Raw genomic sequence first — 72,089 nt, forward strand, 5'->3', positions numbered from 1 at the left:
GGACATGAGTTTGAGTTTACTCCGGGAGTTGGTGATGGACAGGGAGGTCTGGCGTGCTGTGATTCATGGGGTCGCGGAGAGTCGGACACGACTGAGCGACTGAACTGAACTGAACTGAACTGAACTGAAATTAATAAATAAGGTGTTAAGGTTTTGACATAGATAATTCGCAAACATGATATAGAATGAAATATACCAAGTGATGAACGTTCTCAACATGATACTGTCCCCCCCCCCAACCCCCAGGAGACATCTGGCAATGTCTGGAGGCAATTTTGGTTCTTAAAACTTGAGGGCTATCACTGGCATCTGGAGAACAGAGATTAGGGATTCAGCTAAACATTCTGCAATGTACAGGACAGTCCCCTATAGAGTATAGAATTATCTGCCCTGTAGTTGGCTCAGTAATGGTCCCCAAAGATGCCCATATTCTAATCCCTGAAACCTATGAATTCTGTGTTCTATGGCAAAAAGGACTTTGCCCATGTGATTAAATGAAAGGTCTTAAAATGGCGAGATCAGTTCAGTTCAGTTGCTCAGTTGTATCCAAATCTTAGTGATTCCCATGGTCTGTAGCACGCCAGGCTTCCCTGTCCATCACCAACTCCCAGAGCTTACTCAAACTCATGTCCATTGAGTCAGTGATACCATTCAACCATCTCACCCTCTCTCATCCCCTTCTCGTCTTGCCTTCAATCTTTCCCAGCATCAGGGGCTTTTCCAATGAAAAGTTAAGTTCTTCGCATCAGGTGACTAAAGTATTGGAGTTTCAGCTTCAGCATCAGTCCTTCCAGTGAATATTCAGGACTGATTTCCTTTAGGATTGACTGGTTGGATCTCCTTACAGTCCAAGGGACTCTCAGGAGTCTTCTCCCACACCACAGTTCAAAAGCATCAATTCTTTGGTACTCAGCTTACTTTATAGTCCAACTCTCACATCCATACATGAATACTGGAAAAACCATAGCTTTGACTAGATGGACATCTGTTGGCAAAGTAATGTCTCTGCTTTTTAATATGTTGTCTAAGTTGGTCATAGCTTTTCTTCCAAGGAGCAAGAATCTTTTAATTTCATGGCTACAGTCACCATCTGCAGTGATTTTGGACCCCAAGAAAATAAAGTCTCTCACTGTTTCCAGTGTTTCCCCACCTATTTGCCATGAAGTTATGGGACAGATGCCGTGATCTTAGTTTTCTCAATGTTGAGTTTTAAGCCAACTTTTTCACTCTTCTCTATCACTTTCATCAAGAGGCTTTTTAGTTCTTCTTCACTTTCTGCCATAAGGGTGGTGTCATCTGAGTATCTGATGTTATTGATATTTCTCCCAGCAGTTTTGATTCCAGCTTGTGCTTCATTCAGCCGAGCATTTCACATGATGTATTCTACATATAAGTTAAATAAGCTGGGTAACGATATACAGCCTTGATGTACTCCTTTCCTGATTTGGAACCAGTCTGTTGTTCCATGTCCAGTTCTAACTGTTGTTTCTTGACCTGGATATAGATTTCTCAAGAGGCAGGTCAAGTGGTCCGGTATTCCCATCTCTTGAAGAATTTTCCAGTTTGTTGTGATCCACACAGTTGAAGGCTTTGGCATAGTCAATAAAGCAGAAGTAGATATTTTTCTGGAACTCTCTTGCTTATTTAGTGATCCAATGGATGTTGGCGATTTGATCTCTGCTTCCTCTAAATCCAGCTTGAACATCTGGAAGTTCACAGTTCAGGTACTTTTGAAGTCTGGCTTCATACTGAGATGATCCTGGACTATCCTGATGGGATAAGTGTAATTGCAAGGGTCCTTGTAAGTGTAATTGCAAGGGTCCTTATAAGAGTAATACAAGGGAAAAGAAGGAAGAAGGCAATGTTATGATGGAAGCAGGTGGAAAAAAGGCTATGAGATGCAAGGCCACAGGCCAAGGAATGAAGATACCCTTTAGAATTTGGCAGAAGCAAGACAATAAGTTCTCTCCTAGAGCCTGCAGAAGAAACCAGCCATACTGACACCCTGAGGTCAGCCCTGTAAGGTTCATTCACCCTTCTGACCTCCAGACCTATAAAATAATAAATTGGTGTTGTTTCAAGACACTGATTTTGTGTAATTTGTTATGGCAGTGATAAGAAACTGATACATGACCCAAAATGTCAGTAGAGCCAAGGTTGAGAAATCCTTGTATGGAATGTCATATCTTTAATTTAAAAATTATACAAAGGCATACTACATATTTTTAGTGATTTCCTACATGTTTACTTAATGTTGAAAATCACGCATGGGTGTGATACATACCAACTTCAAAATTGTAGTAACCTTTAGAAAATTAGAAGGAAGGGAGGGTAGAGGAAATATGATTGAGCTTTAGCTGTGTCTGTAAAGAAAGAAAAAAGAAAGCTGCAGAAAATAGTGCAAGATGTTAAAATGTATTGAATTTGATTGGTGGGTATGTGTTTTTATAATATTTTTTATAAGTTTTATAAAATATTTTAAAGTTGGACAAAAATAATTTTTCAAAATGTTGAATTGTTATCATTTTAGCTTTCCCTCACCTCTACTAACTAAGACTGATAATAAACTTGGCTAGAGTGTGGTCTGCACCCCAGCTAAAGATCATGGCACGTCAGTAGGTGTTGAATTGTATCAGAACTGAGTTGAATTGAAGGACATCCAGCTGGTATCTGAGAATTTCTTGGTGACTTGGGGGAAAAACACGTTGAAATTGAGTGCATAATTATTAGTCCCCTAGGACAGTCAAATAGGCTTTATAATTGACTCCTAGGAACCTCAAGTTTTCCATTTTTTAAAACTGTCAAGAGAAGCAAAATTTGTATGCTATTTCAATCCTATAAGGATTAATTCCCAGTTAGATTGACGTTTCCAGTGGGATGTTCTAAAGTTTTAGTGGTCATATCTTCCAGACTTATAGATGCAGATTCATTCCAATTACACTATGGTCTTTATAAGGTAGAAAGGAATGACCATAGTTTCACAAGGACCTTTGTTCTTTTGGGGTTTGCTTGTAATGTAAATTCCTCTGGAGAAATTTTACTTCAATTTAAACCCTTTCACTGTTGTAAGAAAATGTTTATTGTTTTTTAAAAAAATCATAGGTTTGTGTTGCCAGTTAATAAGTTCCTCTCTTAAAATTATGACTTACATTTTTGTTATTAATTTTCACTGAAACATATAAGAGAATTGATGTTTTTATGGACACATTTTCATGTATTTATATACTAGTGGTTGAAATGTGGTCTAATTTTCAGTCAGCTGTGTTTTCAAAGTATTTTTCCAGATAAAATTCTAACATCAAATGGTGCAAATTATCAAAATCCCATGGAGATAAGGAGTGCTTCTCTAAGAGTATGGAGAGAAGAAATCTGAAGTTTTAAGTTCCACAATTCCCATGGTTTAATCTTTCCGGAGTAATAAAGGAAAAGGGGTAATGTTAATCAGCAAGCTGTGTTTCACCCCATACAAATGATTCCCATTTCTATTCAGTCTCATCTTAGGAAATAAATACTTTCCTCTAGAAACTGAGAATGAATCAAAATGACTTATTGATTCTTGCAGAAGCCCACTACAGATAAATTCATTCAAATGTTGCTCCAGGTTGAAGTTTGCTGGAAACTATTAGCAGAATTATTGGAAAGGATTTTCCTAATAGTCCCTCCAGTTGAAGTGTTGGAAGAGACTTGAATTACACCAGAAAGGGCTCTTACAGCACACAAATAGTGAAATTGAGTTATTTCTCTTAGACCAAAGGACACCAGAGAGATAGTTACACACACATGAACAAACCTCAAAGTCCTAAATCTGGCTCAGGAGATGCTCCATGGTATGTCCCAGATCCCTGCATCACTGACTATTGAAGGTGAACCTCAGTTTGCTCATATTTGGAGTATGTTGTGACAGAAGAGCACAGAATGTAGGCAGAAACCCCTCATCAAGAGACTTTGCTTAACTTGCACAATCTTTTCTGTGAGATTTATTTTCTTTTACATATACTTGGGCTCAATGATTTTTAAACTTCTTTCTATCTCAAAAATTCTATTCCTCAATCAACTGCACTTTGTCACTCATGAACCCAAAGACTTCTGAGCAAAAATCCCTGATGAAAAGAGCACTTAGTAAATGTCTAAACCTTACAAACTGCCCCAAGGAGCATAACTAAAGATGGCAGTACATACAGCATATAAACTTCTGAACTCTCTTTATCATGTTCCCAGGGTTTGAATTACAACTTCATTACTCATTTAGGAATGTGATATGGAAAGGGTAACTTGGTCCTGGTGAGCCCAGTTTCTTCATCTCTAATGGGGATAATAGTATTAATAGTACACATTTCATGGTTGCTATGAGGAGTAAATGAGATAAATCTTAGAAAACAATTAGCAGTATGCCCTTTCTATAGATAATATGCACATGTGTATGGTGAACACATGGGTTTAATCAAAGAAATAGAATCTTAGAAATGATAAGAATATGGGCTTTATCAAAGAGGACTGACTTAGTATAATTTCTGAATGACTGTTGCTTCTATATCTGATGTTGGCCTTAAAGTCATCAGGTAAAAAATATCAGGAAGGGAAGACAGATGTAAAATGGGGGAGATAGGGACACAGGAGAACACAGGAGAACACAGAAGGATGAGCTGGAAGCCTTGTTGCTATCTGCCTGCCTCCAGTCCTCCCACTTCAATGATGTAGGTGTCCTGTGGGAGCTGAAGGAGCAGCAGGCTAGACCACTGCCTCACAAAGCAGCAAATCAGCAATAGCATGTGTGAGCTGCCAAGTGCTCTGTGTCCCGCACCACCCTTCTGATCACAAAGAGAGTATGGCCACTTCATTTCTGCCTTCCAGATCTCTGTAAAATGTCTCTCGTGTCCCATGTTAACATGGAACTATGCAAGAAAGGGAACTCTGGGAAATGTAGTTTCAAGCTCAGTTAAGTTGACACAGGGACTTCCCTGGTGGTCTGGTGGTTAAGGAACCACAGCTAAAAAGCCCAATACTTCAGTGGCTTCTCACAAGTTACTAAAGAATTTTAGCTTAGTGATTCTTCTTAGGGAAGAAGTTGAATATGTAATATATGTCGAAGGACTGTCTGACAATCTATGTGTAACATATAGTTTCATAACTTAACAGATGTTAAACTACAAATCAGTACCTCTGGGTTCAAGACTGTGGGGATTTCTAGAAATTCTTCTATGCTTCCTTTTTTAGAAACCAAAAGGAAAAGAACATATGTGAAATCTAAGGGAACACCAGAATAAATATTTATAGTCTGGAAATGTACACATTTATTTGTCACTCAAATAGCATGAATTCAAACTGCTATAAATAGCAAATACTCAAGACCTTTAAGTTGCTTCGTGTTGTGGGCTTGGTTTATTGGCACAGCTTTTGTGACTTCCTAAATGAGCAAAAATAAGATGAAAAGAAAGAGAAATCTAGAGTCAAAACACTATTCTATAATGAGAGAATATAATATTTTGTCTAGCAAATGAGAGTGAAATAGAAAAAGATAAGTTAGAAGAAAAAAAGGCTATATTAATGAGTCATAAAAATCATCCAGGAGAATCCAAATATGAGATACTTGTTAAAATTTTGCAAGGATCTTTAATCCTGTGGAGTTTATTGTTGGACTAATAATAATGTTAATTTAGCAGAAAACTTGATTTTTATAATGCATCTGTGTATAATAGTGGTAGAGAGCATAGAATTAATGGTAAGAATAGATCATGGTTCAGATTCTAGCTCTGCCTCTGATTGCCTGTCCATTTTTGAAGAAGAAGTTTAGTCTCTGTAAGTATTAAGTTACTTATCTGGAAGTGGCAAATGCAGGTGTGTGTGTGTGTGCATATGTTGGACTGATTAAATCAAATAATAATCATTTAAACTTTTCAGTAAAGTGCTTAACACATATTAAATGTTCAATGAATGATAACTGAGTTTAATTGCTTTCTTTTAATTATTACATGAAATTGTGTGCATGTTTTAAATAAAGTACAAAACTCTACAAAACTCCCTGTTTTACAGCATTGTTGTAATTTTCTGGATACTAAGTTTTTGATGCAGAGAAGGCAATGGCACCCCACTCCAGTACTCTTGCCTGGAAAATCCCATGGGCGGAGAAGCCTGGTGGGCTGCAGTCCATGGGGTCGCTAAGAGTCGGACACAACTGAGCGACTTCACTTTCACTTTTCACTTGCATGCACTGGAGAAGGAAATGACAACCCACTCCAGTGTTCTTGCCTGGAGAATCCCAGGGATGGGGGAGCCTGGTGGGCTGCTGTCTATGGGGCCGCACAGAGTCAGACACAACTGAAGCAACATAGCAGCAGCAGCAAGGTTTTGGTGCAGCTTGTCCTTCTTGATTTTAATCCTGTTCTCAAGACTCTGAGTCTCCTTTGTCAGGTTCACTTCATCTGGGCATTCTCCTCTATTTGTTTGAAATGACACTAGAAACCTGTCTAATGGAGAAGTTAGGAGATGGGAGGGTGGTTCTGAAAGACTTGCCTCACATATAGAAAAGGCTGAGTATTCACTGTAAGTGTCTTAGGTTAGAACATTGAGTGATTTGGAGGTTAGGGGAACATGAGATACAAGAGGTTATAAGAAATAAAATTCCATTGCTTTTATTCCAGCCTGATTGTCCAAATGAATCTTGTGTGTTTTGAGCCTAGAGAGTTACTAACTATGAAACTTCTCTTCTCATAAATTTACTTATAGGAGAGATTTGCAAAAGCTGAACCAAGATTGTCATCAACAAGGATCTTACTAATTATCAGAGCTGTTCATCTTCCTGAATCTCATTTTTGCATGTCTAGCCCATCATTCTTCTATTCCTTTACTTTAAAACTAACAGCACATCACCACTGAATTAAAATGCAGCAATTACTTATGACCTTTCAGTGCATTTATTATTTTTTTAAAGGCTTGTCTATGCCTGATATCACAAATTTTGATAGCCAGGCAGTTAAATGAGAAAGACAATCTCTTGTATCAAGATTTAGACTGAGGCAACTTCCATTCCTAATGGTGTAAGCACTTTTGTCTGGTACTAGTAGAATGGATACATATGAGGGCTGTTAATTTAGCTCTAATGTGGGCTGCATGGGAAAAGCTATAGGGGTTCTATTTAGTTGGTAGTAAACAACTTTGGAATCAATGTGTTTTTCTTTACTGAAGACTTGCTTAGTGCCTCGGAAAAAAATTCTATTAGTTTGCCTCATTTAGTAGTCACCACGCAGCCCGATGTGCGAGCCAGTGGCACCCATTAAGGCCTGCAGGACTGTTTGTTGCAAAATGAACCGAGCCATCTGAATTCAACCCCAGTTTTATCATTCAAGCAAACCAGACAGAACCATGATTTAGGATTTTCCCAACATTTTATGGCAATTTGTTTCATTTGCCATAGGCCCATAATGATGCAAATTGCTGTAAAGTGGGATAATCAGGCAGTAGAAATGTCATAAAACTGCAGGAGAAACAAATTTCTATTTTGGAACTTTGCATGCCGATGAACATGGGAGAGAATAAATGTGGACCTGGCTTTGCTGGTGTTATCTGGTTGCCAAGCTCAGTGCCAAGCTGAAATGACTCGATTTTGTCGATTTGTACATCATTTTGAAGCCAAAGAATGAGAGTGAATGAGGACTTGAAACTCTAAGGATGCACTGGGCCAGAATCTTTCCTCAGGTACCTGGGCTGTGATCCTGGGATGGTGGTCCAGAGAAGCAGAGGCCAAATGTGTGCTGTTAGATAGATGGAGGATAAATAAAAGGGCTATTAGGGATTGGAGTGCTTTGGCCTTCTGATGTCACGGCACTTCTCCTGATACGTTTTTGGGATCCCTGCCCTGTCTTGAACAGCCCTGCCTCTTCTGCCATGAGCAGCCTGTGCCACTGTGGGAACCAACAGGCTGGAAGTGGCACTGTTAGACTGGAGCTCTTTGGGCCCTGCTGAGAAATGGGACATGGTTGAGATGGGAGAGTTCATTCTCCTATGTTCATTGCTTGTCCTTGGAAGCAAAAATGGAATTTTCTAAAAAAATTTCTGAGAAACAGAGTCCCTTTGTCTCTCTGCTTTTTTATTTTTGCTTTTCTTTTCTTGGCCACATTTATATGTTTCAGGTACCACGAGTCACCCCTTAAAGTATCACAGAGCCTGAGATTCATGGGCCTCACTCTGCAGCTGATAATGGTTTGTTTTGTCCTCACCCTTTATCTGTGTGTTGTCCATTTTGTTTCCTGTTTTGTAATACCGCATTGATGGTATCAGTTTGAAAGTCCCCTAAGAATACATTCCATAACTTAACTCTCACTAACTGAGCTGTTTCTGACAGATATCTTAATAACATTCTAATCCATTGCCAAGCTGCTAGGGGTAAGAGCTACAATCAAAATACCAATTTCTCCCTTTTTAAAAAACGAACTGTATCCCAGGAAGAACTTCTCTAGAATTCTTCTGATTTTATTTTATACACTAAATTTATCATGGACTCCCCCAGTGAACAAATCTGTTTCTCAATTTTGAAGCTCTTGCATCCTAAAATGCAGGTAATAAGGATGATGATCTCCTTCTAGCTGTCATGGTGGTATTATTTCTAGCTTTCACATATAGTCATTTTCACATTCTTATGTTTTCTATGTAGTTTAGTCTATGTTCTGTGTTTAGTATTTTTTTTAAAGAATATTTATCTGTTTGTGCTGGGTCTTAGTTGAGGCACATGGGATTTTCCCTGAGTCATGCAGTATCTTTCATTGTGGTGCACAGACCCTCTAGTTGTGTCATGCATGGGCTCAGTAGTTGTGGCACACAGGCTTAGTTGCTCTGTGGCATGAGGGATCTTAGTTTTCCCACCAGGGTTTGAACTGGAGTCCCCTGCATTGCAAGGCAGATTCTTGACCACTGGACCACTGGGGAAATCCCTAGTCTATTTTTAATTTAATTTTTTAGAATATGAAAGGTATTTTTTTAAAACTTTGATTCCTCATCTCTATTAAGAATAGCTGATGTTGATCATCAATATTTATTCAGAGTGCATAGATACACCTCATGTTGTAGTAGCCCTTTATGCGTGTTTAAAAAAAAAAAAAACAACAAACAACTGTTAACCGAACCTGAGTAAATTGGAAGATCTAATTGACTTTATTACATGATTTGGCAATATCTCATCTGGCAAGCAGAGATGCTTGAAGTTATGTAAGACGGAAGACTTTCATAAAAAGGTGGGTGGGACAGGGAAGTCCTCAACAAAAGAAAAATGAAAATTCACTGGAAGAAAGTGAAGAGTTCAAGGTGATAACAGTTTCTTACTGAGCTGTAGATTTTTCAGTTGGTTGAACTGGTTGCTGGGCAAAAAGGAAATCTTCCTTCGGCCTGAGGGGTAGTAAAGTAGTATCACTTCTGACCTGATATGCAAGTTACATTTCTTCTTGTTGGGGTCTGCAAATGACAGTGAGTGATAGGGCATGAGAGTTGCCTTTCCAGGCCTTCCCAAATGTAATGTCAGTTGAGGTTTCTTCCAAGATCAGACAAGATCGGCCACGTTCAGGGTGGTATGGGAGGTTTCTTTTATTAATTTTCACACATACATTATCTCAGTTCAGTTCAGTTCATTTCAGGTCAGTTGCTCAGTCGTGTCCAACTCTTTGTGACCCCATTAATCATAGCATGCCAGGCCTCCCTGTCCATCACCAACTCCCAGAGTTTACTCAAACTCATGTCCATTGAGTCGGTGATGCCATTCAACCATCTCATCCTCTGTCGTCCCGTTTTCCTCTCACCTTCAATCTTTCCCAGGATCAGGGTCTTTTTCAATGAAAAGTTCAGTTCTTTGCATCAGGTGGCCAAAGTATTGGAGTTTCAGCTTCAGCATGAGTCCTTCCAATGAACAGTCAGGACTGATTTCCTTTAGGATGGACTGGTGGGATCGCCTTGAAGTCCAATGTACTCTTAAGAGTCTTCTCCAACACCGCAGTTCAAAAGCATCAATTCAGTTAATTTACAAAACTTATGAGGTGTTTTCTTCTGAAAATATTTCTTTTTTTGGTGCTTTTTTTTTCTTTTCAATTTTAAGCAACAAAATATGCATAGGTTATACAAAATACTGAGTGGATTGATTCCCTTCCCAAGAGGGAAGAGGAATAGGGCAAGATATGTTGGGTTCTGCCTTCTAAAGATGGTATCTTGCAGGATCCATTGTCATAGTTGATGATTTTACATTTAAGTGTAATGTAGAAATTGACATTTAGTAATTGGAAAAGGTTGGTATTTAGTGTACCTGAAAAAATTCATTGGAAATGCATTTGGTATTGGTGAAATGACTGAACTTGATATTTGGTAGTACTTGGATGCAAGATTTTTGACCGGGTCCATGGTCTCCCCTAAGTTAAAGTGCAAAAAGTCAACATTTGTCTTTGATGCCTTTTGACACTTCCTTTAAAGTCCTCTTCTTCCATGATATCCTTCTCCTCTCAAAGTTTCTACTATTCTCTTAGTCCTTGATGCTATTTTCCTTCAGGGCTTGCTCCAGGTCTAGCAGGACCTTCCTCACCCTTTTCTGCCTATGAAAATTTACTCAAGCAATAGTCCTGCTAAATGTCAGCTGACTGGATAAACTCAAGGGTCTTAAATGGCAAATGGAACTGTAGACAGAAAACATCCTAATGAGACTCTAAAATAAATGTGGAGAATGGCTTCAGGTATAGAAATAAAAATACCATGTGGAGACATTCTTGTTATGTACAAGAAAAACAACTTGAAAATGGGTATAAGATATTAATTTGTAATTCAGTTGTCTACCAATGGTCAGATGATTTTGTGATATTTAATACCAAGAGGTAAATACAACTTTGTAGGTATCAAGAGATGAGTGGGGTGGGTTTGTAGATGCCATGCCAATGTGATGGAAAGATGTAAACAGAAAGCTGTGGGAAGAGCATTCTAGGTCAAGAAGATTCATATTTAAATGTAAATGTTGGGGCCATTTATAAATTCTAGGATGAAATCTCGTTATAGAATATCAGGTTGAAGAATATAAAAGGAGAGTGAAGAGGAAATGCTACTTCTGTTGGATATACTACAGGTTCTTTAGGTAAACATTCCAGATTTAACCAGAGACTATGTGTAATAGTGGTGGGAGGCTGTAATGATTGGGATTGTTATAAAACAAAATTCAACCAGATAAATTTAAAGATCTCATTCTTTTTGGCAATTTGCCCCTTTTGACCATACTGTCAACTTAACTGAGAGATGAAATAAAACTTTAAGGCATTAGTACCACTCTCAGCTACTATTCTGAACTTCTCTCAGTTTATATTGTCCCTTTGTGTGGCATTCATAGGTTATAATGTTTTTGCTTAACCCCTTGATATTCACAGGTCACAGCTTTAAATCAATCTTTAAATAAATCATTCTCTTTGTTCCTTTTCTGACGTTCCAATGTTAGTGGGATCATTTACTGGATGGTCAATGGCTACAAACATATTTAAAGCTTTTGAAAAAATACAATATACCAGAGTGATTATTATAATTATTAAAAGCAAGATAATTCCCAGTGATTGGAGTGCACTTTGGAGCCATCATCCCTCAGACCTAAATCAATCAAAATCAAATAAGTCAAAGACATACCCTGCTGAATGAGTCACCTTTTAAAGCCAAGTGGCTTGCTCAGTAATCTTATATAACTGAGTTTCAACTTTCCCAGAAGTGTTACTCCAAATGTAGCAGGTAGTCTTGGCCACAGCAGAAAACCTCCTTGCTCCGCTAAAATATAACCAAGAGTTATCCTCATCAAAAACAACTTTGGCTGGAGAGTCTAAGGTTCTTTCTTGGGCAACTATTGTCTTGGCATTGAAATCTGCAATATCTTTGAGTTAAGGAGAGGTTCCTCATTTGCATTTATTCCAAACCAGGGAAATAGGGACCTGTCAGAGCTAATTTTGAATTATGAATGCTTTCTGGTTTTATGGGTCTATGGGAGGGATTGGGGGCAGGAGGAGAAGGGGACTACAGAGAATGAAATGCTGGATGACATCACCGACTCAATGGACGTGAGTCTGAGTGAACTCCGGGGGTTGGTGATGGACAGGGAGGCCTGGCGTGCTGTGATTCATGGGGTCGCAAAGAGTCGGACACGAATGAGCAACTGAACTGAACTGAACTGAGACTACACAGGTGGTTTTATTCTGGTTACTTTTGCTTTATGTCCTTTTCTTTGTGTAAATCTTGGACTCTTAGTTCTCCAAGTTTGAGGTGTTAACCACAGACAGGGAAATGAACCAGGGGGTTTCTAGGGACAGATCAGAGTTTTTGATGACATCCTGCAGTCTGAAAGGTTACCCCTGTTATCAATGGCCTGGAAGATACAGATGATAGCATTACCTTTTCAGACCAATGCCAGAGTAAAGGAAAGAAAGAAAAAGAGAGGGCTTCATGTTTATTTACAGTATGAAGTCTTGATTTGGCGTCTTGGGAGGAAGCAGTCAACCTTGATGTCAACTACTTTACTTCTTAGTCAATTTGATTTGGAAGTCTGTAGTGTTTGTGTGGGGTCAGATGTCAGGAGGAGTCTTCTTTAGCTGTGAAATACATACCCAAGGCTCAAGTCTCTTAAGTATGGCTGCCAACTGGGTAGTTAGTGGGACCTGGTATCGTGCCATTCAAGGTGTTTCAAGGGCAGCCTTTGCTCTTACCAGATAAGTTTTATATCTTAAAGTTATCAAAAACAGGCACTTGTCAAAAAGTCCTTTTTAAAAATTTTTTTGAAGTTGAAATACTTTTGCAGGAATATCTTTGCAAAGCATCAAAGTAAAATAGTAACTCTCTATAAGTGACAAAAGACCTTAAAATGCCCATTATTAAAATCTGATAGACTTGACAAGGAAATCTTTGACACACAACATTTTAAGAAAATATCTGCAATTATGACTGATAATATTATACCAAAATATATCATATTTTAGCAATTTCACACAATTTTTGCAATACTTCTAATATATGTGTTTATATGTATTTATATAAATGCAACATTACAAGGGCTTTATCTTACTCCCTAATTGATAATGCTTCTCATGTAATTTAGTAAACATAGTAAATAAATCTAATTAGTTAAATATCTACCTTTTTATAAGAAGAGAGAACAAATCTTTGACATTTTCCAGAAGTCCTCTGAAAAATTCCATAGTTAATTCAAGGTCAAGTATACTTAATTTAGAATTTTATTTTGGAGGAGTTTATAAAAAATAAATATTAAAAGATTTTAAGACACTTGATCAAATAGTATCATAGGTCACTGTGAAACAATAGTTATCTGTTTAGCCAAAATAACAGTTAAAGCCTTCATAAGCAGATTTAGAAGGTTACTTAACAATAAGGAAAAATCTTTAATAATTTCTTATTATCAAAGGCAGACCAATTAAAAAAATGTACTTTTAACAGGGACAAAACCAATTTTGCACCAGTTAACTTTTGATATTAAAACCCATTTACTTAATTAAGCTCATTCTTTTTTTATATCATTCCTGACCACATAAAATTCCTTTTTATTATTTCTAGCAGTTTTAATTACATATATTAGAATTTTAACCCTTAGAAATTTAAATTTTTAGTGAAAATTAATAAATAAGCAAGTACGGACTTTTACATTAGCCTTCTCCACACTGGCAGATTTATAAACATATCTTTATATAATTTATAATATATAATTTGTGATATATTTAAATGTACAATTTAAATATATAATTGATAACTTTTTATAATTTCTAGAAAAACGTTTCTCAGTATGGCACAAAACATTTTACTGATAGAGCCAAATATCTTTAATTCCTCTGTGAAAGGTAACAAAAATTAGAGAAGCCTATGTTCAGTAATCAGTGTTTCAGTATTTTATCTTATTTGGAAAACATCTGGATATCCATCATTTAATTTAACTTAGCAAAACTTTAAAGCTTCAAAAATGATTTGGGGCAACTTTTTAAAAAGGTTACGTAGAAACTAATTTTTTATCCATTTAATTTACTTGTTTTCAACAACTATGTTTAGACCACCCTGGTTAACTTCATGAGACATCAGACAAAGTCATCAGTCTAGGTTATTATTATGGTCAACATATTTTGTAAGCGATAATAGAAACCTATTTCACTAATAAACCCAAAAAGAATAAAAAGTTGTATATCTACATTATGTCCAATGTTGACAACTCTAAACACAAACCTATTTTAATTAAGCCAAGAAAACTTGTATCTGCTTTTATTCACCAAAGTTTATCCAAGATCGCATGAAATTGAAAAGCATTTGAGTTGGTTTCCTAAATATATAAAAGCACTTATTTAAGCCGATTAATTTGAACTGTTTCACAAATTAATTTTAGCAATACCACCTGAATGTAGTAAAATACTACATATCTATTGCATAAATATGCAGACAGATGTAAACAGAGACCTTATAGTTATCATTTTAAATTTTTTCTTGAATTTGATTTTTGAGCAAGGGTACTTCTCTAGCAGTTTGTCTTTTATAAAGTGTTCCCCTCTTTTTATTCTGCAGTCCTCTAGAACTGTATTTATAGGTCTGCAAATATTTGTAAGATAAGAACAGTTGTTCTCAGCTTCTCATGGAATTGGATTATAGTTTAGTTCAGTTCAGTTTAGTCGCTCAGTCGTGTCCGACTCTTTGCGACCCCATGAATCACAGCACGCCAGGCCTCCTTGTCCATCACCAACTCCCGGAGTTCACTCAAACTCATGTCCATCGAGTCGGTGATGCCATCCAGACATCTCAATCTCTGTCGTCCCCTTCTCCTCCCACGCCCAATCCCTCCTAGCATCAGACTCTTTTCCAGTGAATCAACTCGTCTCATGAGGTGGCCAAACTATAGAAGTTTCAGCTTTAGCATCAGTCCTTCCAATGAACACCCAGGATTGATCTCCTCTAGAATGGACTGGTTGGATCTCCTTGCAGTCCAAGGGACTCTCAAGAGTCTTCTCCAGCACCACAGTTCAAAAGCATCAATTCTTCGGCGATCAGCTTTCTTCACAGTCCAACTCTCACATCCATACATGACCACGGGAAAAACCATAGCCTTGACTAGACGGACCTTGGTTGGCAAAGTAGTCTCTGCTTTTTAATATGCTATCTAGGTTGGTCATAACTTTCCTTCCAAGGAGTAAGCGTCTTTTAATTTCCTGGCTGCAATCAGCATCTGCAGTGATTTTGGAGCCCCAAAAAATAAAGTCTGACACTGTTTCCACTGTTTCCCCATCTATTTCCCATGAAGTGATGGGACCAGATGCCATGATCTTTGTTTTCTGAATGTTGAGCTTCAAGCCAACCTTTTCACTCTCCTCTCAGTTTCATCAAGAGGCTTTTGAGTTCCTCTTCACTTTCTGCCATAAGAGTGTTGTTATCTGCATATCTGAGGTTATTGATATTTCTCCCGGCAACCTTGATTCCCGCTTGTGCTTCTTCCAGCCCAGCGTTCCTCATGATGTACTCTGCATAGAAGTTAAATAAGCAGGGTGACAATATACAACCTTGACGTACTCCAATTCCTATTTGGAACCAGTCTGTTGTTCCATGTCCAGTTCTAACTGTTGCTTCCTGACCTGCATACAGGTTTTTCAAGAGGCAGTTCAGGTGGTCTGGTATTCCCATGTAGAATGGATGCTAAAGGGCTGACACATCCATCCACCTATGTTGGAATGTTTCCCTCTGGTTGCTGCTGCTGCTGCTGCTAAGTCACTTTAGTCGTGTCCGACTCTGTTTGACCCCATAGATGGAAGCCCACCAGGCTCCCCCGTCCCTGGGATTCTCCAGGCAAGAACACTGGAGTGGGTTGCCATTTCCTTCTCCAATGTGTGCAAGTGAAAAGTGAAAGTGAAGTCGCTCAGTCGTGTCCGACCCATAGCGACCCCACGGACTGCAGCCTACCAGGCTCCTCCATCCATGGGATTTTCTAGGCAAGAGTACTGGAGTGGCTTGCCATTGCCTTCTCCTCCCTCTGGTTACCTATAGCTTAAAAGAGAACACCTAATTTTTTTTTATCAGATTACAAATTTTAAAAAGTTTTAAATAAATATTATTAAAAATAATTTCAGTTCAGTTCAGTCACTCAGTCGAGTCTGACTCTTTGTGAACCCACGGACTGCAGCACACCAGGCTTCCCTGTCCATCACCAACTCCCAGAGCTTGCTCAAACTCATGTCCTTCGAGTCGATGATGCCATCTAACCATCTCTTGTCTCCTTCTCCTCCCACCTTCAATTTATCCCAGCATGAGAGTCTTTCCCAGGGAGTCAGTTCTGCGTATCAGGTGGCCAAAGTATTGGAGTTTCAGCTTCAGCATCAGTCCATTCAATGAATATTCAGGACTGATTACCTTTAGGATGGACTTTTTGGATCTCCTTGCAGTCCAAGGGACTCTCAAGAGTCTGCTCTAACACCACAGTTCAAACGCATCAATTCTTTGGTGCTCAGCTTTCTTTATAGTCCAGCTCTCACATCCATGCATGACTAATAGAAAAACCATAACTTTGACTAGATGGACCTTTGTTGGCAAAGTAATGGCTCTGATTTTTAATATGCTGTCTAGGTTGGTCATAGCTTTTCTTCCAAAGCGAAGCATCTTTTAATTTCATGGCTGCAATCAACATCAGCAGTGATTTTTGGAACCCAAGAAAATAAAGTCTCTCACTCTTTCCATTGTTTCCTCATCTATTTGACATGAAATGATGGGACTAGATGCCATGATCTTAGTTTTCTGAGTACTGAGTTTTAAGCCAACTTTTTCACCCTCCTCTTTCACTTTCATCAAGAGGCTCTTTACTTTTTCTTTGCTTTCTGCCATAAGGGTGGTGTTATGTGTATATATGAGGTTATTGATATTTCTCCTAGCAATCTTGATTCCAGCTTGTGCTTCATCCAGCCCAGCGTTTCTCATGATGTTAAGTCTGCATATAAGTTAAATAAGCAGAGTGAAAATATACTGCCTTGACATACTCCTTTCCCAATTTGGAACCAGTCTGTTATTCCATGTCCAGTTCTAACTGTTGCTTCTTGACCTGTATATAGATTTCTCAGGAGGCAGGTCAGGTGGTCTGATATTCCCATCTCTTTCAGAATTTTCCAATTTGTTGTGATCCACACAGTCAAAGGCTTTGGCATAGTCAATAAAGCAGAAATAGATGTTTTTCTGGAACTCTCTTGCTTTTTCCATGATCCAATGGATATTGGCAATTTGATCTCTGGTTCCTCTAAATCCAGCTTGAACATCTGGAAGTTCTCGGTTCACGTACTGTTGAAGCCTGGCTTGGAGAATTTTGAGCATTACTTTGTTAGCGTGTGAGATGAGTGCAATTGTGTAGTGGTTTAAACATTATTTGGCATTGCCTTTCTTTGGAATTTGAATGAAAACTTATCTTTTCCAATCCTGTGGCCTCTGCTGAGTTTTCCAAATTTGCTGGCATATTGAGTGCAGCACTTTCATAGCATTATCTTTTAGGATTTGAAATAGCTCAACTGGAATTCCATCATCTCCACTAGCTTTGTTCATAGTGATGCTTCCTAAGGCCCACTTGACTTCGCATTCCAGGATGTTTGACTCTAGGTGAGTGATCACACCATTGTGGTTATCTTGGTCATGAAGATCTTTTTTTGTGTAGTTCTTCTGTGTATTCTTGCTGCCTCTTATTAATATCTTCTGCTTCTGTTAGGTCCATACCATTTTTGTCCTTTATTGTGCCCATCTTTGCCTGAAATGTTCCCTTGGTATCTCTAATTTTCTTGAAGAGATCTCTGATCTTTCCCATTTCATATTTTCCTCTATTTCTTTGAATTGATCACTGAGGAAGGTTTTCTTATCTCTCCTTGATATTCTTCAGAACTCTGCATTCAAATGGGTTTATCTTTCCTTTTCTCCTTTTCCTTTAGCTTCTCTTCTTTTCCCAGCTATTTGTAAGGCCTCCTCAGACAACCATTTTGCCATTTTGCATTTCTTTTTCTTGGGCACGTTCTTGATCACTGCCTCTTGTACAATGTCATAAACTTCTGCTCATAGTTCTTCAGGCACTCTGTCTATCAGATCTAATCCCTTGAATCTATTTTTTACCTTCACTGTATAATCATAAGGGATTTGATTTAGGTCATATCTGAATGGTCTAGTGGTTTTCCCTACTTTCTTCAATTTAAGTTTGAATTTGGCAATAAGAAGTTCATGATCTGAGCCACAGTCAGCTCCTGGTCTTGTGTTTGTTGACTGTATATAGCTTCTCCTTTGGCTGCAAAAAATACAGTCAGTCTGATTTCAGTATTGACCATCTGGTGATGTCCATGTGTAGAGTCTTCTCTTGTGTTGTTGGAAGAGGGTATTTGCTATGACCAGTATGTTCTCTTGGCAAAACTCTGTTAGCCTTTGCCCTGCTTCATTCTGTACTCCAAGGCCAAATTTGCCTGTTACTCCAGGTATCTCTTTACTTCCTACTTTTGCATTTCATTCCCCTATAATGAAAAGGATACCTTTCTTTGGGTGTTAGTTCTAGAAGGTCTTGTAGGTCTTCATAGAACTGTTCAACTTCAGCTTCTTCAGCATTACTGGTTGGGGCATAGACTTGGATTACTGTGATATTGAATGGTTTGCCTTGGAAACGATCAGAGATCATTCTGTTGTTTTTGAGATTGCATCCAAGTACTGCATTTCAGACTCTTTTGTTGACTATGATGGCTGCTCTATTTCTTCTAAGGGATTCCTGCCCACAGTAGTAGATATAATGGTCATCTGAGTTAGATTCACCCATTACATTTCATTTCAGTTTGCTGATTCCTAAAATGTAGATGTTCACTCTTGCCATCTGCTGTTTGACCACTTCAAATTTGCCTTGATTCATGAACCTAACATTCCAGGTTCCTATGCAATATCGCTCTTTACAGTACTGGACTTTGCTTGTATTCACAACTGGGTGTTCTTTTTGCTTTAGCTCCATCTCTTCATTCTGTCTGGAGTTATTTCTCCACTAATCTCCCATAGCATATTGGGCACCTACTGACCTGGGGAGTTCATCTTTCAGTGTCCTACCTTTTGGCCTTCTCATGCTGTTCATGTGTTTCTCAAGAAAAGAATACTGAAGTGGTTTGCCATTCCCTTCTTCAGTGGACCACATTTTGTCAGTACTCTCCCTCATGACCTGTCCATCTTGGGTGACCCTACATGGCATGGCTCATAGTTTCATTGAGTTAGACAAGGCTGTGGTCCATGTGATTTTTTAGTTTTCTGTGATTGTGGTTTTCATTCTGTCTGTGCTCTGATGGATAAAGATAAGAGATTTATGGAAACTTCCTGATGGGAGAGACTGATTGAGGGGATTATTCTGATGGGCGTGGCCATACTCAGTAAATCTTTAATCTGATTTTCTGTTGATGGATGGGGCTGTGTTCCCTGTTGTTTGACCTGAGGCCAAACTATGGTGGAGGAGAGAAGCAAAAAGCAAAGGAGAAAAGAAAAGATATAAGTATCTGAATACAGAGTTCCAAAGAATAGCAAGGAGAGATAAGAAAGCCTTCCTCAGCAATCAATGCAAAGAAATAGAGGAAAACATGAGAATAGGAAAAATAAGAGATCTTTTCAAGAAAATTAGAGATATCAAGGGAACATTTCATGCAAAGATGGGCTCGATAAAGGACAGAAATGGTATGGACCTAACAGAAGCGCAAGATATTAAGAAGAGGTGGCAAGAATACACAGAAGAACTGTACAAAAAGATCTTCATGATGAAGATAATCATGATGGTGTGATCACTCACCTGGAGCCAGACATCTTGGAATGTGAAGTCAAGTGGGCCTTAGAAAGCATCACGACGAACAAAGCTAGTGGAGGTGATGGAATTCCAGTTGAGCTATTTCAAATTCTGAAAGATGATGCTGTGAAAGTGCTGCACTCAATATGCCAGCAAATTTGGAAAACTCAGCAGTGGCCACAGGACTGGAAAAGGTCAGTCTTCATTCTAACCCCAAAGAAAGGAAATGCCAAAGAATGCTCAAACTACTGCACAATTGCACTCATCTCACACGCTAGTAAAGTCATGCTCAATATTCTCCAAGCTAGGCTTCAGCAATATGTGAATTGTGAACTTCCCGATGTTCAAGCAGGTTTTAGAAAAGGCAGAGGCACCAGAGATCAAATTGCCAACATCTGCTGGATCATGGAGAAAGCAAGAGAGTTCCAGAAAAACATCTATTTCTGCTTTATTGACTATGCCAAAGCCTTTGACTGTGTGGATCACAATAAACTGTGGAACATTCTGAAAGAGATGGGAATACCAGACCACTTGACCTGCCTCTTGAGAAACCTGTTTGCAGGTCAGGAAGCAACACTTAGAACTGGACATGGAACAACAGACTGGTTCCAAATAGGAAGAGGAGTACATCAAGGTTGTATATTGTCACCCTGCTTATTTAACTTATATGCAGAGTACATCATGAGGAATGCTGGGCTGGAAGAAGCAGAAGCTGGAATCAAGATTGCTGGGAGAAATATCAATAACCTCAGATATGCAGATGACACCACCCTTATGGCAGAAACTGAAGAGGAACTCAAAAGCCTCTTGATGAAAGTGAAAGAGGAGAGTGAAAAGGTTGGCTTGACTCAACATTCAGAAAACGAAGATCATGGCATCTGGTCCCATCACTTCATGGGAAATAGATGGGGAAACAGTGGAAACAGTGTCAGACTTTATTTTGGGGGGCTCCAAAATCACTGCAGATGCTGATTGCAGCTATGAAATTAAAAGACGCTTACTCCTTGGCAGGAAAGTTATGACCAACCTAGATAGCATATTTAAAAGCAGAGACATTACTTTGCCAACCAAGGTCCGTCTAGTCAAGGCTATGGTTTTTCCCGTGGTCATGTATGGATGTGAGAGTTGGACTGAAGAAAGCTGATCACCAAAGAATTGATGCTTTTGAACTGTGGTGCTGGAGAAGACTCTTGAGAGTCCCTTGGACTGCAAGGAGATCCAACCAGTCCATTCTAAAGGAGATCAATCCTGGGTGTTCATTGGAAGGACTGATGCTAAAGCTGAAACTGCAATACTTTGGCTACCTCATGCGACGAGTTGACTCACTGGAAAAGACTCTGATGCTGGGAGGGATTGGGGGCAGGAGGAGAAGGGAACGACAGAGAATGAGATGGCTGGATGGCATCACCGACTCTGTGGACATGAGTTTGAGTGAACTCCGGGAGTTGGTAATGGACATGGAGGCCTGGTGTGCTGTGATTCATGGGGTCACAACGAGTCAGACGTGACTGAGCGACTGAACTGAACTGAACATTCTCCAGTTGACAGTTGTTCAGCAGCGAGTTGTATTTTTAGAGTTCTCACAGGAGAAGATGAGCGCATGTCCTTCTACTCTGCCATCCTCTAGAGATGTTAGCCAACTTCTCACAATGGCTGAGCTGCTATTGGATGGAGGGTGGGGACTCCAGAAGCCCCTTCTTTAACGAAAGGCATGTGGCTTTGCCTCCTGCCTCATGCAGTACATCCACCCAAGGTTATCACAGTCTTCAGGTGTGTGACTTTACTGGATGGATCTGGTAGGTTTTAGCTAAGGATGGCACAACTAGATGTGCCTCCTCAGGATCCTCTGCACTCTCTCCTTTCCAGGGCGGGCCTGGGGGTACTGGCAGCCTGACCCTCCCTTGCTCCTCAGCTTTGGGGTCAGCAAGGTCCCTCCCTGATGCACTGAGCTCACCGAGCTGGAGCCCAGGTTCCCTTAAGCCAGTTTAACAATGAAGGGCCTGGACTACTGGAGCCTCCAAGGCACGGCTCGTAGGGGCAGACCCTGCACGGAGTTCCCCCAGGCCAGCCACCCAGGCTCCCTCTGGGGGTACTTCCTAGGGCCTTTGATCTTCCCCCAGGAACTGGTGAAGGCTGTGTTCTCCTCCAGGTTTATTCCCTCTTGGTTTATTTATTGTATCTGCTTTCTCTTCTCTTTAGCTTGAAGATCAGCCTGTGGATGTGCGACAGGACAGGAGTCTTGGGGTCTCTCCACTCGTCACCTGGAAATCTGACAACAGGCTCATTTTCCTGAGTTCTTCGAAGCATATCCAAGAAGGGAGAAGGGGCCTTTTTCGGAAATAGGGAATTGAAATCCTGGTCCCAGGATCAGTGGCCAGGACCCCTTGTTGGCCCTCAGGCCCAGCCCAGCTGGCATGCGCCCCCTCCCAGCAGGTCTTCTCGGTCTACAAGGAAGCTTGAGCTCACTTCCTTACCCCCAAAGCTGGGCTTAATCTAGAGGTTAAGCTGGGCTTCATCTCCTCCCCTGGAGCGTCTCCAGTTGCCTTCCTCTACTGGGAGGGCACCCCACTTCCCCGCTCCAGGCCCTAATCTCCACCCGGTGTTTCCAATAGAGTGCCTGGCTTCAGCTCAAAAATAATTTAAAAATTTTTTATTATTCAGAGTTTGATAGAAAAAAAATTGCCTAATTTCTTTTCCTTTTGACTCTGAATATTAACTTCCAGTTTGGTCAAACTTTGGTTATATGGTTATTAAATGCTTTTGGATATCTTGTCAGGTTTTAGCCAAGCCAAGCAGTGCCTGTTTCTGGCAATGTTGAACAACCACTTGAATGTAAGAGGCGTCCTCAGAAAGGATCCACAAGATATTACCTTCTTAAGATCTTGAGTCACTCCCGAAGGAAGTCAAAAGAAAGAAGTGACAATGTGCATGTCCTGGGCAGGCTGAAAGCCAAGCCAGGTAACAGGACAAGCAAGAAAGCGATAGATATCCCTGGGAGAGAAAGGATCAATAACTGATGTGTTTGAATTGGAAAAGAAGGGACAGTGTGAAATTTTATTTTCCTTATTCGACTGTGCACTACAGAGACATGGGAGAGTTGGCTCTGGTAAGAATTCTCATGCTTTGCTGGTTTCAGACTCCAGTTTTTTTAAGTTAATTTTTATTTTATTTTCCCTTGGCTGTTTAAGACTATAATGTAGCAGCTTACTAGAAAATTCCTCAGAGTCCTGTCAACCCTGGGAGGGGCCTCAATGTGGGGGCCTCCTTCAAGGGTAGACATGGGGGTGTCTGTAAGGCAGTTAACTTGGACAATTTTTGATTATGGTCTTGTGATCTCGTCAGTATAGAAAGACAATTCAGATAGGATTACTAGAATAAGTATAATAATTTAAAGAGGAAAGAGAGAAGCAGTAAGGATTGTGTCCCTCTCATAATCTTTTGTTTTTGGTATCTCTTATATCTTTAATTTTTTTCATTAGCTTTATGAAGTACAATTTCAATGAAGCTATTTTGGACTTTTGAAGCCTTTTGGAGGCTTTTGCAAAGCAATGAAAATGGGTATCCCTTGCTTCTAAGTGCACTTCTTAAATGATCTTGTCTAATTGGAATATTCCTCATACTGACTATTGAACTTTCCCTGAGGTTGAGGAGCAGTTTGGTAGAAACCTAGTCACAAATGGAGTATAATCCACATTTCAGTCTAGCTATATTTAACCACATTTGGGATGCAAATCAGGTTTCTGTCTGGCCATATTTTGAGAATCCCAACCTGATGGTTACTAGACCAAGCTCTCAGGACAGAGTAAGATTTCGATATTTTTGTAGACATCTATAGCTTCTGGGATTATAGTTCTTAGGTATAAAATAAGCAGTTGTGCCAGAAGGTGGCATGCTTGACTCTTTAGAAATTAAAGATCCCACCTCTTTTAGCTAGTCTTTTTCTACATAAAACATACAAACAAGCATGTGCACCTTAACACGCCAGTAGCAACCAAGGAAATGTTACTACAGACTGGCCAATAGAAGACCATGTACACTACTAGCAGTTCCCAGCCTGGACTGGCCTGGCAGACTCCAGTCAATGGGAACTATGGACTGAAACTGGGAAAAAGACTAAACCAGCAAGCCCCAGTAGGTGGGGACTATGCACTACAGCTCGGTCAAGGGGTTTCAGACAACTGGGAAATTATGGCCTGAACCCAGGACTAGGGTCCCAGGTTCCAGACAGAACTGTCTCCCAGTTCAAGCTGACCAGCCTGGAAAGCCAGTTTAGATTGATGCCCATATTCTTTGTAGTTCCTGAAGCCATCAGAAGTTTGTTTCGGATCCCGCCACTGTCACCAAATCTGTTAAAAAACAAAAATTCAAAAGAGTACATTTTAAAGATATAATTCTTTTTATTGAACAGTTGATGAATTGGGTAGCATCCTATCTAGCAAGCAGAGAGCAGCTCCAAAGAAAGGAAAAGCTTTTTAAAGGCAAGACAAGGAAGTCATGGGCTTCCCAGGTGGTTCAGTGGTAAAGAATCCGCCTGTCGATGCAGGAGATGTGAGTTTGACCCCTAGGTCGGGAAGATCCCCTGGAGAAGGGAATGGCAACCAGCTCCAGTATTCTTGCCTGGAAAACTCCACAGACAGAGGAGCCTGGTGGTCTATAGTCCTCGGGGCCTCAAAGTGTCAGACGTGGTTGAGTGACTGAGCACACACAGAAGGGAGTTGTAAGCAAAAATAACTATTTCAGGCTAAGATAACCTACCTATGGGGGGCAGAAAGAGTCTATGTTGTAGATTACCTCATCTTCCTTTGTTGCATGGACTGAACCCATGTGACAAATTACCTCATTGGTGCTGACCAGAAAATTCCTGACTGACTGGTTAAGACTGCTTTTCTGGGGGAGGTTGAAGCTTCAGTTAGATTAGGTATTAAGCCCTGGTTTTGTGGTATGGCCTAGCATAAATATCTGCATTGTGGGCCTACGATTTTCTTTTTAACAGGATATTGTTTGAAAGGATCATTCAGCCAAATTATTTTTGACTTATCTTACCCAGTAAAATTATCTTTTCACAAATAAAGAAGTGACAATAAGATCACCACTACAGACCTAATCCCAATCAAATTAGACGAACAGTGAGACAATATAATTTATTTATTAAGTTCCTGCCTGCTGAGTTCCAGAAATTGTGTGTGATGGGCATATTATCGAGAAACAAACATATTTTTAAGGGACATAGAGGGAAGAGGATCCTGGATTTAGGAAAAGTGGATTTTAGAAATTAGGGACAAACCATGAGCAAGATGAAGTTCTGAAAACTAGATTCTTATCATCCCATGAGGGAATTTGACAGCACAATGCGTATTTTGATCATTTTCACTTTGAAAAAGAAGTAAGATAAATAACATATTTTGGTGTAAAATTTTTATTTCAGGTAAATGGATTCCCATTTACCTTGGTATTCATTAACACCGTGTGGCTATAAAAATTTGTAGTATTTGATCAACTTTATCTCCCTAAAAAACAAAAGCAGATGCATCAGTCATTAGTGAATTGCTACTGTTCAGAGTTCATCTGAGGGGTAAATTGGCCAGTAGAAGGCTCTCCTACATCTTATGCAGCAGTCTTGGGGACAGTTTTCTGGTAGGATCTGGCCCTGCTCTGATGCACAGGAGCACGATTGGAAAGTGAACACTGAAATAAGCATGCAACCCAGCCAAGAGCAGGGCTGTATTCAAATTCTAGATTCATCATGTTTGAATAATGGATTGACATTCAAAGTGATTTCTCTCACTTGGGACTGGGACTAGCAACTCTCTGGAGGGAGAAAATGCTCATTGTGTAAGATTTTTTTTTTTTTATTTGGAAGCAGAGATGGAGAAATAGGAGGGAAAGGATCAGGGCTACATCCTTCATTGCCCACTGCATCAGTAAAGTTGCCCCTCTTCCTTTTTTATAAGAGTCTGATAGTACATGGGCTCAAATGGGTTGATTCCTATTAGTAAAATGGACTGTTTAAAATTCTTCATAAACTATCAGTTCAGTTCAGTTCAGTTGCTCAGCTGTGTCCGACTCTTTGCGACTCCATGAATCACAGCACACCAGGCCTCCCTGTCCATCACCAACTCCCGGAGTTCACTCAGACTCATGCCCATTGAGTCGGTGATGCCATCCAGCCATCTCATTCTCTGTCGTCCCCTTCTCCTCCCGCCCCCAATCCCTCCCAGCATCAGTGTCTTTTCCAGTGAATCAACTCATCGCATGAGGTGGCCAAAGTATTGGAGTTTCAGCTTTAGCATCAGTCCTTCCAATGAACACCCAGGATTGATCATCATAAACTATACCTAACTCTATAAAATTGTAAAATGGAGGATAAGGATGAAATAGGTGATGGAAGGAAGGCCATTCAGCCAATGTTGGCCAAGAAGAATAACAGAAATCTGTGAGAATAATTTCAAGAGAGAAATGACTAGAATTAGTTGAGACTGACAGAAAAATAGGAAGGTCCATAACAAAGAAAATATTGAAAATTTTACTTGATGCATATATTATTTCTGTCAAGATATGAAAAGCTGGTTATCTATGGGTCAGGGAGCTGAGGAATTGGAGGACACTGGTGACAGGGCACCTTATTTTCCACTGTAGATTCTTGTAATTTTTGGAGTTTTTATCATATGCATTTGCTAGTTTTTCAAATAGTTAAACAGAATTTAAAAAGACATGGGCATGTGGTAGACACTGCTCATAGTCTCCTGATCCCCACTTCTTACACAGGGATCAGGTCCTGCTAATAATATGTAACCAGAAAGAAGTTATACTTCCTGATTTCATCATTCAAGGGAGGAAGCCCTCCCCTTCACCTCTTCCTTTCCTACTGTTTGCAGCATGAGTTGTCTTGGACCATCTTGTATCAGTACTTCAGGGATGGTAGGACAGTAAGATAGAAGGATCCTGGGCTGCTCTTGACTTTGTGGATCAGCACTGTCATACCAGTAGGACTTTTATGTAACAGTAATAATCACTATCTTATTTAATCTACTGTTATATCATGTGTCTGCCATAACTGTCAAAGGTATATTTTAAAAAGATGGCTACTTTTGATTATTCATGGTAGCCAAGATACAGAAACAACCTAAGTGTCTAACAGTGGGTAAATGGATAAGTGTGTGTGTGTATATAATGATAAAATAGTCTTGAGAAAAAAATAAATCTTGCTCTTTGCAGCAACATGGTTGGACCTTGAGGACATATGGTAAGTGAAGTAATTCAGATAGAGAAAGATAAATGCTGCATGATATTATTTATCTATGGAATATATTTTTTAAAAAGTCAAACTCATAGAAATATAGAGTGAAAAAGTAGTTGCCAGGGGCTGGGTGTGTGGGGATTAGGCAAAGATTGGTAAAAGTGTGTAAACATTTAGCTGTAAGATGAATAAGGTCTGAGATCTTATATAAAACATGATGACTGTTGTTGATAACACTATATTGAAATCTACAAAGACAGTAGAATTTAAATTTTCTCAGTCCCCCAAAAGATAAATATGTGTGGTGATGGATATTAATTAAGTAGTAATTAATGATGGTAAAAAGGATGATGGTAATCCTTTCACAATGTATACATATATCGAATCACCATGACATACACTTGAAACATCTTACAATTTTGTCAGTTACACTTTAATAAAGCTGAAAATAAATGACTGCTTTTGTTCTTTGTACCAAAAGCTAAGGCATTTTCCACTCCTATTTTCATCTTGACAGATAAGGAAGAAAAAGAAATAGAAGATGAAGGGAGAATAAACAATGGCAATGAATAGTTTCTTAGGGAACTCAGTGGTCAGAAACAGCAAAACACTGAGGTGTGTTGATAGATTTCGATCACTGTAACCTCTGCCAGATTCATGGGGGTAAATACTCCTGAGGGAGCCATTTTCAAGCTACCACCATGACATCAGAATTGGGAAGAGGTGTTCACCTGAGTTTCCTAGTACTGACACATGCTGAGTCTAGCATCCTTCTTGGTACTAACTAGCAAAGCAAGAAGGCCAGTCAACATGGCCTAAGGGCAAATTAACAGTGGCTGGTAAGATAGAAAAAGAGCCTACACTGTTCTGGAGGAAAGAAGTTTTACTCAAATCACAAAGGCATTAAAAAAATATATATAGTTAGAGTTGTCAAATGCTTTGAGAACAATTTAGGCCTCAGTGGTTGAATTTCTTTAAAAAGTCTTTAGTATTTTAGAGGATAAAGTTAACTTTTACAAATGTTAGAGATTCTTGAACAAATGATATTTATATTTTTGGTTTAACAAAAGGTTATATTTTCATGGAAAAAAATAAAGCACTAAGAAGATATCAAGTCTGCAATAGAGTCACAACTTGTAGTAGATATTGTTATATTAATGAATGTAATAAAAATGTGCACAGCAGCCCAAGGCCAATTTTCTTTCCATTTCTTTCCAATAGAATGAACTTTATACCTAAAAGGGCTAAACAAATGTTTGTGAGAGGGCACTGGTGTCTAAGGTAGGTGCAGCCTTTCCTTTGCTCATGTGTATATCAAGGCCAACATAAATACATGCACGTCAATTATGTGGCTGATGCAAAATATTACTTAACCATGAAAGAGTTAAAAATATCTAGATCTGGAAAGATGGAATGAATCTAATGAGACCAAACTTAACAGGCAAAAATATTATACTATGAAGTTTGGGTCAGTACTTTAACTGCCCCAATGGATGATCAGGTGACTATAAACTTATAAATCCTCAGCTTCCTGCATTACGTGGATACCTAAAAGCAGATATAACCCAATGGTGTACTAATTGGAGTGCATTGTACTATCTATTAATAGAGGAAAGGAAATAATTATTTCAATGTACTTTTTATCCATTCATTTATCTTACTCATCACACTTTCCTATTCACTCATTCTCTTTCATTGACTCAGTTAATACTGGTTGATGATCTACAAAGTCAGATAAGTGATGGATACATAGTTATAAGATAGGCACTGTGTATGCCCACATGGGCTTATATTCAGTTACTGTTTAAGCGTGAAAAGTACAGTGGTTGGCTTTGGATATGACTTTAAGGGAATTAACAAGAATGTTAAATCTATCCACAAACTTTAATAAAACTGGTCTGGAGGAAACTCAGTTATGTAAGAAAGGGTTGAAATAATTGGAGGAGAGAAGAACTTAAGAGTATATCATAGCTTTCTGTAAATATCCAAACAGTTACCATAAAACTCTTCTCATACAGTATATATGGGAAGTGAAAAAGAATAGTCAAATCCTGTAAAATTGGGAGAGAAAGAGGAAATTTAAGAAATTAAGAAAGAGGGTTTAGCCAGGGATGTGATTCTTGTTTTTTTTTTCTTTCTTAAATTGGAGTATAGTTTCTTTACACTGCCGTGTCAGTTTCTGCTGTACAGCAAAGTGAATCAGTTATGCTGTGCTGTGCTGTGCTTAGTCACTCAGTCATGTCTGACTCTTTGCAATGTTATAGACTATAGCCTGCCAGGCTCCTCTGTCCATGGGGATTCTCCTGGCAACAATGCTAGAGTGAGTTGCCATATCCTCCTCCAGGGGATCTTCCCAACTCAGGGATTGAACCCAGGTCTCCTGCATTGCAGGTGAATTTTTTTTTTTTTTTTTACCAGCTGAGCTACCAGGGAAGCCTGAATCAGTTGTATATATATACATATTCCCTCTTTTTTGGGTTTCCTTCCCATTTAAGTCATCACAGAGCACCAAATAGAGTTCCTTGTGCTATACAGTAGGTTCTTATTAGTTATCTACTTTGTACATTGTAATGTGTATGTATGTGTGTGTGTGTGTGTGTATATATATATATGAGGGATGTGATTCTTAAGCTGAGTCTTGAAGGATAAATGGAAATTCATTAGAAAGAAAAGAAATAAAGGGCATTTCACGAAGTGGAGGGAAACGTGTGTACAAATTCTCAGAGCCACACCATGGAAAGGTCTTTTGTAACAGCATGTATTTTTGAGTGTTTGTAGTATAGAGAATAAAAGTTTGGAGAGAAGAGGTGAAGAGGAGTAGTTAAAGATGAAGCTGGTGAAAAAGTCTGGGAACAGATCATGGGAGTCTTTTATATCATATATCAGGGAGTTTAAATTCTATTTGAAAGCACTGCAGGAGTGGGTAGATATCAAAGTGGTGTAGGCAGGGGAGTAACTTGTTCACACTTGTGTTTCAGAAAGATCACACTGGTGGCAGTGTGGAGGAAGAATTTGAGGGAGGGCAAGATTCCTGATGGGAAGGGAAGGAGGAGTTTCTGACATGTACTGACACTGAGATTGAGGTTGAGTTTCTCTCAGAGAGTCTGAAATAGATTGTGTTTGTAACTGTGGTTCTTTTGCACTGAGCTGGATTGAGGGTCAATACAAAGTAACTCTTCATTCTGGCTACTTTGTACTTAGGTTGCAAAGTATGTATCTTTCTCTTGGTGTATCTGGTACTTCTTAGCATTTTCATTCATGCATGCATTGGTTCATTCATTCATCAAATATGTATTAAATACCTATCAGGTGACAGTCATGTTCTTGGCCATGGAAATACAGGTGATACACAAATAAGTTCTCAAGGAAGTGAGGGGAAAAATACAGGCAGACAGTAAACAAGAAAACACATGAAAGGTAATTTCAGATGCTTTTAAGTGCTAAAGTTAAAAAAGTTACTAAAACAGAGTAGCATGATTGTCAGTAACTTGGGTGAAGGTAAGTTTTTCTGGTGAGGTGGCTGGAAGGAAAGCTATGACAAACGTAGACACCGTATTAAAAAGCAGAGACATCACTTTGCTGACAAAGGTCAATATAGTCAAAGCTATGATTTTTCCAGTAGTTGTGTATGGATGTGAGAGTTGGACCATAAAGAAGGCTGAGTGCCAAGGAATTGATGCTTTTAAATTGTGGTGCTGCAGAGGACTCTTGAGAGTCCCTTGGACTGCAAGGAGATCAAACCTGTCAATCCTAAAGAAAACCAACCATGAATATTCATTGGACGGACTGATGCTGAAGCTCTGGTATTTTTGCCACCTGATGCAAAGTGCCAACTCATTAGAAAAGACCCTGATGCTGAGGAAGATTGAAGGCAGGAGGAGAAGAGGGTGACAGAGGATGAGATGGTTCGATGACATCACTGACTCATTGGACACAAGTTTATGCAAACTCTGGGAGATGGTGGAAGACAGAGGAGCCTGGCATGCCACAGTCCGTGGGGTCACATAGAGTTGATATGACTTAGTGACTGAACAACAAAAACAATGGTTGGAGAAGCCTCTCTGAGGAGTGGATATTTGAATTGAGACCTGAATGATGAGAAAGAAGCAGTCATCTTTAGATCAAAGGCAGGATCTCCAAAGAGAGTGAACGAGTGAACCACAGCTCAAAGGACATCAGGGATTATTTTTTCCATGTTCAAGGAAACTTTTATATCAGCGTGGCATAAATACAGCCAATGAGGGGGAGGGTAGGACTATACAAGGTCAGAAAGGGAGGTAACTGACAAGCATAATATCGTTATAATCTTACAGGCCTTGGTATGAGGTGGGGGTTTCACATCATTTGTGTTATAAAGACATCACTCTGGTTGATGCTAGAGGGAACTAGCATCCACTAGCTAGTGGGATGCTAGTGGATTAGAGTGAGACAAAAAAAGTTGTAGGGGGACTAAATGCAGTTTATTGCAGATGTCCAGTTGCAAATAAGTGTGGTGGTGGTGGCAACGACAATGGAAAACGGTTGGTATATTTTGGGAGGTCAAGTCAAGAGAATTTACTGATGGATTGGATATGGGGAGCAAGGGAAAAGAGACCAAGAAAGAGGCTACCCTTTGTGCTCATCGAAGGTACTGTTTTGAGGCACATGAAAAGCTGAGATCGGAAAATAATTGCATGGGAAAATTAGAGTTCTGTTTTATCTGTGTTAGTTTTGAGATGCTTGTTACACTTTACAGTGAAGATGTCAAGGTTTTGGTTGGGTGAATCTGAAGCTCAGTGGTGAGGTCGACGCTGAAGATGAGAATTCAAGAGTTAGTGGTACTAAATTCATGAGGGTATGAATAACTGCTCACAAGATGTCCCGTTGGTCAAGTGATGATGGTCTCTACTAGCTAACTTTGCCAGCATGATGCCTGATATTTGGTAGAATCTCAATACTTGCTTATTGCTCTGAACTATACTACAATGCTCCAGCAGATTAAAAACAAATATAGAAGTTCCAACTACTTTGGCAGATTCCTACCAATAAGGTATCTTTGTATCCAAGCTAAAATTCTGGGAGGGCATATAGATAAGAAATAAAGAGTCTTCTCCATTTTGTGATTGGTAGTCATTCATGTCCTCATGGACACCTGGAGAGAAATTTAGAAGAGTGTCACCACCACCTTCATCCTCAACCCCATCTCCAGCTCTGTATTTAGAACTTACTGGCCTCTAAAGAGAATTCAAGCATTGAATTTGTAGTCATACTACATGATTTTAAAGGCATTTCACATTCTGAAATGTTAAGCCATATAAAAAAATTGCTCTTCTTTATAACAAAATAGTCTCAATATTCCTACATAAATTTACATCATAATGGAAGATAGTATAATGAAATTGCAGTGAACTGGGGCTTGTAACCAAATGTTGTTCATTTCCTTCTGACTATCTTGTGTTAGAAATTTTGATTTCTGTCTTAATCAAGAAATATCTATAGTTTAAAATATCATTTAGTATTTGCTTAGTAATGTGAATTTTAGTTTGCAGACTTTGAAATAAAATCACAAATAGTTTAAGGCATGAGAAATTAATCCTTCCTTTTCTTAAAATACTGATTCAAACCATCTATTAATTTCTAGATAAATTCTGGAAGCCAACTTTGATTCATTTTTCTTTTTGTTGGCACTCTCTAAAGTCAGACTAATTATATACTCCTTAGTTCTCTTTCTCTTATTTTCAAATCATTATTCCCTTACATGAATGCTTTGGAAATCCAAGTAGTTGGAGAGCTTCATAAGATGTGGAAGGGGCAAGAGTCTGGTCATGACTGTATGGCTGGTCCCAAGGGAAGGTGAAAGCACTGCTTTCTGTTGCCTTAATTTTATTTCTATTATGAAAAGTTTTCTCATGGCTCTGAAGAAAAATTTCCAGCTAAAGTTTGCACTCAAGGCAGCATTATAGAGACTCTCACTGACTGGGCTGAGACACAATATTTTAAGAAAATTTCATTACCCAGGAAAGAAACTAAGACATCTTTTCAAATTACCTAATCATGAATGTTCAGTTCAGTTCAGTCACTTAGTCGTGTCCGACTCTCTGCGACCCCATGAATCACAGCACGCCAATGAATGTTAGGATAAAAATTACCAATTCTGTGAATCTTTATAATAACAATCTATATTCCATTTAAAATTAATGTCACAGATATATTAGACAAAAATGTTTAGCCATTTGTTTATATGTTAATTACATTGCATCTATTTCACTATGTGTAGTACTGTTTACATCATGTATAATGCATTTTAATTTATTCAGTGTGTTGCAATTGCATTATCTCTATGGATTTCATAATTTATGTTATAAAAAAGCCTTATAAGGAGATGAATTATTTGTTCCTACTCAGATTTAAAACTGATTTATGGCTTTCAAATAATAGCCTCAAATTAAAATTTTAGTATCATTTTAATATATTCTGTAAACAATGCTTCAACACTGTATCTTGCTTTTAACTCTTGTATTGTCCTATTTTCCATCATACTTTACTAGTGTTTGATAATGACCAGTATGTGCCTCTAATACTCCCTTATTCTCTTCAGAGAGATCTTATTTTAAGGTTAGAAGCACTTCGAATTTCATTTCATAAATGGAAAAGTTGAGGCTGAAGAGAGCTCCCATCTGTATCTGAATAGTTCTGTCACATACTCTCATCCTTATAGACAATGACATTTTCAACATTGACTTCCTCAGAAGTGACAGACAGAATCAAAACAAACTTATTGAGTTTGCAAGATATGTATTCAACCCCAAATCCCAGAAATGAGCATTCACCCAAAATGGCCATGTGAAATGAATAAGAAGTTACCCTAAAGAGACATGAGCTCATGGAGGTAGAGCTGAGAGTGTTTCCAGCTAAGTCTGAATTTAAGCTGTGAGTTCCTTCATGAATGCATTAGTCTTTTATGCCAACCAAGATTTCCTTTCATCACCACTTTTTTTCTGTTCATTTCTATTAGTGTGGCCTTCATAAAGAAAGCTTGGCTAAAATTTGTTTAAATTACAGAAAAGATAATGAACAGAAAAGTTGGTTTTAATAATATGACTCAGAGTATGACAAATTTTATGACTTCTAAGCATTGAGAAAAATATTTTTTTCCCATTGTTCTCAGTCTTCACTATTCTTCTCAAATCAAAAAGCCAAAAGCTATCACACAGTAAAGAGACTCCTAATAGTGAGAGTAGGCAGAAGACACACTCCCCTCCCCCGAGATTAGGAGAGGCATGGTGTGCAAATGTATATATAAATTTCTAGCATGTACACAATTCTGTGCAGTGTATTACAGAAACTTGGATAGCTGTGATGGTAGAACTGTAGTTGTCTTTAAAGTCTTTGAGAAATTGCAGAATGCAAGACAGATTTTTTGCCACTACTATTCAAAGCTTTGATTTAGGAAAATGATATTACAGCTCAGATTGCTTAGAAAAGAACAGGTAGACAGGTATATCTCACCTGCCAATTGTAGTTATGATTTTGACGCTGAGCGGGAGCATATCTTGTAAATAACCCCTCATTATTATAAGGTCTTGCCAAGTTGTGTTTTTTTCTGATGCTGACATGTGTCATACTGGCTCTAGGAAAAAGTGTGAAGCAGATGATACTTGTTATTGAAGACCCAGCCATTTATTAGGAAGCCTCTTTCCTTCTGCTTCAAGTTCACTTTCCAAATCTGTCCTCAAAAAAGGGACTGTACCCTTATGGCAGTTAAAGTGTAAAAACCTGACAACAGCTAAAACTCTTAGACTTCTTAGGACATTTGCATTTTTATCAGAAATTGAAATCTTGAACCAAGGAAATAAAATGCCAGAGGTGCAATTTTAGAGTAATTAATAAGCTAATGAAGAATTATTTTTAGGGAGCAATGAAACTTTCTTCTCCTCTTAACATTGAATCATATTAAATAAATAAAACAAAAGTCAGAACAATTCATGAACATTTGATTTATATAAATTTATATTTTTGTTTCAAACATTTCAACATTAGTTGCACTTCCAGAAATGATATCTATGTGAGCCTCAGAAGTTTAAAGATACAGTTTTTGTGTTACAAATTTGCATTTTTTCAGTTTATCCATTTCAGAAATCCATTTTAATTGTATGTTTTTCTAAATCCTGATCCTGGAAGGGAATGCAAATTTTCCTTTACATGTTGTATTATATGAATTATCTTTGTAATTTTAGTCTTAGGATTAGAATATCATTCAGTTCAGTTCAGTTCAGTTGCTCAGTCATGTCAGACTCGTTGCAACCCCATGAATCACAGCACGCCAGGCTTCCCTGTCCATCACCTACTCCTGGAGTTCACTCAAACTCATGTCCATCGAGTCGGTGATGCCATCCAGCCATCTCATTTTCTGTCGTCCCCTTCTCCTCCTGCCCCCAATCCCTCCCAGCATCAGAGTCTTTTCCAGTGAGTCAACTCTTCACATGAGGTGGCCAAAGTATTGGAGCTTCAGTTTCAGCATCAGTCCTTCCAATGAACACCCAGGACTGATCTCCTTTAGAATGGATTGGTTGGATCTCCTTGCAGTCCAAGGGACTCTCAAGAGTCTTCTCCAGCACCACAGTTCAAAAGCATCAATTCTTCGGCGATCAGCTTTCTTCACAGTCCAACTCTCACATCCATACATGACCACTGGAAAAACCACAGCCTTGACTAGATGGACCTTGTTGGCAAAGTAATGTCTCTGCTCTTTAATATGCTATCTAGGGTGGTCATAACCTTCCTTCCAAGGAGTAAGCGTCTTTTAATTTCATGGCTGCAATCAGCATCCACAGTGATTTTGGAGCCCCAAAAAATAAAGTCTGACACTGTTTCCCCATCTATTTCCCATGAAGTGATGGGACCGGATGCCATGATCTTAGTTTTCAGAATGTTAAGCTTCAAGCCAACTTTTTCACTCTCCTCTAGTTCTCCTTAAGTCTAGGTCTAATGCTGTCACTGACTTGATGTCTTTGTTTTTGGAGATTCTTAACCTTTTTGTGCCTCAGTTACATCCTTTACAAAATAGTTTATTTTGTGAGGATATCCCAAGTAGGAGACCCCCATGTGGGGACCTTGAGAGGGAAGAAGCAGATTGTGGTTACAAGAGTTCATCTGTGAGTTAGGGGCGAGTAGAGATGGAGCATTGGTGGCTATGAGCAATCGTAAAGCAGAGAGAGACTTTATTTTTATAATGATGTGTTCATTGTTCTAGAAAATAGGAGAATTTGTATTCGTGCAAACTCTAGCTTATTTTCATGAAAGAAAGTGTCAATATGAGGAATGAGATGATTTCTAGTTTTAGAATTCCATTTCTATGGTCAGAGATTTATTGCAATCCCCTTTAGTAGATCTTATGTCTTATTCTCAGTAGAAAAATGTAGGTTTTGGGTTTTGAAATACAGGCTATGGGCTTCGCAGGTGACTCTAGTGGTAAAGAACCCACCTGCTAATGCAGAAGACATAAGAGATGTGGATTAGATTCCTGGGTCAGGAAGATCCTTTGGGTGAGGGCATGGCAATCCACTCCAGTATTCTTACCTGGAGAATCCCATGGAGAGGAGCCTGGTGGGCCCCAGTCCATAGGGTTGCAGAGAGTCAGACACGACTGAGGTGATTAGTACCCATGAACCATAGGCTCCATCTTGAAAGTCATAGTTACTTCCAATTCCAGACCTGGCAAGTGACTTTTTTTCCACTTTAGTATACCTGTGAAAATTGGGACAGTTAGCATAGGCTTTATGGAAAAGTTGAAGCTTGAATATCACTATAAATACTGGTAGGCTTTTGTATAAACCCATGTTTCTGGGTTTTCTTACAACATGCACATTTTTTGTTCCTTCAGCTCAACTAATTAAGATTCTAATGGTTAAAGATATATTTCCAATGTCACCTTCCCCATGAAACTTTTCCTAATAATCTTGTCTGGAAGTGGCCTCAACCTCATTTCACTTTCCACATGCTTTATATCTCTTTTCATATAGTCTTGTATTGTTGGCAAATTTGTTTTTCTACTTGAACAAGTATGAGCATTTTGAGAACAGGGGTGAAATCTCATGTATCTTTGTATCACTCCTTAGCACACTGTTTAGCATGTGAGATTCTTAAAAATGTTTGTCATATTGAAGTTTTTCTTTTCTCCAACTTATATATCTTGAATATTTACAGTGTGCCAAGAGCTATGCTAAGCATTATGTAATTCAAATCAATTTCCCTCTTTGGGCCCAGCAAAAATCAATAAAAGAAAATTTTCTAAATTATAGTCCTTAGAAGAGAGCAATAGTCACCATTTAGAATTTCACAGAGAATGCTTCAATTACAGATCAATGATTGGTTTGAACAGATTTATGTGATTCTTTTAACCTTTGTTCCAGAAGCACTTCTGCCCCGAGTCAGTTTTGTCCACTTCTTACCTTTGAGCCTTTCTTTGCTTGCTGTCCTTGGAGGATTCTCTGATTTCAGACATTCCCAACTTTCTTCAGTTTTCCAGGCTACTTATAAGTGTTATAATTTGTGTGAATTTCAGATGGGTAAGGATATCAGCTCTAGTTCCCATTTTCTTTTTTGGGGGGAGGGAAAATTTATTTTGAGAATGAGTATATGTTTTCCAACAATTATTAGTTGAGTGGTAAAAAGCTGCATTTCAAATTCAGTCCAAAATGTCACCTATTATTTAGAGCAGTGTGGCCCAATAAAAATTTTTTGCAGTGGTGAAAATGTTTTATATCTGCACTTTTTAGTATAGTTGCCACTAGCCACTTGTGACTAATTGAGTGCTTGCATTCTGACTTGTGTGACCGAGGACCTGAGTTTTAAATTTGATTTAATTTTAATTAATTCAAATTTAAGTAGTTAATGGTTAATGGCTGCTATATTGGAAAGTGCAAATACAAAACAAAGGCAGATACTATCTCACATATTTCTATAAATGAATAAAATGCTCTTGGGTAAATTCTTTTGGGAAACACTACTTATAGTATATCATCCCCCTTTTGTAGATTCACAGTGTACACAAACATGGTAAAGCCTCTAAGAAGTCTTGTTGCAAAAGCAAAACAATCTATTTATATATACATTGCTTTAACCCAGAATTTTCCCATTTCATTGGACCATGGACTTCACACTCCCCCTCCCTCACTAATAATGTCTATGAACAACTCATGACCTCATTCTGCAGAACCCTCTCAGAGAAAGTCTCATTCAGACCATCTTTCCCATCCAAAGCCTATGTTGCACCTTAAGCCAAATGTATTCCCTCCTCTATTTTAGTGGAAACATAAGATGGCTTAAGTAGAGATAAACGGGAACCTTCTCTGAGCTTTATAAAATCTGTTCCCAGGATAATGGGGCCTGATGTTTGCCCCATGGGCATGAAGCTATTGAGATTCTGAAATTACCTTTCGCAGAGGGGTGGGGTGGTATGCTTTCTAGCTACAGTTGTGGCTGAGGCTGGATCAAATATGGTCCCTCAGTTTGACCTAAGCCACAGATAGGTATTCCTTTTCAGGACTGGTCAGAAACAATCCCTTACCCCCACTGAGTCTACCCTCCAATGATAATACAGGAACGAATATGATAATGTTCAGTTGCCATTTCCCCTTTGTCTTAATAGACCAGCTAGTGATGCTTCAGATGAAATTGGTCTGAAGGCTGAGAGCAGATCCATTATTGGGAGCATTTGCTTTAAATTATGAAATTCAGGAAGGCTTGTGGCAGAGAGGCGGCTAGTTCTGCCGCAAAAGGCGCTCGCTTGTCTGTTTCTTGCATTCTGTTGAATATTTCTTATTTCCTCAGAATACACCACAAGGACCATTTGACTGTCCCCTCTGGCTTCTGCATCTTGCTTCCAGCATGAACAGACAGGTAATAACCGTTCAGCAGGGCCATTACCTCTTCTAAAGACTATTATCAAAATGGTCATTATACATAATGGAGATTATTACAGGCAGCCTGAGAGATTTTTTAGATACATCTCTCCAGTAATAGGTGGCCTTTTTTAGCCTTATATATCTGTGGGAATAATATCAGGGCACAGAATACATGACAAATGGTTATTTTTTTTAGCAAAAAAATCTGTCAACTTTTAATGTGTTAATTGGATTGCAGACTTAAATTATATTTATTCAGAAACTCTTAAAATTTAACTCTTGATAAATGACACAGCATGGCAAGAACATTCTGGGAGCAGGAGTTAAAATGTATAGAATGCATTGTTCATGTTTATATTATGCAATCACATATGCAAGGATATTGGCATTAATGAATTCTTTGAGAACAAACTTGTATAATGAAGTAACTGGTCTGTAGTCAGCCAATCAATAAGTTTTTATAGACCTTGGGCTGCATGCCAGGTCCTGGAAATATGGCAGTTAAGCAACACAGAAACGCTTAGCTGCTTAGCAGCTTAGAGTCTAGTGGCCTGTGTACTAAAATTCAAATGTTAACAGCACCTATTTACATTCAAACACCCTCCAAGACAATAAAACTTTCTAGTATAGTTTCCATTTCCCCCCAGTTGTTTGAATGTAAATAGATACTGTCCTAGGTAAAAATGTGAATTCTGCTCTGAGATACACGGTTATCTACCAGATGGCCTTTATCCCTGAAAACAATAGCTCTACCATTGTTTGGTTGATAAGATATCATTCTCAGGATAAAGTGTTATAGGGCTAAACCAGTCAAATGTAATAGGATGTTAATATGGGATTCTTGGCATCTCAGGGCTGACTAAAGACCCACGAAATAAAAGTAATAGATGGCAAATTATCACTCCTAAGGAGGGAGGGTCCTGCTAAGTCACTATGGCTCAATTTGCAAAAGAGGTATCACAAAATTCAGTTTTATAAACTCTCACTCAACACTCCTTTATGAGAAAAAAAGGGTTGAGATTAAAGTGAAGAGAGAGAGAGTAATTTTAGAAAAGCTTTTGGAGGATCTATGGCATTTTGTTTACTCATGGTTGGGGGAACTTGCCCCTCAGTTCACACCAAGGGAAAGGATTTTGAAAGGAGCATGGATATCTTGTTATTGGTCCCCATGAGGTTGAAAAAGCAGAAGAGACTAGGACCTGACCCTTGCCTGGAAAATGGAAAGGTCAAGGGCTTTGGCTAACAAGCTACTCTGACAGCCAAGCAAGGAAAGACAGCATGGCGGCAGTGTGTGGCGCTAATGGATCTTCCAGTGCCATTAATGCATGGATGTTTTGCCTGAGCTAGATGGAGCCATTCAGAAGAAGGAGCTGCCCATCTCTGGAAGGAACATATAAGGGGGTTTGCCAAAAAAGCCACCTGGAAAGGCAGTGGGGCTCTAAGAGAAGAGTCTCTGTAGAGAAGACCCCGCAAACCAGGTGATGAGGGGCAGGTTTTAAGGCCATATGTGGAAGAGACTTTGCATTTGCGGGTGCCTCAAAGTTAGCATTAGAAATTTCCTTTGCACATATTTTATTCAGTTCTTCTGTGTCTTTTAGTTGAAATCTTCCTATTTGATACATGTGCTAAAACAATTTTCTGTTACCAGTCTCCTCACTCTGGGCCTACCTTGTTGGAGGTTAATCTCTACTTGGATGTCAGGTACAGTCCAAGTCTCTGCACTCCTCAAACTCCCATTAAAGAGGAAAGAATCTGCAGATGGTCATTATTTGCCCATGTATCTACCCCCCATCCCCCACCAAAAAACTTTCTGGTTATAATAACCAGATTTACCATATTTTCCTTCTGTTAACCTGTGAATAACCACCCTTAATCACTTTCAGTCAGTAGAGTTAGCCCCACCCATGATTGGAAAGGTTAGGCACATGTCTCAAATCCTGCTCCTTGGCATATTAAACCTTTTAAGACAATGGTTTATATCAGAGGTGTGATATAAACTAGGCTGAGGGATTTTGCTGGAATTACTTGAAAGAGGCATTCTTTTTCCCAGAACTGCTAAACAGGTAGGATGTAAATGAGAAGTAGAATTTCTAGTGATTTCCATTCACCTTGTAAGCTTACCTCAGTGGAAACAGAGCCAAGAGATGGGCCAGAAAGATTTCATATCTGAAATTGTATTTATTCTACAGATGAGAATGAATAAATGCCTCCCCCATTCCCAAACCATTTTATATTGGATTTTGCCATTTGTATCAAATAATTACCTATGGTTAAGCTCTATTAAAAGGAGCTAAAAAGTTATTCCCCCCCTCTTCTTTTTTAAGTAAGGAAAGGTTTAAACATTTAACGAAGGGAAAGAATAGCAAAATAGATTTAAATATATTCTTCACCTAGATTTCAGCAACTCAGTCTGTGTTTTCTACATCATTGGAAAGTATATTTTAGACATCATGACACGTTATCCTAAATATTTCAGCAGATATATCCTAAAAACAAAGAATTCTCCTACATAAATATACAATGATATCATCACATAAGAACGTTAAAATAATTCAACATATTCTGATATTCAGTACAAAATTTCTCCAATTTTCCCAAGTGTATCTTTTATAGATTTTTTTTTTTTTACAGAATGATGTTTCAACCAAGTTACACACACTGACTTTGATTATTCTTTAGTCTAGAACCATTTCCTACTTAAAAAAAAAAAAATGACATGGACTTTTGAAGAATCCAGGCTAGTAGTAGTAAGGTTGCCCTTTATTTTGAATTTGTTTGCTTCTTTTTCCCCACATGATCTCATTTAATTGTTCCTCTAACTTGTGAAATTCTAGTAACTTGTTAGTTATGTCTAGAGACTTGATTTTTATTCAGGTTAGTATTTTTTTTGCAAGGATACTTCATAGGGATATGATATTATAGGTGATACTGTAGTACATTGAGAGGCACATAAGGTTAGGTTGCTTAATATCAGTGATTCTCAGCTTGACCATTTGCCTGAGATGGTGATTGCCAGATCTCTTATTATATAGGTACTCTTTTCCCTTTATCATTGATAAGTAATCTGTGTGGTAATGGGGTGATAGCTTCAAAATTCTGAAGTGCTTCCACATTTGTTGGCATATTAAGAACAGTTTTCTTCTCTCCCTTCCTCAATAAATTTGAGGTTGGCAATTTTTTTCTTTCAGAACTTTAAAAAAATGCCATCATTCCATTATCCTGTGGCTTGTATTATTTCTATTGAGAAGTCTGCTGTCAATTATATTGTTGCCTCTTTGAAGGTAAAGTGTCTTATCTTTGACTGCTTTTAAGATCTTCCTTTTGGTTGTTGTTCTTTATATATTTTTAAGTTATTTTACTCTGATACTCATAGGTCTAGTTTTTCTTGTATTATAAGGCATGGCAAGAATTGTGGATGACTCAACCTGGGATTGTTGAAATTCTACCATGTCACTCTTTCTTTTGACTCATCTTGCTACCAATTTCTATATTCTTGGCATTCTCTAATTGAAAATAATAAAATCCTATCAAATATCTTAAATTAAAGGTGGGAACTTTTTAAAAGATCATTTTGTAATACAGATTGCAGCTGGTCCTCAGAAACAAACTGGAATCAGAAATGTGAATGCCAGATAAGACTTTCTCTTATTTTTCTTTCTTTGCATACATCACCTGCTTTTCCTGCTTATTTTCAATTTTCTATTTTTTTCAGTTACCTAATATACATAGCAAGAAATAGTTCTTATTGCTCTTAAACTTATATCTTGTTCATTTAAGAAACCAGTCAAACCATATTTATTATATTCTGGGCTTAATTCCAAGTCCCCTGTGAAGAAACTCATTGTCCTACTGGGATAAAGGACCCAACTCAGGTACAACCAAACTATCTCAACCCAGGCTAGACAAGTAATGACGCATTTTAAGGGCATGTCTTCTGAGGGGCCAATGCTGTAAGCATATGCACTGACAGGTAGAATTTAGATAGACAAATTGGTAAGTGTTGGCCACATCTACCCATTTGCTATGGAAGATAGTCTCTATATTGCTTTACTTTGAGATGAACTTTCCAGAATATAAAAAGCTTATGTATGTAGGCTAGCTGGAAGTTGTCTTAAATACTACCAAATTGTAGAATTTGGGATATATATATATATATATATATATATATATATATATATGTATCAGTTCAGTTCAGTCACTCAGTCGTGTCCGACTCTTTGCGACCCCGTGGATCACAGCACGCCAGGCCTCCCTGTCCATCACCAACTCCCGGAGTTCACTCAAACTCATGTCCATCGAGTTGGTGATGTCATCCAGCCATCTCATTCTCTGTCGTCCCCTTCTCCTCCCACCCCCAATCCTTCCCAGCATCAGAGTCTTTTCCAGTGAGTCAACTCATTGCATGAGGTGGCCAAAGTATTGGAGTTTCACCTTTAGCATCAGTCCTTCCAATGAACACCCAGGATTGATCTCCTCTAGAATGGACTGGTTGGATCTCCTTACAGTCCAAGGGACTCTTGAGAGTCTTCTCCAGCATCACAGTTCAAAAGCATCAATTCTTTGGCGATCAGCTTTCTTCACAGTCCAACTCTCACATCCATACATGACCACGGGACAAACCATAGCCTTGAGTAGATGGACCTTGGTTGGCAAAGTAAAGTCTCTGCTTTTTAATATACTATCTAGTTTGGTCGTAACTTTCCTTCCAAGGAGTAAGTATCTTTTAATTTCATGGCTGCAATCAGCATCTGCAGTGATTTTGGAGCCCAGAAAAATAAAGTCTGACACTATTTCCACTTTTCCCCCATCTATTTCCCATGAAGTGATGGGACCAGATGCCATGATCTTCGTCTTCTGAATGTTGAGCTTCAAGCCAACATTTTCACTCTCTTCTTTCACTTTCATCAAGAGGCTTTTGAGTTCCTCTTCACTTTCTGCCATAAGGGTAGTGTCATCTGCATATCTGAGGTTATTGATATTTCTCCCAGCAATCTTGATTCCATCTTGTGCTTCTTCCAGCCCAGCGTTCCTCATAATGTACTCTGCACAGAAGTTAAATAAGCAGGGTGACAATATACAACCCTGACATACTCCTTTTCCTATTTGGAACCATTCTGTTGTTCCATGTCCAGTTCTAAGTGTTGCTTTCTGACCTGCATACAGGTTTCTTAAGAGGCAGGTCAGGTGGTCTGGTATTCCCATCTCTTTCCATACTGTAGGATCCTAGAATCCAGATAAATGTTATTTTGGAAAGCAAACCTTAATCTGCATTTGTGGATACTCAAGCATTTGCTTTAGACTACATGTTTCTTTTTTAGCTTTTTTTTTTAAACTGTGCCATGCTATTCTCTAGCCTCAAGATACCTGTGTATGTATTTGATGAGTACTGTCACATTTAACAATATTTTATGTACTGGTAAATAATCCCTTTATTTTTCCTGTTATCTGTATTGCAGAAGGCAACTCTCTGGTTCTTTTGTTGTTTTGCTTTTGGTTAACAGAATTGCTGACAAAAAAGAATATCACAGAAATGAATCATCTTCATTAAGAAAGGAATGATTCTACATAGATTTGATGTCTCAGCAATTTATCTGGCATCATTTATATAAAGTTAAATATATGTTTAAAATGCAACATTTCTTTGATGCTCTTGAAGTTGAAAGTTTTTTTTATTTTAAAAATTTATTTTAATGAGGTATAGTTTATTTACAATTTGTGTTAACTTCTGCTATACTGCACAGTGATTCAGTTATATATACATTCTTTTTCATATTCTTTTCCATTATGGTTTATCACAGGATATTAAATATAGTTCCCATTGCAAGACAGTAGGACCTTGCTGTTTATCCTTTCTATAGAGAATAATTTCCATCTACTAATCCTAAACACCCGTTGCATCCCTCCCCTACCATTCCTCCCCCTTGGGAACCTCATATCTGTTCTCCAATTCTGTGAGGCAATTTTTGTTTTGTAAATAAGTTCATTTGTGTCATATTTTAAATTGCACAGATAGGTGATGTCATATAGTATTTGTCATTCTCTTTCTGACTTATTTCATTTAGTATGATGATATCTAGATCCATCCATGTTGCAGTAAATGGCATTATTTCATTTTTTTTTTTATAGCTGAGTGGCATTCCATTGTATATATGTACTTATTTTCTTTATCCATTCATCTGTCAATGGGCATTTAGGTTATTTCCATGTCTTGGCTATTGTGAATAGTGCTACTTTGAACATAGGGTTACATGTATCCATTCAAACTATAGCTTTCTTTGGATATAGCCAAGGAGTTGGATTGGTAGTTGATATGGCAACTCTATTCTTCATTTCTTGAGGAATCTCCATACTGTTTTCATAGCGGCTGCACCAATTTATGTTCCCACTAACAGTGTAGGAGGGTTCCCTTTTTCTGCATGCTCTCTCTAGCATTTATTGTTTGTAGATTTTTTTTAATGGCCATTCTGACCAGTGTGAGATGATATCTCATTGTTGTTTTGATTTGCATTTCTCCAATGATTGAAGGTGGGAGTTTAAATTTACTTCAGAGTATTGAAATGTAAAAAGGAAAGAAGAAAAGGAAAGATATACCCATTTGAATGCAGAGTTACAAAGAGTAGCAAGGAGAGATAAGAAAGCCTTCCTCAGTGATATGTGAAGAAAAATAGAGGAAAACAAAGGAATGGGAAAGACTAGAGAACTCTTCAAGAAAATTAGATATACCGAGAGAACATTTCGGGGAAAGATGGTCTCAATAAAGGACAGAAATTGTATGGACCTAACAAAAGCAAAAGATATTAAGAAGAGGTGGTAAGAATACACAGAAGAACTGTACAGAATCGATCTTCAAGACGCAGATAATCACGATGGTGTGATCACTCACCTAGAGCCAGACATCCTGGAATGTGAAGTCAAGTGGGCCTTAGGAAGCATCACTACGAACAAAGCTAGTGGAGATGATGGAATTCCAGTTGAGCTTTTTCAAATCCTGAAACATGATGCTGTGAAAGTGCTGCACTCAATATGCCAGCAAATTTGGAAAACTCAACAGTGGCCACAGGACTGGAAAATGTCAGTCTTCATCCCAATCCCAAGAAAAGGCATTGCCAAAGAATGCTCAAACTACTGCACAGTTGCACTCATCTCACATGCTGGTAAAGTCATGCTCAAAATTCTCCAAGCCAGGCTTCAACAGTATGTGAACAGAGAACTTCCAGATGATCAAGCTGGATTTAGAGGAACCAGAGACCAAATTGTCAATATCCATTGAATCACCAAAAAAGCAAGAGAGTTCCAGAAAAACATCTACTTCTGTTTTATTGACTACGCCAAAGTCTTTGACTGTGTGGATCACAACAAACTGGAAAATTCTGAAAGAGATGGGAATACCAGACCACCTGACTTGCCTCTTGAGAAATCTGTATGCAGGTCAGGAAGCAACAGTTAGAACTGGACATGGAACAATAGGCTGGTTCCAAATCGGGAAAGGAGTACGTCAAGGCTGTATATTTTCACCCTGATTATTTAAGTTATATGCAGAGTACATCATGAGAAATACTGGGCTGGATGAAGCACAAGCTGGAATCAAGATTGCCAGGAGAAATATCAATAACCTCAGATATGCAGACGACACCACCCTTATGGCAGAAAGTGAAGAAGTAAAGAGCCCCTTGATGAAAGTGAAAGAGGAGAGTGAAAAAGTTGGCTTAAAGCTCAACATTCAGAAAACAAAGATCATAGCATCTGGTCCCATCACTTCATGGAAATAGATGGGGAAACAGTGGAAACAGTGGCTGACTTTATAATTCTGGGCTCCAAAATCACTGCAGATGTTGATTTCAGCCATGAAATTAAGAGGCTTGCTCCTTGGAAGGAAAGTTATGACCAACCTAGACAGCATATTAAAAAGCAGAGACATTTCTTTGCCAACAAAGCTCTGTCTAGTCAAGACTATGGTTTATCCAGTAGTCATGCATGGATGAGAGAGTTGGACTATAAAGTAAGCTGAGCCCCAAAGAATTGATGCTTTTGAACTGTGGTGTTGGAGAAGATTCTTGCAAGTTCCTTGGACAGTAAGGAGATCCAAGCAGACCATCCTAAAGGAGATCAGTCCTGAATGTTCATTGGAGGGACTGATGTTGAAGCTGAAACTCCAATACTTTGGCCACCTGAGGTGAGGTGCTGACTCATTGAAAAAGACCCTGATGCTGGGAAAGTTTGAGGGCAGGAGGAGAAGGGGACAGCAGAGGATGAGATGGTTGGATGGCATCACTTACTCAATGGACATGAGTTTGGGTAAACTCTGGGAGTTGGTGATGGACAGGGATGCCTGGCGTGCTCCAGTCCATTGGGTCACAAAGAATTGGACATGACTAAGCAACTGAACTCTGTGGACATGAGTTTGAGTGTACTCCGGGAGTTGGTGATGGACAGGGAGGCCTGGCGTGCTGTGATTCATGGGGTCGCGGAGAGTCGGACACGACTGAGCGACTGAACTGAACTGAACTGAACTGAAGCAACTGAAAGCATATTAAAAAGCAGAGACATTACTTTGCCAACCAAGGTCCATCTAGTCAAGGCTATGGTTTTTCCCGTGGTCATGTATGGATGTGAGAGTTGGACTGTGAAGAAAGCTGATCGCCGAAGAATTGATGCTTTTGAACTGTGGTGCTGGAGAAGACTCTCGAGAGTCCCTTGGACTGCAAGGAGATCCAACCAGTCCATTCTAGAGGAGATCAATCCTGGGTGTTCATTGGAAGGACTTATGCTAAAGCTGAAACTCCAATACTTTGGCCACCTCATGCAGCGAGTTGACTCACTGGAAAAGACTGATGGTGGGAGCGATTGGGGGTAGGAGGAGACGGGGATGACAGCGAATGAGGTGGCTGGATGGCATCACCAACTCGATGGACATGAGTTTGAGTGAACTCCAGGAGTTGGTGATGGACAGGGAGGCCTGGCGTGCTGTGGTTCATGGGGTCGCTAAGAGTCGGACATGACTGAGCGACTGAACTGAACTGAACTGAACTGAAGCAACTGAACCGAACAGAAATACCAAAATACACTTGATTTAAAAAATTTATTTTTCCTCTTTCTCTTTTAATTATTTTTTCCTGTATCCCCTTAAACCCTTTACATATCTTTTTAGAAAGGCTGACTTGTAAAAACATTTCATTTCACTCAATTTTAAGGGAATATGCAGTTTTGTTCCCAGGTAATTTAAGAAGCCCCCCCCAAATAGCAATAAATAACATCAAATAATTACTTAAGAAAATGTTGTATTCCTTCTTCCTAACACTGGTAAATTCCCTGTAAAAATATATTTAGTTTTTGCTAAAAGAAATGCTTTCATTTTTATAACTAGGCTTTTGACAAACTTGTGAATTCATCACATTTCAAGAAAAATTGCATGCAAAGATGTGATTGTTATAATTGGAAAAGAGGGTCATCATAGTTCAGCTTTGTCCAAGGATAGTGATATAGTTAACAGCATCTGTGAGAAGCTATGTTACTGAACAGCCTGGTGATAATAACCTATTCCCTAAAGAGTCTTTTCTGGCTTATGATTTTCAGTTATAATAATGTGTGCTGGCATGTCCTAATGAACTTGGTGAGGGCATGTTCAGATGGCCCAATCTTGTTGGCTTCCTAACAGCTGCTCAAAGTTGCTGAGAGGCTGGCCTGGTTTTATTTTCCAGGCTCCCTGAATACCACTCATCAAGGCCACATTCACCAAGCATTATGGATGGTGCATTGCTCATCTCATAAGTCTAGAAAACAAGGCGGCTGGACCTTGTCTCTGCTCTGTGTGCTCCTGTGCTTATAGGCTTCAACACTCCTGTAGCATGGGGTATCTGTGGTAGATGTGGCCTCATTCAAATAAGAGGTACTGATGTTGTTGTGACGTCTCCAGTCTACATGGATTCTCTTTCAATGTAACCCTTTTTAAAAATTAGTTTTTTTGTTATTTGTTAAGCACTTTGTAAAGCAATCAAAGATCAAACGAAATGCAGTTGGTGTATTATTAAGTTTCCTAGTGCTGCCATAACAAATTACCAGTACCTTAGTGGCTTAAAACAACAGAAATATATTCTCTCACAGTGCTGGAGGTTAGAAGTCCAAAATCATGAGGTTGACATTGTTGGTTCCTTCTGGTGGCCCTGAGAGAGAATCTGTTCCATGTCTTTTTTCCTGGCTTCTGGTAATTGCTGGCAATCCTTGGCATCCTTTGGCTTGTTGTTGCATCACTCCAGTCTCTTCCTCCATCGTCCCATGACCTCCCCTGTCTCCGTCCCTCTCTGTGTCTGTCCTAATCTAGTATAACTTCATCTTAACATCTTTATTGTATATGCAAAAACTCTATTTTAAATAAGGTCACATTCAGATGTGCTGGGGGTTAGGATTTGAACAGATTTTTGGGGGGAACATGACTCAACCCGTATGGTTGATTTCTGCTCTACAGCCCTGTTTTAACTAACATGACTTCTTTCTTCCCCTATGTTTTCACTAAAGTCCAAATGCAGCTTTCTCAAGACATTTCTTCACTAGAATTGATTATTGGAAGCAGGTCTTTGATCCCTACCAAAAGCAAACAACAGTGTTAAGATCTGGGGATAATTAAACAAGTAAGATATACATTTTGTTTTCAACCTATTGGTACAAAACCATCGATATCTGTTTCTATATTATTTTAAAATTGATATATAAAATCATGACCCAGATTGTACCATTGTACCATTTTCCAAGCCAGTCGCACTTAGAGAAAATTAGTTTGGTGGTCTCTGTTCAAGTAGTTAAGCTTCTGAGACATCTCTGTTTTCAGCTTAGCTCATAAACATCCAGTATGGATCAGATTTTTCTTCACTACCTCACTTTCTTTTACAGCTTAATCTTCTGTCTTTCAGCATGATCTTCCCTTAGTTGGTTTCATAATTCCTTTATTTTTAGTTAGGGCACCAGAATCTCAGTCTCATAAGTCTTACTTTCCCACAGAAAAATGCTAGTCCAATAAAAAAGAGATCCCTTCTGTACCCTTACATGTGCACTTGACTTTTAGCGCCTCTGCTGACACTTTTATATACACTTTTTACTAGCAGTATGGCTAGTGTCCTTAAACCTGACCAACCTAGAACTGTTACAATGGGAGTAAAGTGTATGTGTGTTTGGTGTGTGTATGTGTGTGTGTAGGACTGAAATTTCTTACTTTAAAATCCACATTAAAACAAACAAAACAAGACAAAATGACAACAGGGTTTCCTTGGTGGTCCAGTGGTTAAGACTTCACACATCCAGTGTGGTGGGCATGGGTTTGATGTCTGGTTGGGGATGGTTCTGCATGTGATGGAGTGCAACCAAAAAAATTCCCCAAATGAAAACAGATTATAGGTACAGAAGACAAAATAGGAGGTTGCTAGAGGAGAGGTAGGTGGAGGGTGTAAAACAGATGAAAGGAATTAAGAGATACAAACTTCTAGTTATAAAATAAATCATGGCAGTGAAATGTCATATCTGTAGTACAAGGAATACAGTTAATAGTATTGAAAAAACATTGTATGGCAATAGATGGTTACTAGAGTTATTGTGACCATTTTATAATAAGGTGAATGTCAGATCACTATGTCAGTCAGTTCAGTTGCTCAGTCGTGTCCGACGCTTTGTGACCCCATGAACAGCAGCACGCCAGGCCTCCCTGTCCATCACCAACTCCCGGAGTCTACCCAAACCCATGTCCATTGAGTTAGTGATGCCATCCATCCATCTCATCCTCTGTCGTCCCCTTCTCCTCCTGCCCTCAATCTTTCCCAGCATTAGGGTCTTTTCAAACGAGTCAGCTCTCTGCATCAGGTGGCCAAAGTATTGGAGTTTCAACTTCAACATCAGTCCTTCCAATGAACACCCAGGACTGATCTCCTTTAGGATGGACTGGTTGGATCTTCTTGCAGTCCAAGGAACTCTCAAGAGTCTTCTCTAACACCACAGTTCAAAAGCATCAATTCTTCGGCGCTCAGCTTTCTTTATAGTCCAACTCTCACATGCATACATGACCACGGGAAAAACCATAGCCTTGACTAAATGGACCTTTGTTGGCAAAGTAATATCTCTGCTTTTAAAAATATGCTATCTAGGCTGGTCATAACTTTCCTTCCAAGGAGTAAGCATCTTTTAATTTCATGGCAGCAATCACCATCTGCAGTAATTTTGGAGCCCAGAAAAATAAAGTCAGCCACTGTTTCCCCATCTATTTGCCATGAAGCAATGGGACCGGATGGTATGATCTTAGTTTTCTAAATGTTGAGCTTTAAGCCAACTTTTTCACTCTCCTCTTTCACTTTCATCAAGGGGCTCTTTAGTTCTTCTTAACTTTCTGCCATAAGGGTGGTGTCATCTGCGTATCTGAGGTTATTGATATTTCTCCCAGTAATCTTGATTCCAGCTTGTGCTTCATCCAGCCCAGCGTTTCTCATGATGTACTCTGCATATAAGTTAAATAAGCAGGGTGACAATATACAGCCTTGATGTAGTCCTTTTCCTATTTGGAACCAGTCTGTTGTTCCATATCCAGTTCTAAGTGTTGCTTCCTGACCTGCATACAGGTTTCTCAAGAGACAGGTCAGGTGGTCTGGTATTCCCATCTCTTTCAGAATTTTACACAGTTTATTGTGATCCACACAGTCAAAGGCTTTGGCATAGTCAATAAAACAGAAATAGATGTTTTACTGGAACTCTCTTGCTTTCTCCATGATCCAGTGGATGTTGGCAATTTGATCTCTGGTTCCTCTGCCTTTTCTAAAACCAGCTTGAACATCTGGAAGTTTATGGTTCACATATTGCTGAAGCCTGGCTTGGAGAATTTTAAGCATGACTTTACTAGCGTGTAAGATGAGTGCAATTGTGTATTTTTTGGAATTGCTTTTGTTTGATATTGGGATGAAAACTGACCTTTTCCAGTCCTGTGGTCACTGCTGAGTTTTCCAAATTTGCTGGCATATTGAGTGCCCCATTTTCACAGCGTCATCTTTCAGGATTTGAAAGAGCTCTACTGGAATTCCATCACCTCCACTAGCTTTATTCATAGTGATGCTTTCTAAGGCCCACTTGACCTCACATTCCAGGATGTCTGGCTCTAGGTGAGTGATCACACCATCATGATTATCTGGGTCCTGAAGATATTTTTTGTACAGTTCTTCTTTGTATTTTTGCCACCTCTTCTTAATATCTTCTGCTTCTGTTAGGTCCACACCATTTCTGTCCTTTATTGAGCCCATCTTTGCATGTAGTGTTCCCATGGTATCTCTAATTTTCATGAAGAGATCTCTAGTCTTTCCCATTCTATTGTTTTCCTCTGTTTCTTTGCATTGATCCCTGAGGAAGGCTTTCTTATCTCTCCTTGGTATTCTTTGGAATTCTGCATTCAAATGGGTATATCTTTCCTTTTCTCCTTTACTTTTTGATTCCCTTCTTTTCACAGCTACTTTTAAGGCCTCCCCAGACAGCCATTTTGCTTTTTTGCATTTCTTTTTCTTGGGGATGGTCTTGATTCCTGTCTCCTGTACAATGTCATGAACCTCCGTCCATAGTTAATCAGGCAATCTGTCTATCAGATCTAGTCCCTTAAATCTATTTCTCACTTCCACTGAATAGTCATAAGGGATTTGATTTAGGTCATACCTGAATGGTCTAGTGGTTTTCTCCACTTTCTTCAATTTCAGTCTGAATTTGACAATAAGGAGTTCATAATCTGAGCCACAGTCAGCTCCCGGTCTTATTTTTGCTGACTGTATAGAGCTTCTCCTTCTTTGGCTTCAAAGAATATAATCAGTCTGATTTCGGTGTCAACCATCTGGTGATGTCCATGTGTAAAGTCTTCTCTTGTGTTGTTGGAAGAGGGTGTTTGCTCTGACCAATGCTTTCTCTTGGCAAAACTCTATTAGCCTTTGATCACTATGTAGTACACCTGAAACTATCATAATATTGTACATCAAATGTATTTTTAAAAATTTCACATTATTGACTTCATTCATGAATATGCCATGGTTTAAATGGTCATTATTATTGCGCCCACATACTATTTATAGTTTTTCACCATTGCCTGCTTCTTTTTACTCTGATACATTGTATCAGTAAAAATTCTTGGTTGCAAACAAACAGAAAAGAATCTTAGATAATTTGAGAATAGTTATTGGATGTGTCTCCTTCCCCGGTGGCTCTGAGGTTAAAGCGTCTGCTTGGAATGCAAGAGACCTAGGTTCGATCCTTGGGTCAGGAAGATTCCCTGGAGAAGGAAATGGCAGCCCACTCCAGTACTCTTGCCTGGAAAATCCCACGGAGGGAGGAGCCTGGTAGGCCCCAGTCCATGGGGTCACAAAGAGTCGGAAACATTGGATGTGTGGTAGATTGAAGAATTAACCCTAATAATTATTTTCTTGGAGTAGCTTTATGTGTCCATAACTTTGCCATGGCCTATGGTAGACAGGGTATAAATTCCTACTTCTTGACTTTGGGCTGGCCATGTGACTGGTTTCATCCAATGAAATGTTAGCAGATATGATATTAGCCAAAGGTTGACATGTTCATGTGTCTGGACTTGGTCTTTCAGTTTTTGATGTTCTGAGAATATACCCCAGTTACCCACTGTTTCTTCAGCCTGCATCCTCAAATGCAACATGTGGAGTAGATAACTAGCTCTAGGGAGCCACTGAATTGTTTATTTCACAGATTCTGTGTCCCAGGAATCTGAGAATTGTTTAGCACGATTCTCTGCCTCAAGATCTCTTTGCAGTGTTGTATTCAAGGTGCTGGCCAGGCACACAGAAATTCTAAGACTCAAACAGGGAGAAGTCTACTTTCAAACTCAGTTTCATTGTTGTTAACAAAATTCAGTTCTTTAAGGACTGTTAGATTGAGGGCCTCAGTTTTTCAGCTGACTGTTGGCCTCCCTCAGTTTCCTGCTATGTGGGCCTCTGTGTTGGGCAGGTTACAAGGTGGCAGCTTGCTTCACTGGAGTGAGGAAGTGCAAAGAGGCAGAAAGAGAGACAAACAGAGTGTGGGAGAAAGATGGAAATCATGATCTTACATAACATAATTTAAAAAGTAATATCCCATTGCTTTTGCCATTTTTGCTCATTAGCAGTAAGTCCCAAGGTTTAACGCATATATGAGGGAAAGGAATTGCACAGGGACATTAATATGAGAAGGTGGAGGTCACTGGGATCCATTTTAGAAGCTTCCTACTACATATGGTTTACAGAATTGATTAGAAGGCTGAAAACCAATTTGGACATTGACTGGAACCACAGGAGTCAGGAGGAAGGATATTTAGATGTTACCGATGACACTAGGCATATTTTTACCAGAATTCCAACCACTTCCAGCCATCTAGTTCCTATTTCTAAGAGATATTAAATGAATGAGGTGTTCCACATAAAATTGATGCAGGAAAGGTTTATGGTAATTTCATAAATTACTGGTTTATGGTTTTCTGAATTGAGTAGTGCTCATCATGTGCCTTAGTTCAGTTCAGTTCAGTCACTCAGTCATGTCTGACTCTTTGTGACCCCATAGACTGCAGCACTCCAGGCCTCCTTGTCCATCACCAACTCCTGGAGTTTACTCAAACTCATGTCCATTGAATCGGTGATGCCATCCAACCATCTCATCCTCTGTCATCCCTTCTTCTCCTGCCTTCAATCTTTCCCAACATCAGAGTCTTTTCCAATGAGTCAGCTCTTCGCATCAGGTGGCCAAAGTATTGGAGTTTCAGCTTCAGCATCAGTCCTTCCAATGAATATTCAGGACTGATTTCCTTTAGGATGGACTTGTTGGATCTCCTTGCAGTCCAAGGGACTCTCAAGAGTCTTCTCCAACACCACAGTCTGCTTTAGAGTTCAGGATAATTATTGTACATAAAGAACAGTCTTAAAATATGTTTTCAGTGTACCAAAATTCTTTTTATTATCTAATGCTTTTAAAAAAAAAGTCTCCTAAATATCCTATTTAGTGAATCAGTAGAGAAACTAGTCAAAGGGATTATTTGATAATGAATAGACTTATCAAATGGTTATGTTTCCAAAGTTTGAGCCTTATATTACAGACTTTCTTAGGGTATGTAAACCTAACCATTAATTTTGTAGGTGGATATCCATATTGCTGAACCCTTTCATAACCTCCGTTACTACTGTAATGGCTACTTTGCTCTTGAGCCCATTGGGAGTGACAGGAGTAACTACTGAAATGAGTCAATGGTAATTCACAGAACAGGTCATGCTATCAACCCAGGTATTAAAATCCTTTTCTGCTGAGGTCATCCTTTGGTAAGCATTAATATGGGACACAAATATCTTCCTACTTTATGTCTATTTGGAGAGGTCTATTGAACTGATCCATATACCTTGTGTGTGGTATATTTTTTCCATAGTAGCTGTGACAAGTTACCACAAACTTACTGGCTTAAATGATACAAATTTAATATCTTATAGTTTCCGAGGTCAAAAGTCTGAAATGTGTCTCAGTAGGCTGGTTTTTCCAGTAGTCATATATGGATGTGAGAGTTGGACTATAAAGAAAGCTGAGCACCAGAGAATTGATGCTTTTGTGGTGTTGGAGAAGACTCTTGAGAGTCCCTTGGACTTCAAGGAGATCCAATCAGTCCATCCTAAAGGAAAACAGTCCTGAATATTCATTGGAAAGACTAATGCTGAAGCTGAAACTCTAATACTTTGGCCACGTGATGTGAAGAACTGCCTCATTGGAAAAGCCCCTGATGCTGGGAAAGACTGAAGGCAGGAGAAGAAGGGGATGACAGAGGATGCAATGGTTGGATGGCATCACTGACTTGATGGACATGAATTTGAGCAAGCTTTGGGAGCTGATGATGGACAGGGAGGCCTGGCATACTGCAGTCCATGGGGTCTCAAAGAGTCAGACACAACTAAGTGACTGAACTGAACTGAAAGTGAAGTTGCTCAGTCATGTCCGACTCTTTGCAACCCCATGGACTGTAGTCTACCAGGCTCCTCTGTCCATGGGATTTTCCAGGCAAGAGTACTGGAGTGGGTTGCCATTTCCTTCTCCAGGAGATCTTCCCAACCCAGTGACTGAACCCCAGTCTCCAGCATTGTAGGCAGATGCTTTACCATCTGAGCCACCAGGGAAGTCGAACTGAAGAGTCTAACATCAAAGTGTCAGCAGGGTTGAGTTCCTCTCTGGGGCCCTAGAGGAGAATTCATTTCCTTGCCTTTCCAGCTTCTAGGGCTGTTCGTATTCTTTGTACATTTAACCCTATCTTGGCTTCTGCTTCTTGGAGAACCTGGACTTGCACAGCTTATTTTCCTTACTGTCTGGTCAAATGTCTACTCCTACATGGTCTTTTCTGATAGATTTCACTACTGTAGCCCCCTTTCCTAGTTTTTCATTGGCAATTCATTTTTTATTGCCTTTATAGTGATGATCACAATGCTTACATACTTGTTTGTTTATTTGGTTAATTATTTACTGCCTGTTTTCCCTACTGAAATATAATCCTCCTTTGGGCAAGGACATGATCAGCCCCAGCACTTAGCTGCATTCCTGGCACATCTTATGTGCTTCAAAGATATTGTCAAATGAATCAATGGATTCTGATATGTTTTCTTACAAGGGCCTGGGAGATATGGAGGTCAAGACTAAGCTAGATATTACTGGGCAGTTGAAGGCAGCATATGGATCCCAGTTTCTTGGGTTAACCAGGTAAAAGAAATATGTCCCTAGCTGTTGACTATATGTAACCATTTCTCTGGAACAGCTCCATTTGTGTCAACTAAGTGTAATCACCCTTTTCAAGATTTTGGTTCCGAAAAATAATGGCCAAAATGACATACAGTGGGCATTAGAGAGAAAGGTAAATGCTATATGATCTCTTATATGTGAAATAAAAAAAAAAAAAAAAAAAACATTAGAAACCAAGCTTATAGATACAGAGAACAGATTGGTGGTTGTCAGAGTTAAGGGGTTGGTGGTGGGAGAAGTGGGTGAACTATTTATTTTCATTTTATAATTTAAATAAACTGAATTTAAAAATTATGCATACCCATAATTATTGAAAAGGAAAGGTATTCCCCAGGGAATTAAGAGAGATATGATGAAAATATTTTTCATAGTATAATTATTTTTAAAAGACTGTGTGTGTATATATATACACACACACAAATAAATTCAAAATGATATTCACTAAAATAGCAACAGGTGAATGAACACAGGATAATATTTATTTTGTTATCTTTATTTTTCTATAGTCTTTGAAGTCTTACAGTGTATAATATATTACTTTGCATACCAAAACCTTAATTTTTGTTGTTACTTTCCTTCAGGAATCCGTATAGAATTTAGAATTTCTGTATTTGAAACCCTACTTTTAAGGGATTACTAGGTGATTTATTATTTCTTTTTCCCAAATGTTTAAGTGGTAACTATTTCACCCCAAGAAATAGTTTTTTGATTATGTGTCAACACCCAAAATAAGTTATAGAGGGGAGTTAATATGAAAATCTTAGATTTATAACTTTATATGATACCTAAAAGTAGCACTATTCTCTTCTACTCTGAAGGGAAAAATGGCTATCAGAGTCAAAGGCAAGGTTTGCTTTAATTTCCCATGGTGCTTCAGTTTGTTCCAGACCTTTCCCCTTCCTACCATGACTGTGGCAGGTGAACTCTGGGGGCTTCATTTGCTCCATTGATGAGGGCAGATATAGAATTAGGTGTAGGCAAAAGTTTGTTGCTATGTGTTCTTCTGTGACTATTTTAGTGGTAGTGGTATGTGCCACTCTAGCAAAATATTACCTGCTGCTGCTGCTAAGTCACTTCAGTCATGTCCGACTCTGTGTGACCCCACAGATGGAAGCCCACCAGGCTCCCCTGTCCCTGGGATTCTCCAGGCAAGAACACTGGAGTGGGTTGCCATTTCCTCTCCAATGTGTGAAAGTGAAAAGTGAAAATGAAGTCGCTCAGTCGTGTCCAACCCACAGCGACCCCATGGACTGCAGCCCACCAGGCTCCTCCATCCATGGGATTTTCCAGGCAAGAGTACTGGAGTGGCTTGCCATTGCCTTCTCCGAAATATTACCTAGAGGACTTTAAAAAAAATGTTCCTTCTCACTTAAAATGGTGAAGTCAATACAACAAGAAGATTTGGCATTTTGGCCTCAGAAATTTAGGGGTAAGGGTCATGGCTAATGAGTCCTGGAATTTAATTCTCATGTCTGGTCATATTGGAAGCTATATGACAGCTGGCTGAAAAGGGCAAAACTATTTCTGATGCTCTGAAACTGTGCTAGTCTTGAACAAAGTTGACCAAATTTAGTCAGAAGTTTTCCCCATGTTGGGACCTGAGGCTACAAATTACCTCAATTTGTGGCTCTCAGATAGATGAATTTGTGTGCTGTGATTAACTGATAATGGATCCCATTTTTGTCTTAGATTTTGCTGGTCTGATATTATATTATTCCCTTTGGACAGATTCTCAAAGGCAACAAACCTGTTAGCTATCCATTCCTTGGGCCAAAATTACCACTTTTAATGTGTGTGTGTGTGTGTGTGTATGCACATGGGGGTATAAATGTATGCAGAAATGATTGCATTTGCTCATATTTGATATGTCTATTTAACACAAACCTCTAAAGTTTAATAAAAATTCAACAGAGGTTCACCTATGCAAATCAAGACCAAGATATACAAAGCATAGAAAGTATTGGAACTGACAGAAAAATGTGCTATTATCTGAGCAATGCAATCAAAGAGAAACTATCCCTTTGCAAGGGGTTCATATTAGAAAGGTAAAAATTTAAGGGAAGGCAGCATTACCCTACCCCAACTATAAGTGTAGAGAAAGAAAGAAAGAAAGAAAACCTGTCAGGTATTTGTGAAAGTAAAAAGTTCCCCTTTCTTTTAAGATACAATAGCTTGTGTAATTTTGTCACATGTATCTGTTGCTCTCATCTCTTACTCTGTGCTGAAATGCTCACCAGAGCATTCACTAGAGCAATTCCCCCTCCCACCCCTGACACCTGCCATGGAGAATGTGTTGCATTATTCATTGGGAGCTAATGGCAGGTGATGAGATCTGTTCATGCTACATCCCTCACAGTAGGTGTTTATCACTCTGTTCACTCGCAGCCCTGCTATTACTAAGGGGCCAGAAGAACCCTACACACTCGCTTGAAAGGTAATGGGAAACGTGCTCAGCTTTCTGGGCTCACAAGTGCAGATGAAGGTTATCACCAGGGCAGCTGCGAAGCCCAGGGCGGGAGGAAGGTGGTCACTCTAAAGTGAACAGTTTAATTTTGGAAATCCATACAAATCATGTCAGAGCCTTGATAATCCATCTTCCTTAGCTTCCAGCCTTTCAGCAGTCATTGCTCTGTAATAATTTCCCCCGATTCACCTGTGATCTCTATAAATAACCGGAGTGAGGGAAGAAAGGAGAGGGGGAATGAGATGGGTCTGGCTTAGTGTCTGATGAGCATGCCAGCAAGGAATTTATCTCTGTCTAGTAAGCAAGATGCAGTCTCCTCTGAGGGTGGGTGGCGGTATGGCCACACAGAAGAAGCTAGGAGTGGGACAGTCCTGCGACCCGAACTCAGTGCGCCATTTGAAACCAACTTCATGGGAGAGGTAGTGGTTTCAGTGATTTATTTGGATGCTTGTGACAAAAAAATTATGGCTCACTACCATGGCAGCACGTGGGAGGAATAGAAGGGTGACTGTTTTATCCTTAAGCACTTAATTCCATCCAGAAGCATGAGTTAGCAGAGATTTCTTTGGTCTACCATTTTGCCACAACAACCCCCTTTGATTCTAACATCTTTATTCATTGTATTCTGGTTAAGTTTTTTTTTTTTTTTTTTGATTTGTATTTTTTGCCTTTTTAGTAGTAGGAGAACTTTGGGCATATAATCTGGGTTTCAAGGAGGTTAAGCAAAAGAATCTGGGGACAGAAAAATCACAGTGGTCAAGATAACCGGGAAGGAAGGCAATTGAATTTTTGTTCTCCCAGTTCACTTGTGTTGACTTCACTACTTGTCCAAGATGGGTGCTGTCTCTTATCCAGGGTGTCCTACTGGTGTCTTCCTGTGACATCATAGTCCGTGTGGTGTAATGGAGGCCAAATGGAATAGATTTAAGGTGGGGAAAACTTAGATTTCAATCACAGATGAACTAGTTAGTAGCTGCGGGAATTCATTTAAACTTTGTGAACCTTGCTTTTATTAATAGTATAATGGGTATAATATCAAGTTTAGGGTTACTTTGAAAACTAAATGATGAACATTCAACAAATGCTTTAGCAGTTTTTAACTCCTTCCATTCTTTTGAACTTATGGTGAATTATCCTTTCTTTTACCTGGCCAAAGTAAATGTCTTTAGGTAGGTTGACAAATCTTTTTCCACAAAGTGAACAAGTTCAAACACTAATAAGTGTTTCATATTGGCTCATAGTCAGTGGGTTAGTGGTTAAATAAACTGATTTATAGCTGTATCATGGAATATTATTCAGGATAAGGGGAAAACAGTTGATGCAACAACTTGGATAGATCTCCATGGGGATTATTCTGAGTGTAAAAAGCCAATCCCGAGAGGTTAAATACTATATGATTGTACTTATATAACATTTTTGACATGACAACATGACAGCGATGCTTGTGTGGGTGCTAAGTCACTTCAGTCATGTCCGACTCTTTACAACCCTATGGACTGTAGCCCTCCAAGCTCCTCTGTCTTGGGATTCTCCAGGCAAGAATACTAGAGTGGGTTGCCATTTCCTCCTCCAGGGAATCTTCCCAAAGCAGGGCTCTAACTAGGGTCTCCCACACTGTGGGAGATTCTTTACCGATTGAGCCACAACGGATGGCACCATGACAGCAACAGGGAACAAATTAGTGGTTGTCAGGAGTTAGGTAAAAGGAAGGGGAGAGGGAGGTGAGTGTAATTATATAAAGGGTAATGCGAAGAATCCTTGTGGTGGCGGAACGTTCTGTGTCTTATCAGTGTAGTGGTTCCCTGAACCTACATCTGTGATAAAATTGCATGAAACTGAGTACAAACACACACACACACACACACACACACACACACACACATATGCAGGAGTTGTGCAACTAAAACTGAGTGTCAGTCAATTGTATCAGTGTTGATTGGTTTTGATGTTGTCCTGTAGTTTTTCAATGTATTGCCACTGAGGGAAACTGAGTAAAGAATGTGGGAAATCTCTCTGTTATTTCTGACAGCTGCATGTGAGTCAAATATCTCAAAAAAAAAAAAAAGTTTAAAAGGCATAAAAAAATTGTCTTTGGTCTTTCCATAGTAGCCATATCCAGGTGGAAATATAATTATCTCTCAGTTGGTAATAGGACCATGAGGGTCATATTCCTTTAGTCTGATAATTTCTAAAAAGAAATCCTGAAGAAAAAATAAAAATGAAGCACATACTTATGTCCAAAGATTTTCATCACAGCATTATTTAGAGCTGTGACATGCTGAAAGCAACTTAAATTTCCAACTTAGTGATGCTTATTATGCTTATTGTGTATTTCTAAGATGAGATAAAAACTCTACATTGAAGTACAGCTTTAATGCGCTAACCATTGACTACATGCCACAGATGAGGGAGTTTTCTTATTTATGCCATCTCCCCCTCTGTTTTCTGTCTTCTTCCAATTTTTGATACTATTCTGTGTTTTTAAATTTATATTTTGTTTTATTAATTACATTTTACATTATTTTATGGGGTACTGTTGTAAAGTAATTTATTTTGTCTTTTAATCCACCCCATTTAGAATTCCTTTGAATCTTCCACTTTTATTCCCAGCTTTACTGGGCCATAATTGACACAATAATCCCCCACTTCTTCAGACCAAAATATTTCAGCCCCTCCATTCTCTACCACATATCTCTGATTCTGTCAGTTAAGCCACTGCTTTTCCATTGTCAGGTTTTACAATGTGTGTCTATAATTAAGTCTTCTGTAATTTCTCTCTAGGTTAATTCTGCACACTGAAAATCACTAAATAGGATTTCCAATATTATGATTATGTAAATATTTTGCAGTATGAACCAGTTAGCATAATTCCATTCCTAGAGAAAGAGATGACACCCTATGCCACTGAAACAGTGTTGCTTGAAGGAGAAAATTCCTCAGACGGTCAAATGAATTCTTATCTACTATTAGCTGCTCATGGAGAAGGCAATGGCACCCCTCTCCAGTACTCTTGCCTGGAAAATCCCATGGACAGAGGAGCCTGGTAAGCTGCAGTCCATGGGGTTGCTGAGTCAGATACGACTGAAGTGACTTAGCAGCAGCAGCATTAAGTTCAGTCCAGTTCAGTTCAGTCGCTCAGTTGTGTCCAACTCTTTGCAACCCCATGAAGCGCAGCACGCCAGGCCTCCCTGTCCATCACCAACTCCTGGAGTTCACTCAAACTCATGTCCATCGAGTCAGTGATGCCATCCAGTCATCTCATCCTCTGTCGTCCCCTTCTCCACCTGCCCCCAATCCCTCCCAGCATCAGAGTCTTTTCCAGTGAGTCAACTCTTCGCATGAGGTGGCCAAAGTATTGGAGTTTCACCTTTAGCATCAGTCCTTCCAATGAACACCCAGGAATGATCTCCTTTAGGATGGACTGGTTGGACCTCCTTGCAGTCCAAGGGACTCTCAAGAGTCTTCTCCAACACCACATTTCAAAAGCATCAATTCTTTGGCGCTCAGCTTTCTTCACAGTCCAACTCTCACATCCATACATGACTACTGGAAAAACCACAGCCTTGACTAGACGGACCTTTGTTGCTAAAGTAATATCTCTGTTTTTTAATGTGCTATCTAGGTTGGTCATAACTTTCCTTCCAAGGAGTAAGCGTCTTTTAATTTCATGGCTGCAATCACCATCTGCAGTGATTTTGGAGCCCAAAAAAATAAAGTCTGACACTGTTTCCACTGTTCCCCCATCTATTTCCCATGAAGTGATGGAACCAGATGCCATGATCTTAGTTTTCTGAATGTTGAGCTTCAAGCCAACTTTTTCAGTCTCCTCTTTCACTCTCATCAAGAGGCTTTTTAGTTCCTCTTCACTTTCTGCCGTAAGGGTGGTGTCATCTGCATATCTGAGGTGATTGATATTTCTCCCGGCAATCTTGATTCCAGCTTGTGCTTTTTCCAGCCCAGCATTTCTCATGATGTACTCTGCATATAAGTTAAATAAGCAGGGTGACAATATACAGCCTTGACGTACTCCTTTTCCTATTTGGAACCAGTCTGTTGTTCCATGTCCAGTTCTAACTGTTGCTTCCTGATCTGCATATAGGTTTCTTAAGAGGCAGGTCAAGTGGTCTGGTATTCCCATCTCTTTCAGAATTTTCCACAGTTTATTGTGATCCACACAGTCAAAGGCTAGTTGCTCAAAATTGTGTCATGTATTTTTGGTTGCAGCATATGTATACTGTAACTTTCTTGAGTGTACTCTGTATTACCTAGAATTTCTATTTGCCTTGATATGCTCGTTTCTTTACTATGTTGCCAAACTTATCAATTCCTTTTCATATTATTATTGAATACTGAAATTTAAAGTTAATTTTGAAGCAGTTGCTATAAACTTTGTTTCCTGGGTTAGTTTTTTTTTTCTTGTACTCCTTTTTCATGAGGCCACAAATTTATTCTACTGTATCTCCTCCTCTTCCAAGAAGGTGAATGGGAGGCAAAATTATTTTCATTCTTGAAAGGAAAAACCGATTAATTGAAGTCAGTTTAGTGGATAGATACATATGATGGATTTGTGTTTTGGTCATTAATGCATTGTCAGAGTTTCTTTTTCTACCCCTGGATGGAGTCTTGGAGAACTTCCATAGCTTTCTGGTTACTTACGGTTAAAAGCTGTCTAGTCCATTATCAGATCTTCATCTCATCTCCTCCCCTTTCTCCAGCAAGTCTTAGATTTTGTTGTCTTCACTTGTGCGCTGTCTGACCCAGCCCTTCATTCTGGGGCCTCTTCTTCCCTTCCTTGGGCCTAACCTTCTGATCTTCCCTTAGCTACTGTCTTGTTTTAGAGGAATATCAAATACCGAATGGCTATAGCAGAGACTTTTGATGATGATGGGGAAGGAATATCAGTCCACTAGCCTCAAAGCCCATCATTTGAGCAGACTGACACCAATCCATTCATATCCTGGTGTGTCTGGGTTTGGGATTCTAAACCAGATAGACTGTGGGGAAGAAATAAAGCCCCCTCTGCTTCTGCAAGTCAACTTTACTTCTACCAGTCTAGGTCAGCTACTATTGGAAATTTTCCATTCATTGCTATTAATAAGTGAAATGTCTTCTAAGATTCTGCCAGTAGTCTAAGGCTCCATTTTAATTTTGATGCACTCATGAGATATTTATATTTTTCTACTTTAAAAAGGTATTTTGGTGGTAAATTGAGAGAGAATTCTTTGCCAAGCAGATTCTATTATAAAATCAGAACACATACACATTTGTGTATAAATATGAATAAATAGAATGTCTCAGGTAACTAGACTTTGGACAGATCTCTTAGTTCCTACTAATGTAGCTAATTTGAAGTATACTGTTTAACTTTATCCTAATGCCTTCACTCTAGATATATCAGAGCAATGATATCAGCATTTTTTAATGAATAGTTTGTCACACCTTATTTTTTGGAGCAGTTAAAGTTTGGCTAAACCATATTTCTTCATTAAATTTCTCTGTTTGACCTCCTGGCATGTTTGGTTGCAGTGAATCTTAGCTTTGTTTGGCAAATTAAAACGAATACGACAAGACATTTTGAAAAGATTAGGTAAAGAAGGATGGGTTTCCCAGGTGGCACTAGTGACAAAGAACCCATCTGCCAACTCAGGAGATGCAAGAGGGAAGATCCCTTTGAGTAGGAAATGGCAATCCGCTCCAGTATTGTTGCCCAGAAAATTCCATAGACAGAGGAGCCTGGCTGGCAGTCCATGAAACTGCAAAGAGTCAAGACATGACTGGGTGACTGAGTGCAAAGAAGGATATGAACATTAAGCAATTAAAAAATAGAAGTATTTGAAGTCTTTGATATGCAGAAGCACTCCATTTTTTACAAAGTGGTCAAATTTTTAGTAATCTCTACTAGAAAAAGGTCCCAAACCTGGAAGTAAACAGAAGACTGTTATCTGCGCCTTTTGATCTATTACTACAATTAAATTATGTTTGAGAGCCATTGCTTCAAAAGATAGGAATTTGGGATTTGAAAAAAATTAGAAACTTGTTTAAAATTTTTGGCTTTGAAGAAGATATTGATTAAGCATCAATGAAATTACTAAGGGTGTGGGTTCTAGCATCAAAGAGATGCAGTTTGGAATCCTGGATTCTGCATCTTCCATTGTCTGATTTGGGGTAAGCTATTTATCACTTTCTAGACCTTAGTTTCATGTGTATGTTGGACATAATAACACCCATCTCAAAAGAACTGCTTTGGGTGATTATATGAGAAAATTTATGTAAAGATTATTTTTAACTTATTAACTATATGAGAATAATCACAAATAATTTATGTCAAATATTAATTATGAACTCTTAATTTGTGCCAATATTTTATTCTTTAAAAATATTGAATAAGTGAGTCTTACACAGTAACTTCCTGAGCTTTCTAAATTTGTCTGAAATTGTACTCTTCACAGAATTGACCATGATCTCAATATCCATACTTGGAAGAAACTTCAGTAAAATTTCAAAATGCCCATCAATGAATTAATAAAAGAGCTATTAATTGTTCTCTATATTAATATCCAGCCCTGGGAACATGAATAAAACTTTAGTATTGTGTATCACCAGTTACACAGCGGGCTATGTTTACATGCTTGAGCACCTGCGTATTTACATGCTTGAGCAAGAAACAGATAAAACAGAGAGTGGATATTACAGACTCTAGTCATTCACACACAGTTCTTGGTGAGTTATCCTTCTTCCACTTCCTTTTGGCCCGGGTAGCTACACTCTTTCCTACCTACTGTGCTGGAAGTTGATTATGGGGGTCCAAGCTCCAAATCCTAGTTCTATCGAATTTATATTTTAGCATTATGAAGTATAGCATTTATAGTATTAAAAAATGTGCCGATATTTTAAAAGCTGCTTTGGCCACGAAAGAACCTGTACGTTCAGAGATGTGGAGAAAGGACTAATAAAAGCTAGTGACGTAAGGACACATGTATGTTTAGATCGACTCTGACTGCAGGGCATCGGGCACATGTGGGCCACCAGCCCAGTAGAGCCCAGATATACAGACTTGTGTGGATCTGATTTCATTCTGGACACTTTCATTAACCATCTACGTGTCTTTGGGGAAGCTAATAGAGTTCTGTAAGCCTCTGACTTCTCAGCTACAAAATGTCAAGGGGTATAATTCTGGGAGTCACAGAAACTGGGCTTAAATTGCGGCTCTTCTACTTAACAAACTGTGTGGACGAGGTATTTAAGATTTGAGCCTCAGTTGCCTCCAGTGTCAGATGGGGATAACAATAGGATTTACTGCATACAACTTTACGAGGATTAAATGAGTTAATACATTTAAATACAAGTAAAGTACCATGCATGTAATAATTCACATTATATATGAGTTAATATTTTAAGTGTCTGGTTGAATTAAAGGAAAGGAAAACCCCTAGGCAGATCAGTACTATGGAGAAAGTTGTTTCTGTGCCTCCAATCTCCTTTTCATTCTCACCACATAAGGAGAATCATGGCTCCCCCAAATGTCCATGCCTTAGTTCCTAGAACCTATGTATTAAGTTACAAGGAAAAAAAAATCTTTGCGTTGTCAGTACGGGTGTGAACTAGCCAATGTTTTGATTTTGGCCATGTGAAACCTTGATGAGAAAAAGCAGTTGAGCTAGCTCATACTTCTGACCTGCACAACTGTGAGATAATAGATTTGTGTTGTTTTTAGTGGTTGTGTTTGTGGCAGTTTGTTACAGTGGGAGAAAACTAACATACTACCTGACCCCCTTGCAGACCCTGTGACAGTTGGCTGCAACTTCCAGGATATTTCAAAGGATCACCTGGAGAGGAAAGGTCTGTGTAAGATCGTTGTCGAGACTTAGGTAATATAAAGAAATTTATCAGAAGGATGCAGTCAACATTGTATGAGCAGGAAAGGATAGGATGGAGAGTATGTTCTCCATCTACATATAGTGAGATTTGAGGAATTTTAAAACTTAAAGCAACGTTTCTGAGTCTACTTTTATCTCCTTGTTTTAAGATGAAGAAACTGAAAATCAACTTGCCAGTGAACTTGCCCAAGGTAAAATATCCAGTTAAGTATTTGTTCCATGCTAAGACTGATCAGCCAGATTTTTGTGATGCCCTCTTTTTACTCTATGTTCTATTTACACCTCATTGATCCCAGTCATATGGTGAAGCGTAGACCAGCAAAATGCTGAGGGAAGTGGCCAGGAATGTCAACAGTGTTTTCCTTTTCAGCTGGGAAACTTGAAGACCAGCTTCTTTAAAAATAGGATTTTAGGTATGACTATGCATAAGGCTTCATTTACCCTCCAGATAGGGCTTATGCATATGGAATCCTAGCATAATTATATTGCTTAAGCATTCTGCTTTGTCTATAAGCTAACACGGTCATAGGTGAAAGTCATTGAAACATCAGACGAGGGATTAGGTTAGGTGATTGCCAAGATAATTTCCTGTCCTAGAATCGTTAAGAGCACTCAGGTAGTGATTTATGTTGGCTTAGAAGGATATCATCCAGACCTTGACCAGTGTTTGAAAACAATTTCCCAGCCAGCAATGCAAATAGATAATTCCACAAGTTGGCCATGTTTCTGGTATATCATCCATGAAATCACCAGGCAGACATGTCACTGCATCATAGAACCTTCCCCCACATCCACATAGGTGAGATGTATGACAGCAGTGGACAACAGAGGAGCTATTTTTCTCTTTGTAGTATTGAAAGTCTGACTTTCTTTTTGGGTGTTGTTAAAATCCAAATAGATGCATATGTATCATGTTAGTGAGTGGGATTTTTTTCTGTTGCTCCAGAGTTGGTAATATGGCTCAGTGTTGAAGAGGGTCCAGGTATCCCTTATTTAAATGGAGACACCCAACACTGGGCTAGAAACCTCTCCAGAACTTAGTAAGAGGCAACTTGCCCTTCTCTTTCAGCCATCTCCTCAGCCCAAGTTATAAGACTGTGTGTATTAGTTCCCTAGCGCTGTCATAACAGTACTGCAGATTGGGTGGCTTACACAATGGAAATTTATTGTCTCATAGTTTCTAGAGGCTGAAAGTTGAGATTAAGTGTTGGCAGGGTATATTTCTCCTGAGGTCGCTCTGACTGACCTGTAGACGGCTGTCTTCTTCCTGTGTCTTCACGTGGCCTTTTCTCTGTACTGAACCTGTTTCCAAATTTCCTCTTCTTACAAGGACACGAGTCTCACTAGATTGGGGCCCACCCTAATGATCTCATTTTAATTTATCTCTTTATATACCCTATATCTAAATACAGTCATAGTCTGTATGACATAGGTATCAGGGCTTTAGTGTGCACATTCTGGGCCAACCCAGAGCAATGGGGAAAGGACAAGGGCATGGCAACCCACTCCAGTATTCTTGTCTGGAGAATCCTCATGGGCAGAGGAGCCCGGCAGGCTATAGCTCATGGGGTTGCAAAGAGTTGACTGAGCGAATAAGCACACATGAATACAGAGGAAGTTGCCTTCTTGTTTGGAATTTCTAAAGACTGCATTTTTACTTAACTTTCACCTGTTTGGGAAAGGTCAAAAGAGAACCACAACTGCTAGCATGGCTACGCATAAAGGACTATAGAGGTTAAAGGATGCATCAGATATCCTTGGACTGCCCAGGTGACATCTAGGCAAGCTAGTGGCTAACACAGCCCAGGGAAGGATTTGAAGGTAAGCATCTTTGCTTGGGCTGCTGAAATCATACACGTGCTATCTTTGTTAATGATTCTCAACAAGAGTAAATTGGTCCTCCAGGATACAATTAGAAATTTTAGTTGTAACAGTTGAGAGGAAGCACTACTGTATCTAGTGGGTAGAGGCCAAAGATGCTGCTAAACACCCAACAATGAACAGGGCAGGCTATACAACAAAGAAGTATCCAAGTCAAAATTGAAATAGTGCTGCTGTTGAGGACCCTGACTGATGTGCACCCCACACTGGAGAAGGAAATGGCAACCCACTCCAGTGTTCTTGCCTGGAGAATCCCAGGGACGGGGGAGCCTGGAAGGAGGCTGTCTGTGGGGTCACACAGAGTCGGACATGACTGAAGTGACTTAGCAGCAGCAGCAGTAGCACACTGGCATATGCTACCAGTGGCATATTGGCATGGGCCATCATCATTTCATAGAACCAGACTGCATCAGAGGGAGATCAGTGATGCCTCCTCATTGCTGACAGGTGACCCATTACATAAGAATATTTTTGCCTCCTTTATTTCTCCTTCTAGGACTCAAGATTGAGAGCAAGGGGAAAGAAGGGGAAGGAGTTACCAGAAGTGCACCACATTTTCCCATTCTGCAATTCAGGGACATGGTGGAGAAGAAAGAATATAAAAGCAGATCATGCCCTCCTCTCCTTATTAGGCTCCTTGAACCACTGATCTAGTCTGTGATATAAGAAGTAGTTAGTTTTGAATTAAATATGAGATTGAAATATTAACTAGATTGGTTTTTTATTATTGTTGTTCAATTAGTCATGTCTAACTCTTTGCAACCCCATGAACTGCAGCACGCCAGGCTTCCCTGGGTTTTTATAAGTACCTAGAAAACCATGGGTCTACTTCAATGTCGTTAAAAACTGGGGAGTGAAAACTCAACAATGGTGAACTTGGAAAGAGTGATGATAAGAAATAAAGTAATTTCTTGGTTATATCCCAATGACTCAACTCTTATTATAGGAGAAAATATATAATATAAAGATGACCTATACCTGTATGCAGGTTTGCACACATGCCAGTCAAGATCTTGCCTTGTGATACCACCAATAGATGATGCATTCCAAAGAAAGACCACCAAGTATTTGCTCAACTCAATATCCTAAATTTTTTGAACCATAAGTGGGTGATGAGTTTTAGAAGTGTAATATCATACTTATTCATCTGGCCATGTGATATAGAGAAAAGAGTATCTATTTTGGAGTTAGAACATCTAGGTCCACTCCACAATTTAGCTACTTCTCAGCTGAGGATGTGATCTTTGTTTGTTACATAACTTCTCTTTGAGAACCATTTTCCATCTTCAAGGTGGATGAATGCAGGTTCGATCATTACTCATAAAGTTTGGTTAGAGTTTACTTGGGGTGAAGGAATAAGTCCTTATTTCTTCCTGATTTAGCAAAATGTTTTCATACTCATGATGCAGTGATAGCTACTATTTACAGAGTATTTTTCTATATGATTTTATTTACATAATTTTCAAAATCAAGCAAAACTGATCTATAGTAATAAATTTTCAGTATGGTATTTACCTTTGGCTGGGTCATGAAAGGGCAGCTCCTGAAATGCTGGTTGTATTTTCTTCCTTATCTGGTAGGTTGTGCATTGATCTCCAAGTTTGTATTTTAGTAAAATGTTGACTTACAAATATTTTGACCACCTTTAAAATTATCATTGCCTCAAGTGTAGTTCCTGAAACCAGAGTTAAAATAGGCAGTTTCTTATAATATTTTTAAAATGGCCCATATTCTTTTCTGAGTAGTCTTGGGAACTGGGTAGGAAATTTAGTCCTAAGTTGCTTTATAACCAAAGAACCATGAAGTGTTTTTGATTTTAATAGGAAAGTTGGTACAGTTTTGGAGTCATTTGACAGATTACTGTAGAAGAAACTGTGAAGTCTGACATTGTTTCTTCCCTACGCTCTTTTCTTTCCTATCTCCTCTGAGTTTTTTCCTTCTGATGTAATTGTTAGTCAGGGGAGCCTAGTACAGTGCCTGTCTGCTCTGCTGCTGTCAGGAGGGCAGGCATTTGGGGAATGAGCATTCGCTAAAATTGGGGGTCTGATCTGTTACCTCATTGTGGAAACGAGAAACATTGTAGAATGAATCTCAAACAATGGAGCCCTGACAGCAGAAGGGAAGGGGACCTCTTCTTGGAAAGAGACTCTCCAACAATCTCAGAGATCTTTGTTGGGAAAGGCTGTTCCCTCTGCTGGAGCCTCCTTTAACACCCACAAAAGACCTTCTGCTGGAAAGTTACCTTTTAGCAAAGGTGGAATGATCAGGCAGGAAAGAAAAACCCTTTTAGCTGTCCAGGTGATCAGAAAGGGAAGGTGAAACAATGTCAGGGACTTGTGTTGTTAAACAGCTGCCCTGCTTCTTCTGTTGTGTGCACAAAAGCAGTGTTTGTGACGGGAAATGTTTGGTAACTATGCACACAGCAGGAAACTGTAGTGAACTTTTTCTCAGATTGATTGATTCACACCACATGTCTTTGTTGTGCAAGAAATTGGGGTTACAAGATTATTAAATATGGTTCTTGGCTTCAGTATCTTCTCCTCCGGGTAAAGCAGATATATTGGGCAAAATAACCGTTCTGGCTAGTTTGTGATACACGGAGGCATGAATGTGTTGAAAATAAATGCATGGTAAATAGTTTTAAAAATGTTATGTTCTGTATAATCCCATTTATGTAAAATGTTAATATATAGTGTAATGATTCCACTTAAATAATATATTCAAATATTTAAAATATTAAAAAATCTAGAAGCAGCATATTGTTATTTTATTATTGGCTAATTATAGGATTAAGAACAGTTTTAAAATTTAATTTTTGAGTGTAAAATTTTTTTTTCTATTTTTAAGGTATGTGCTTATTGTAAAAAAAAAAAAAAGAAGAGTCAGTGTTTAAAGATGTAAAGAAGGGAGTGACAAATCACAAGTAATCCATTTTCTAGATGTACAGACATGAATGAGTTGGCATATATCTTTTGGGACTTTATCTTAAGCACGTGTACACCCAACATAAACATATATTTGAGGTCATGCCGTGCTTTTTCTTTCCATGTTAATTATGTTATTTAAATTGTTTATTTAAAAGAAATATGCAATGTATATTTGTTCATTTATTTTTCCAGCTTTATTGAAGTATAATTGATAAATTGCACCTATTTAAGGTGTTACTATTGTTCAGCCACCCAGTCATGTCTGACTCTTA

The sequence above is a fragment of the Moschus berezovskii genome, chromosome 7 (genome assembly GCF_049115385.1).
Source record: "Moschus berezovskii isolate FMDL1 chromosome 7, NW_MosBer_1.0, whole genome shotgun sequence".
Taxonomy (NCBI): domain Eukaryota; kingdom Metazoa; phylum Chordata; class Mammalia; order Artiodactyla; family Moschidae; genus Moschus; species Moschus berezovskii.